Here is a 54,702-nt window from a genome sequence, read left to right on the forward strand (position 1 = left end):
AACTCCACAACGTTTGAAGGTCACTAAATTTGGATTGCTTTCAAATATAATCCTCAGATTGTTTGCTGGCTCTACAATTCGTGGTCGTAAGTGCTCGAACCATACATGATCTGAATCCATTTCATCAAATTTTCCTACACATCTGTTACCAAAGAGTTTAGTTGATCCTATCATGATGTCAACAGTCAAACGCTCAGTCCCAACGGGTTCAATAACAGCACAAAAAGAAATTCCTATGATGTCATCCAAATTATACCGTGGGGACCCTTTAATATCAAATTCACATCGATGACTACCATTTGAAGTCTCCTTGCAATGGCTGAACCAATCTGGAATCTTATTTCCTGGAAATATCATCTTAGCCTGTTGGATGAATAAATCATTAAATATATATCAACTATATTCAAATATAGAAATTGATTAGCCACACAAAACACCAAATGGATATATAAGGAAAAGAGAACTATATATATATATATATATATATAGAGGGACTTACTTCATTCCATGCAGAATTTGGCATACAATAATTCCCCATATTATTCACTAATTTATAGCATCTGGTCAACTTAATCCATTTTAGCATTGGGAAATGAAATATTTTTGATATTTCTGGTAATCTTTCCAGTGATATGCATCCATCAGCATAAAGCTCTTCTAGATTCGGTGGAAACTCCATAATTTCTTGAAGTTGCTTGCAATCATCCAAATGAAGTCTCCACAATCTGACAAATGTTTTGATGCTTGCTGGAATGCTTACGATATCACTACCTGACAGATCTAATACTTCCAGTTCCAGATTGCGAAAGCAACTAAATGGCCCAAAGAAATTCGATTTTGATAGGCCAGAGTTGATAAGAAACAATTTAAGAGCAGTGGTTGATTTTGTTGGAGGCGGCAATGGGAATAATTCTGCACCTACTGAAGCTTCATTTTCCCAGCTTGTAGGCACTACATAAGGTGTGGGTTGTCCATTATGCATCTCCTCCTCCATCCCAAAACTTATAATATTTGGACAATGGTCGAGGCTCATATACTGTAGAGATCTCAATTGATGAAAGCTACTTGGTAGACGCTTGAGGTTTATGGAGCGACTTAGGAGTAAATATGCAAGCCCAGTGAGGTACCCAATGGATGAAGGCAATTCTTCTATTGAGGTGCCCATTAAGTGGACTTCATGTAAATGTTTCATTTCACATTCTATTTCAGGAAAGTTTTGAAGGCTTGAGCAATCACTGAGATCAAGGAATCTCAGAGATCTCAATTGGAGTCCCCTTGGAAAGCTCTTTAGATTGAAACATCTACCAAGATTCAACTTAACAAGCTTATCAAGCTGTAATCCAACAGAATCATGAACTTCAACTAGATTTTTACAAGAACGAAGATCTATTTCCTTCAAATTTGGGCAACTTGAAATATCCGAGAATTTCGTTAAGAAATCACAATCACGGAAATTCATAACAGTGAGATTCTGTTAAAAGAAAAGAACATCAAACTTAAGTTTAAAGAAAGAAATATTGAAAATAATGATAGTTGTACCTTAAAATATTCCAAGTGTATCTCTTGAATGCGACTACCAGGCATACGTAGAATAAAGAGTTCGTCTCCACGAAATTCAGATGGCATAGATTGTAAAGGACAATTAGGCCAATCAAGCACACTTACTGAATTAGGTAGACAATTAGGTTCTCCAGAAAAGTGTGCATTGCGACATCTAAATAATCTGAGTCTTTTCATATTCTTGAAGGCCTTGGGACTCAAGCGGATGATATCAGCACCTTCAGGAAAATCTACAACAATTGCTTCAACTCTGTATGTTCCCTATATAGGAAGACAATGCATGTTTAAGTGTGCCAACAAGATCAAAAAATAAATTATGCATATATTTATATACACACACGTATAATATGTCGCAAGTTCCAAATTAGAAACAATGTTTAATTGAAAGAGATTTTGATATGACTTACTATATCTTCCTCCAGTACTTTGCGAACATCTTTATGAAAGAATAATCTGCTACGTGGTCCTGGATTTTTGAGCGATTCTTGTCGAACAACTTCTCTTCCCATATCTCGTAACAAGTCATGCATTTGCAATCTTCCATCGGACTTCGAAATAAGACACTTCTCCCTAAGTCTTGGGATCGAAGAGTTTGGGAAAAACCCAAAATTATCTAGTATCTTTATAATGACATCATCAAGCCATTGTCCATTGAAAAAACATGCAATGTCAAGAAAAACATTCTTTTCGTTTTCACTTAATCTATCATAACTTGTTTGAAGTATTTTTTGAATATCTTGGTGAGGGATTTTCTTGTACTCATCCATTGAACTTACCCACTCTTTTTTAGTTCTGCCATATAAATCCGAACCAAGCACCGTTAAAACTAGTGGAAGGCTCCCAGCATAATTTATGATCTGTTCTACAAACTCTCCATAACTGTCAACCGGGTTCTCACTTCTAAAAGCATGCCAACAAAATAGTTGAAAAGCATCATCTTGATTCAATCCCGTCATCTCATATGTTGAATCAACTCCATGAGCAGGCAACAAGTGTTGATCTCTTGTTGTGATGATGATTCTACTTCCTTTACCAAACCAATCACGAGCTCCTGCTAATGTTTTTAATTGATCCAAGTGGTCTACACCATCAAGAATTAGAAGAACTCTTTTAGAGTGAAGCCTACGCTTTATCTTACTGATTCCCGTATCAATATTGTCAACCTTCAAACTTTTACACTCTCCTAAAATGTTAAAAAGAAGTGTCTCTTGTAGTTGGACCAAACGATTCACTTGATTCCAAGTGTCGCTATCAATTGGAAGAAAACAACTAGCTTCAAATCGAAAAGCAATCGAATTATAAATTGCTTTGGCTAGAGTTGTCTTACCAATTCCCCCAACTCCAAAAATTCCTATCATTCGTATGTCTTTCGTACCAATGCTTAAAAGCAAATTGACATCTTCTACATGAGGTTTTAATCCAACGGGATGCTCGGCAACATGTAAATATAAATGATCATTTGCCATTCTTGAGATGTCTTGAACTATTTCTTCAATGAATTCTGATTCGTTCCTATTTATATATAATATAAATTAGAAAAAGGATTAATTAATGAATACAGCTATTCACATGAAAACAAGGAACATAATCTAAATAATTTTTTTCCCACAACTAGAAAATAAACTAAAATAAGAAAGACAAAGAACATAAGCAAAGCGTACGAGTTGATCGATCTCTGCATGTACTCTAGTTGGCGATCATAAAAAGGCCAAACAAAAACTTAGATTTTTATATAGTTTCATTCAGGTTGTGATTAGTTCAATTTATTCAGCTTTAATTTCCAATAAACTTATAAAGAAATTAATGTTTTAGTTCCATACAAACCTATATACAAGTGTTACAGACTAGTTGATTTATGCATGGGAAATCGGGAACAACACGGGTGGGGAAATCATGAATGAACAACACAAATTAATTAAGCAGTTAGAAATACCAGCCATTTCTGATCAGATGGTATCCGGACAAATTGGCAACTTCTTGAAGGGCTGCTTTCCACAGCTGCAACTTCATGTGATCAACATTCAATTCTCTGCATGTTTAGCCAATGCTTCTCCAAAACTCTCTTTTTGATTGCGTACATCAGATGGATCTACATGGTAAAACACAGGTAGAACCCTTTGTTGCTTTGATTTTTTACTTTGATCAAGTATCTTCAATAACTCATCCAAACACCATGTTGACGATGCATAATTTTTTGAAAGTACAATAACGAAAATCCTTGAATCTTCTATGGCTTGGAGGAGTGCAGGTGAAATTTCATCACCTCGTCTAAGCTTTTCCTCATCTAAGTAGGTGAGGATTCCCTTTCGATTCAAAGCAAGGTGGAGATGGGCAGTAAAAGTATTACGGGTATCTTCTCCTCTAAAGCTCAAGAACACATCGTAGCGCCATGGAGAGGTGTCTAAAGAAAAGGATGAACTAGAAGAGATTGTAGATAAGACCATGGAAGAAATTAGTCAGTGTACGTGTGTATGTAATGCCTGATGATCACTCTACTTATTGGATGTAGAGAGTTGGAAATCATCGACTCTCCTTTAAAAGGACAACTCCAAGCCATGACGCTTTCTCACACCATAGCTATCAGTTAACGATCTCTTCATGGCAACTTAAGAGAAAGATGTCGCGTTAAGTCAATGCCGCGCTATAATGATAGACTTTATTTGGAGAAAGAGAAACGACATCATTCATAATCACACTTCTCTATCAGTTGAGGAGGCAAACATTCAAATCAAGCGCATCTATGAAGACTATAAAGAAGCGTGAAAGGAAAAAGTTGATCAACAAAGCGAATAAGAAAAATGATATCCTCCTTCTCCAAACTATCAAAGTTTCTCTTTTGATGTAGCAGTATGTGATCAATTTTTAGTAGTCTCAGCAATTCGAAAAAATCACAGTGGAGATATTTTGGGAATAATAACGGGAAAGGTACAAACCACTATCCATTTAATTGCAGAAGCAAAAGCAGCGCTGCTAGCAACCAATATGACCTCAATTCAATGTTTTGCAATAATCGAAGGGGATTCCCAATCAGTAATTACATCCATCGAAAGTCTAGATACCTCTTCGTTCTGAACATATCAACTATTATCAAGGACATTCAACACATATCCAATCTTCATCAAGACTGAAAATTTGTTAAGATACATCGATCTCAAAATTGATGTGCGCACTCAGTTGCGCAATAGGCAGTTACCAATCATGCTTTTGAAAGCCTATTCTTAGATAATATTCTTAGATATTTTCTATATATTGATAGTGGATAGGATCCTTCTTAAACTTTATATCTCTTTTTTAATCTATAATATGCTTGATTAGGAAGATAAAAAAAAAAAGAGAAAGATGCCGCGTTAAGTCAATGCCGCGTGAAGTCATGCATGGAGCCGATGTCAATGCCGTGTGCGTGAAGTCATGCATTGAGTCAATGTCGGCCGCGTGCGTGAAGTCATGCATGGAGCCGATGTCAATGCCGCGTGCGTGAAGTCATGCATTGAGTCAATGTCAATGCCGTGAAGTTATTGAAAGAAAAGATGTTCAGTAATGGCATAGAGGAAGTCGTTCAATACGAAAACAGAGGAATTAGAGCAGGTTTGGAAAGTTAGATGAAAATTTTGTATTTTGTTTGAAGTTTAAAATATTATGTTTTAATATTATTATTATTTTAAGATTTGAAAAATGTATATTGGGATTTGAAAAAGTTGAATTGTTTATTATATTTTGTATAGAGATTTGAAAAATATGTAATGATGAGATGAGATGATATGAAAATTTTGTGTTTTGTCTTGTGTCCCAAACTTACCCTTTAAACTTACAGAAAAAATAGAGAATAGCGGAAGAACTGTGTCTTCCAAAAACTGTCGCCGAATTGCAGAGAAAAAAATAAAACACCGTCTCTTTTTAGTGTAATTCTATATATAATCGTGAAGTGTATAAACACTGCATAATCGTATTGAAAAATAGTAGGATCTACTATTAAAAAATTAATTTTTTTCATGTAGGTCCGATATTTTATTCATTTTTTTTCAAATAATTATGCGACGGTTGCACAATTCACGATTACAAATATATTTTCTCCCGTTTTTATTCCAAACTTCATCCTCCTTTACAATAATAGCCCAATATTTATGAGATTACAAAAGGAAAGTAGACAATTGATAAAGGAAATACTTAGAAACGGAAACAATAAATTGAAAACAAATCAAAGTAAATCATCCTGAAAACAGGAACAATTCTAAAGGTAAGTTGATGCCGTAACTTCAGGCTTGATAACTCCATCTTCACACCAATTACTTGCATGTTCCAAAATCATAGGAAGCCGCTGCCACGTTGGTTGTATCCATGTCCTGCATCAAGTAACTTCTTGGCAATTTCCTTGCAACTTCTTCTAACTTTAGATGCCATTTTCACACAATGTTCTCATGAGTTCTGAAGGAAAAAAAAAAAAAAAAACCAAAACAAATTAACAGTGGTACAAATTACAATGTCAACTCCATTAATACTCCTACATAGTAAAATAATATTATTTTTAAATTTCTAACCCTATAAAATTAAAGAAAATTTCCGAGAATTTTAAAAAATATTAATATTTGTGAATAATTCTATGAAACTTGTTAATTAACTGGCTGTTATTTTACCATTTCTCAAAAAAAAAAAAAAATTGCAATCCAACTTTCTAATTGTTTCTTTTTTAATTTCAGCATACCCTCCAAGCTGTACACCATAATTGGGGTTAGAGCTGTAATTGAGCCTTAGCCGAGTTGGTCTTTGGCTTGCCGAGGTCGACTCAACTCAAAAAACTCGAGCTTGAGATTTATATTTAATCTTTGTTCGAGTTCAACTCAGTAAACTAAACTTTCAACTCAAGCTTGGGCTTAAGCTCAAGCTCGAGTCGAGCCCGGCTTTGCTCAAGTTGCTTATTATTATTATTTTTAATATGATTTAATAATTAATAAATTAGATAAATAAAAAATCTAATATTGAATTTGTATAACTAACAAATAGAATCTCTATTGAATTATAATATTTTATAATTTTATAATAATTAATATCTAACTAGTTGATATTTATCCATAATAACAATATGTTATATACCTATATAAATTATTAATACATACACATAATATGATAGCATATATCTATTTCATATATGGTTACCACATATTGGTATATGAAATTATTAAATCTTATCGACTAATTATTGTACAAATTAAAAAATATAACTATGAAGTATATTCAGTATATAAGCATAAATAATTAGATTACATATCATATATTTAATTATAAAAGTGTTATGCTTAGATTATTAGTTCATACATATTAATATATATATGTATATATTTATCAATATATAAATGAACTTTAATCAAGTAAAGCTAACGAGTCGACTCTGGCATAAACGAGCTGGCCTTAATGAGCCTTAGTTGAGTCTAGTAGAAGTTTTGTTGGGTACGTATCATTTACTAATCGAGCATATATCTGCTTTTACAAACGAACTTCTTTTTTCAAGAGTCGAGTTCAATTCAAGTTTAACTGAATGATTACTGAACGGACTATCGAACATATTGATTCATTTACCACCATACTGTGGGCAAGATTGTATTCGTAAAGGCCATTATTATTGCATATGGATGTCCCACACCTGAAGTTAGAAAATGGTACGTATAAGAAGAAAATGTTGGGTAGGATCTTACTTTGGCGTTTCTTGTCCTTGATGTCTTGACTCTATATTACGGCCAAAGAATTACTTACTATGGCATTTTTTCAGTTATTAAAATAACTTAATTTAAAACAATGATTCTTTTATATTTATGGTATGCTAGGTGTGTTAACACTGATCCCCTGATCTAGGCCAACATATAAAATATTTAATTCAAAACTTGCATTTGACTAGGCTCATGATCAAAAGCCTAGTTACATGCAAAGTATAGCTTATTTCTCTAAACACAACTATATTGAATTAGCCAAAAGATAATTGAAAATTTTGAGCTACAGTAAAACACTATTTTCCTTCATATTTGGAGTGCTACTGTTCACAATTCATATATATATTTTATTCCTATTTAATTCCACAACCGTCTTTTTATTTTTTGTGTATAGGTACCAATATAGGTAAACAAATACTTGACATATAGTAATGGAATGAGAGTCATTGAATTTGGCAAGCAATAATTCTAGTAAACAATAACTAGAAGTATGATGTGGGTAATTAGATTGATGAAAAAATTTAGTTGAGAAATAATAATTGAAATATCAAATTAAATTATTATTGTACATATGGTTAGTGTAATTATAAAATTTGAAAAAAAAATTAAAAATATAATATTATATTATTATTTTAATGAATTCAATGGTTAATTCAACGTGGAGTTATGGATTTAGAGGTTTCAAATTTATGAAAAATATGTATTTTTTATTAAATTTTGAATATGACTTTAATGAAATCAATGTCAATGCTCTAAAAACTTTAACATTCCCCTCATTTAGGCCAACATGCATATAAAATATTTTTAATTGTTTAAGATATATTTTGAAGTTAGAATGTCGAGTTAATAAATAAAAAATAATATTTTGGATGTAATCAAATAATTCATCCTGTTAAACTGGAGAAGTGGTTGCCGGTTCATCATGCATATAAAACATGCTTTAATAATATATTTTATATTTATAAGTAAGACTGCTTATTTCAGTTCGATCCGAAACCTCCAGAACGGGTTTGTCCTAAGCCAAAAACCAGAACATCCAATCCGACCTTACCAAGGCGGAGTGTGGTTATAGAAGCTGAGTTCTGGGTTTAAAATCTAGTACCCGATTTTGGTTTTAAAAAGTTAATTTAGTATCAAAACCACGTCGTTTTAGGCTGAGGATTAAAACCGCATCTTGTTGAAGGTTCTAGAATAGTGTGCAAAACCGCATGGCCGGCCTGTGTGACTTGACAGACAAACATGATCTTATTGAATCTTTCATTTTTTGTCCTTTTCCCAGAACAGTTTAAGCCATAAACTAGTGGCATTGGACAGGCTGAAATTGCAGTTCTAATAGTAACAAATTAACAATATATGATGATTCAAGTCCCATAAGCTAAAGCAATAAAGCCAGCATTGCCCTAATTAAGGACATTTGAATGTTAGCTGGCAACATTAGCAATTATAATAATAACAACAATAATAATAATAAAAATAAAAAATAAAATAACAATAACAACAACAACAACAACAACAATAATAATAATAAAAATAATAAAAATAATAATAATAAAAATGCATACAAACCTGCCAAAACGTGTAGTAGCCCCTCCCCTTGTGGGCATAGATGCAAAACTCTTTTCGTCGACATGCCAGAACTTGTAGAAATTCTTAAGATGTTTGTGTACACCATTGCTTGACAAGGGGTTAGGGGCGGTAATATGTGACACAATTCGTTAATCCAACATGAACATGACACGATAAAAATATATTTAGATTTAGCCTTAACGGGTTGGGGTCAAAACTGATTGACCCATTAAAACGCGACTACTTAATGGGTCACTAGTTAAGAAAGTTGAATTTATGTTTATACCCTTTGATAAAGTGTTAAAGTTGCATGATTAAGTTGCTTAAGTGAATAAATTGTTTAACAAAAAATAAATTAAGCACTTAATTTGTAACTCTCCCTTCCCGTAGGCTAGGGAGTATCACGTGCAGACGTGACTGAAGCTAGATAAGAGACTTGCATAATTTTTCTATAAATAAACATTATTTATTCTAAAAGAAAACTTAAGTCAAACCATTGTCTCAACATAGTCATATCCACATTTCCACTAACTGAAGTAGGAAAGGTAGTCACGCAATAAGTTACTGAGTTCATATTCTACCCCTTCTAGGCCTAGCACTCCTTCTCGTATTGATTATCATCACCTGGGTGATGAAAGATATGAAATAAAACTAAAATGAGTCGAAAACTCAATAAGAAATTCATCACAACGTAAATATAATAAGTATAAGATTTTCATAAAATTTTCATGCTGAGAGCTTAAAATCATGACTGATCATATTGATGTTTATGTTATGCATGATTTGTCTTAATTTATCTAAATTAACTGACTAATCTGATTTAACTAACTGAATGATTTATCTGAACTGACTAAATTAACTAATCTGACTGATTTAACTGCTCTGATTGATTTAACTAGCCCACACACTTAACCATGTGTGCAAGCTTGTGCACCGGCTCCACATCCTACTATAGCGATGAGTGTCCTGAGAAGTATTCTGACATATTACGGTGGACCACGCTTGAATTCGTGACTTGCACTCACACCCTGATTTGAACTAAATAATCATCTGATTAACTAATATGAATAAACTTAACTGATTAAACTGATCTGATTTTACCTTGCACTTTGACTTAAGATAGCTTGTGTGTCTTATGCGACATGTGATGCATGATATACATATTGATATAAAATAACTGTAACTTTCTAAATCTGAACATGATGCTAAATGACTTGGTCATGTGCTGTGCTTGGTGACATGCTTGCATATGATATGAGTGGTACATAAATAGTGGATGTCAATAAACTAACTTGAATAATACTTATATATAAGTTGCACTATGATGATCCTAATTTCTGATCAAATTACTTACCTCGCTGTGCTGCTATCTGAATCTCATTTCGTAGCTTGTCACCTATACGAAGTATTAACGCCACTAAATATGTCTAGAAAAATGTGTCCTACTATCCCACTTAATTAGATCCATATCATAGAACATAATCAAATAAATATTTTGTTTAACACAAAAATCAATGAATATTGATATTTTAAATTATTCAAAATACTAATAGCATATTCTTACTTTCAAAATTTACTTAGTATAATACTTGAGATATATTTAATTCTATGAAAAATAAGTAATGAAAATCTGAATTCTTAAAATGGGTTTCCTTTCTTATAATTAACATAATTATTCAACAAGATATCTAATAAATATTAATGTCTTTTAAATATTCTTAACATATTGCTTTATTTTCAATCTACGACATTAATAGTATAATTATATCAAATCAATTGAAATAAATAGTAGAAATTCTCTTCATATGATAGACATAAAGATTAAACACTTGCTATCTACTACTGGACTTTAAATACTAATACCATATCTAATCTTTCAAAATATAATTTAACTATATATATATATATATATTATGTAGTAATTAATATGATTTAACTATATATATAATTTAACTATATTTTAGGTAGTAATTTAACTATATTTTAGGTACAAATATATATATAGTTAAATTATATATATATGTATGCGATAAACATATATATATATATATATAACCCACGTGTCATATGTAGGGGTGGAGTAGTGGGTAGGAGTGTAGTGGGTTGGCAATTTGGACCGGATTTAACCCACGCAGCGGCGCAGTCTTGGCCCAGAGCTTTCTCTGTCTCAGACTCTCGTGGTGGCCCAAGCCATTGGCGTCCTCCTCACACGGAGGTACATAGCTCTTCGCGGCGTCCCAGGCCATCGGTCTCCCCCTCTACTCCTCTTCTAGAGATTTTCAATCGGCTCAAGTCTCAACCTACGGATCTTCACACAAAGGGAACACCGTTACAGATTCTCCCACCCTTGGCAACTTGCAGAGTCACATTTTTTTTGTATATAGCTAATTAAGTTGCAATATATATATATATATATACACACACACACTATCAAGTTTAATTTAGCATGTGAACCACCCCTGGGGCTAGCTGTAGAATCACAAGAGAAAGCACAAGGGAATTAGACAAATTAAACTAAGAAACAACAGAGACATGAGTCATTGCAGAAATTCCCAGCTGGATTATGCACCACTGTCAAGTTTGATTATGCATGTTGAGTTGTTAGGCTTCTCAAGTGTGTGCGTGTGTATGTTGATCAGTCTTTTGATCTTGTAAATTAAAACTCTATTTATTGTATTTGAGGCCAAATACAATCCCATGTGTGTGCGTGTGTATGTTGATCAGCCTTTTGATCTTGTAAATTAAAACTCTATTTATTGTATTTGAGGCCAAATACAATCCCATGTGTGTGCGTGTGTATGTTAATCGGTTTTTGATCTCTCTGGGAAAACTCTATATTACTTATTAGTGGAAAAATGTGAGAATAATCAAGCAGCAAATGTAACTTAATTATTTCAGTGTGCCAGACATCATGAGTAGCGGAGGATTAGCAAACTAGGCCATGTTTAAGTTCACGATTTTCAGTCTAACACTTAGATATATAGTAATCAGCACCACTAATTAATGAATTTTTTAGATTAACAACGTACAATATGTTATGTTAGTGCTTATTGATGCATGCATTGATTTAATCTTTTATTCTTCATCTTGCCATTGATTCAATTGACTTCAACATGCTGGACTCGGAAAGGGTTGAGACAGAATGTCCCCACTAGATGGAATTTTACTTTTCTTATCTTTGAGAGTGCTCTTTTCTATTGTTGTGCCTTTAGCCATTTGGAGTTAACTGATTCCAATTTTAAGCAGTGTCCATCAACATCTGAGTGTCCATCAACATCTGAGTGGGAAAAAGTGGAGAAGATTAACAATTTATTGGGAGTTTTTTATGATGCCACTTGTGACTTTTCTGGAACCAAATACCTTGTAGCCAATTTGTACTTTCCAGTAGTGTTTTGATTTATTTGACATAAAAGAGCACTCTGTAAGTGAAGATGACTACATGAAAATGTCTTGTCAAATGCTTGCTAAGTTTGAGAAATATTAGTTTGAGTTCAATGTGTTGTTGGCTATAGTAGTTATATTGGATTCTCAATACAAACATCATTTTGTTGACTTTTCTTATAAGAAACTTTATGGAAATGGTTCCCTAGAGTATTTTTATTCTTTGGATTATAATTTTAGACTTGTAGTTAGTTTTATTTTTTATTTTTTATAGATATTATTTATATTTTAATATTGATATAAAATCAATTAGGTCAAACGTTTTGAAATGGGTCTGTTCAACCCATTAACGTAAACGGGTCGGGTCGGGTCAATCTATTTCGTATTCACTAACGGGTCAAAACAGGGCATGTCAACCCGTTATGTTAATAGGTCGTGTTAGGCTTTGAGATTTTGACACGATAGTCTTAGGTTGTGTTTGGATGTTGAAATGAGTTGAGTTGAGTTGAGTTGAGATGATAAAATATTGTTATAATATTATTTTTTAATATTATTATTATTTTGAAATTTGAAAAAGTTAAATTTTTTATTATATTTTGTATTGGGATTTGAAAAAGTTGTAATGATGAGTTGAGATGAGTTGAGATTAGTTTGTGATCCAAACGAAGCCTTAATGGGTCGTGTTTGAATTGACCGATATAGTATAATGGACATGTCTTGACACGACCCGTTTACACAATTTATGAGTTCACATGTCTCTGTGGCCTCCATTTTCAACCTCTGTTCCATTATTTTATATATTATGTCAATAATGAAACATAAAAATTTTAATATGGAATTGTAACTTCGCTGCAGCAAGTCGCCAAAATCATCATTTTAAATATTTTATATTATTTATTCTAGTGTATTTAGTGGTCTTTATTACTCAATAACAGATGAAAGAATCTTTGAGTTGTAATGTTTGTACAATTCAATAGGTTGGTGGTGACTCTTCTTCTCTTTCTGTGAAAATGGAGGAGTTTGAGAGTTTTCCAACCCCTTTATCTACACATATACAAAACCCTACCCATTTCGTCTTAGTTTTATTCAAGAAATCCTAAAAACCATCTAGCAATCAATCGTGGAATGGAAACATTTTACTAAAGGGAAACCTATTAACCATGATAATCTAAAAGTCCAACGCAATTATTGCGCTAAGGTATTCAATTGCCACTACAAGAAACACTTCACCCATGATGCACCACCTCCAAAATGAATGTGAAATGTCTCCTCTTAAAATTAAAAGAGTTCAAAAAAGTCAAACATCTAATGTTAAGAGGGATGTAGAGGGAAGTATATGTAATCCACAAGAACTTCTGAGCTATAATGCAAAACAACTTAAGGAGCCCACCACTAAATTTTTTATTATGTTTGCATTGCTTCTGTGCCACGATACAATAGTAATGATAATGAAGTTTTGGTTAAAAAATTGTAGAGGGCACAAGTTGGTGGATAGGATAGAGACTAAGGGAGGCCAAGCACTACTTCTACAAAGATTGATAATGAATCAACACTGCCTCTGCGTAGATTTGATGTCATGTTAGACAAATACCTTGAGGAGCAGGGTTTTATGGAGTTTAGATCGACGCTAGAGAGGTATTTGTCTGAGGGGTGTGTTAAAAACTCATTTAGTTTTGATATTTTAGATTGGTGAAAGGTTAATGTCGCCAATTATCCTATTCTTATTGAGGTAGCACGTAATGTGTTAGCTATCCATATTTCCATTGTTGCATCAGAGTCCACATTTTGTATTAGAGGACTTATCTTGGATCCTTTAAGAAGTTCATCGTCTTAGTCCTCATTTGCACTGGCCAAAATTGGCAAAGGATCAAATCAGTCGACATCTATGAGTTGGATGAATGTGTATAGTCAATTGACCTTGAAGGTAAATTTATATATAAATTACTTGAAACTTTAAAATCTTGTTTATATTAATTTATTATCTATTTAACTTAGTTTTTTAATATTTATTTTAGATGATAGTCCAGCTTATCTTCCATGTGAGCTAAAAGCACTTTTCTCAAAAGGTTGCCTCAAACAGCAAGGTAATTGGCTCAACTATACGTTCAATTTATTTTCTTTCAATTTTTTTAGAATTTGTATGGTTTGTGCCATTAGTTACCTTGGATTGCAGTTGGAAATATAGGCTGATGCTGTGAAGGATTATGAGATCTTGAGGAGAGAACTGCCTGATGACAATGAAGTTGCAGAATCATTCTTCCATGCTCAAGTTGCATTGAAGAAATCTCGTGGAGAAGAAGTCTGTTATATGAAGTTTGGGGGTGAAGTGGAAGAGGTATCAAGTCCATAATAAGATTTTTGAAATGTAGGAGTGTCCGGTGTTGTCCACTTCAAAGCTGCCTCTGATTTGCAAAGCAGGCAAATAGAGTATCCTCGGGTTAGCTAGCTGATCACCTTGCTCCATCTAGGAAAAGAAAAACCCAGATACTTCAGGATGTTAGTGGAATCATCAAACCATCAAGATGGGATGGCAGAGACTATTTTCAGGCTTCCTATCTTCTATAAACAATTGGATTTCTTGTTCTATCCGGCATTATTGGCTATTGGCTTACACATTTGGGTCATCAGGATCCCTCTATCGTTCATGGAATCAGCAATATCAGGTACATACATAGTCGGTATGACGTTCTCTTTAATTGATTTTGAGATATTGTTTTTTTTTTTGGAAAAGGACATCTCATTGATAAAATAGATAAATTATAGAGTTTGTCTAACAATACATTACCTGAGACAATCTCAGGACCCTCCTCGATCATTACAATCTCACTCTCATAACGGAAACTTAACTTAGCTAACTGATGTGCCACCCAATTTCTAGTTCTTGGAACCTATGACACCTTCCAATTTGCCCTCCTTTGAAGCATTTCTTGTATATCTTCCACAATTTGTCCAAACCAAAGCCAATTTTACCCTTAGTGTTCACTGCCTTCACAAACACTTGTGCATCACCTTCAAAGATAACATCACCGATGTTAAATTCATTACATAGTTCCATAACTCTACACAAAGCAAAATATTCAGTTAAAACTGGTTTTGAATGAAATGGCTTGTTGACAAATAGTGATGCCAATATCTCCCCTTCATAATCACACACAATCACCCCAATTCCCATTCACCTTGCACCTTCATCAATTGTTGTGTCCCAATTGCTCTTAATGAAACCTCCAGCTGGTCTTTTCCATCTTTGAGCAATATGCCTTTCGGATCCCCCTTGATGAACCCCCTGCCCTTGCTCCTGTGCTTCATGAAACATATCCATTAGCTCATCAGTACCTTGGATTATCTTTCTAGGATCCATCATCTTGCCTTTAAACAGGAAGTGAGTTCTTCATAGTTAGATCCTCCAAATAGCAATAGCTACCCATGTCAGCTCAGCTTCTGTCAAACAATCACTAAATCTCTTCCATAGCTCCATAAATTCACTTTCATTCACACACCATTTCTGAACTGGGTTGGTATTGTCCACCCATATGTCATTGGCTGCAATACACCTCCATAACACATGAGTGACTGTTTCTTCCTCTTCCTTATAGATCATACACAAAGGATCCTTAAGAACTTGTTTCTTATAAAGGTTCTTTCTACTTGGCAGCACATCTTGACATGTTTTCCACAAAAAGTGTTTCGCTGTCCCTGGAATCTCCTAGCTCCACAGCCTCTTCCAGCATTTCTCCAATCCACTCGCCACTGAGGAGTCACCCCTCTTCATTCTCTGTTGTTGAAGTGCAGTATAATACCCACTTTTCACAGTATAAAACCCATCATTTGAATACCCCCAGTAACATTTATCAAGACCTCCAAGATGACTCATGGGTAAATTACAAATGCACTCAGCTTCCTCATTCTCAAAAATCTATGTTATTAGTTTTTGTTCCAGCCATGACCATCAACATTAATAAGCTTCTTAACATAGGCATCTTGATCCAAGATCCTTACTTGAGATTGGACACAGAAAGTAGTTGGAGATTGAAGCTCATTTATGCCCCCAAATCTTTATATTCTGACCATTACCCACCCTCCACCTTAGACCTTCTTTCAACAACCCAATCGCTGACCGTAAGCTCCTCCAAATCAAAGATGGACCCCTACCCAGTTTAGACTCCATGATATTCTTCTGTTTGGAGTACTTTTCTTGAAAACTTTGAGCAAACCTAGGGGCCGAGAGGATGACGGTGAGTCAGCGACAACGACGAGGTCACGAGCATGACGGGGTTTCTTCGATCGGTATTGAGAGAAGACCTTCGAGCCTCGAAAGAAACAAGAAGAAGAAGATGGAATCACCGAAAGAGACCTTCGATTCACTCTCTTCAATGAGCGACGGAGCTTTGCTCGGCAGAGACGCTATGGTTTCAGCGTGAGCGACGAGAGAGAGAGAGAGAGAGGGGGATGGAGATGGATGTGAGATAGAGAGAGAGATGGATTGGAGTCTGGGAGAGATGAAGGCTGAAGCGGCTAGGGTTTCGTCTCTTCAAATTTATATAAACCTGAGGGAGTACTGGGTGTTTATTATGGAACCCGGGTTTCATACCTGGGTTCGGACCGTATGAAGCCAGTTATTAGAATGCGGGTTTTGACCCGGATTTTATCCGGGTCAAAAACCATAACCGGAACCCAGTTGTCCAAGTTCCGGATGAACAGTCTTACTTTATGCTGGCCACTAGATCAGGTAGTGGTTGGGTGATGACATGTTTCTTCAGGCCTTGGAAAGCTCCCCATGCCAGCTTATTCAAGAGGCTATTAGTGCTCTAAACCTTGAGGACAAGATTTTTTAACGAAAGGAGATTGTTATGAACCTGATGCGTTGCGGTACCGTTTTGAATTGGGAAGTCTCTCATCCATATGATGACGTTCAATGCTATACTGTGTCATTTTATTTTTGTTAAAGCTTTGTGTTTTGCTGTTAGAAGAGTGGTTACTGATTTGTAAGTTCATATAAATAAAGCAGGAGGAAAGGAGGGATTATTTTGGAATCTTGAAGGAATTTGTCTCTTTTCTAGAGGTTTGGGGTTTCTTGAAATATCCCTTGTATTGCTGCCTAACTGAAAAAAGACTACATTATATAACATTTCTCTAACTGACAAAAAGAAAAAAGAGACTACTTTATATAATCACTATCATGTATCAATTAGACCAAAATTCTAATAGGTGGGGTACTCCGAGTGACAGCCTAAATTTTAAAAGTTATTTTAAAAATAATTAGTATTAGCATTTTTAAAAGTTTATGCCCATATATATATATATATATATATATATATCTTACCAATTTAGAATTTATTTTTTAGAATTTTATTCAGTTTGGCTTAATTCAATACAAAATATATATAGGTAGAATCATGATGATTATATATATAGCGGTTTACAATTGGAGGGTGTAAAACTCTACCTACTGAAGCTGCTCCCGCACCTAATATTGATTTTGATGTAGGTTCTTTTGAATAGTGAGATGAGATGAGATGAGATGAAATAATATAATTTTAGATAAAAGTTAAAAGTTGAATAAAATATTGTTAGAATATTATTTTTTAATATTATTCTTGTTTTAGGATTTGAAAAAAATTCAATTGTTTTATATTTTATATAGAAATTTAGAAAAGTTGTAATGATGAGATGATATGAGATGAAACCATTTTTGTATCCAAATGGGATCTCAAGATTACACACAACTCACGTGCTCTCACACGTGACCAGTCTTAGAAAGTCCTAACCTCATGAACAGTCGTGGACGCTTCCAATCTACAACCGCTTCAATTTTCTTAGGTCTACTGTCACTCCATCCTTGGCTATTACATAATCGAGGAACTTAGCTTCTTCTAGCAAAAACTCACACGTACTGAGTTTTGAAAATAACCGATGCTCACTTAGCTTTTCTAGCTCTAGTCGTAGGTGGTTTATATGGTCCTCTGGTTCCTTGGAGTAAATCAAGATATTATGGATGAAAACCACCACAAAAACAATCAAGAAAGGTCTAAACACACGGTTCATGATGTCCATGAACACTACAGGGGTGTTGGCCAGAGTACTGAATGACATCACCACGAGTTTGAAGTGCTCGTACCTTGTCCTAAAGATGATCTGGGGCACATCACTCTCTTTAATCCTCTGCCGATGATACCTAGACTTGAGGTCAATTTTAAAAGTTATTGTTGCTCCTTGTAACTAATCAAACAAGTCAACAATTGTAACTCCCGGGCCCAGCACCAAACCTGATTTTTAAATATTTTTGGGTTAAACATATGAAAAGCCCAGTTGAATCTTTTTGAATACTATTTTACGGACTCAAATTGGTTTTTTTTTTTAATGGACATCAAATTGTCTAATGGACTTGCCATTTTCGTTAAATTCTTGGAATATTTTTTAATTGAGTTCAAAATATTTTTTATGTACCTCATTGTAGTTACTCTCTAACTCCTCAATTACTCATAGACATCATTGTTTTAAACAATCTATTCCAAAATAATTAACTAAGAATACGACAGTCCCTAAATAAATGCCAACTTTCCCAAATTACTAAGTCAACAGAGCAAAACGAAGCTATTAAAAAAGTTCTCCAACAAGTATCATCTTTGTATTTAATATACTATACTCACATAGCCTTACCCATGTTTCCTATTCCTATTTCTGATAGCTCAAATATCTAAAAAATGTTGTAGAGATAAGAGATGAGATATCAATAACTCAGTAAGCAGAGGACATATACTCGCATGCAAACATGAGCATTTACATAGTATAATATGTAGAACAAAATATTTTCCAGAGTTATCATGCAGAACAAAATATATTTTCAAATGTAACAGAGCGATGTTTTTAAGACAAATAAAACCTAGAGTACTGATATGAACCCGCGGGAAAGGAATCCCTTGAACCCACAGTCAATTTGAAAATACCCCAAGAAAGCCAAAATCAAGTCAATGGATGGAGAACCTAGACCCGATGAGAACTCGTTTCAAGAACCTAGATTATATTAAAATCTAGACCCGTTGAAGAACCCGTCTCAAGAACCCAGATTACAAAGGAGGAACGCCACAAAGGTTGTGATTTACCTTTGATAAGTTCAAAAGTTCAATTAAGAACAAGAGGAGTAAAACTCAACTCACAATGAATAAATTCATCAAATTTCATAAACTTCATAATCTGATTAGAATGAGGCTACATAGAGTATTTAAAGCAAAACCTAATGAAACCCTAGCCAAAATAAACCCCCATCTTCCAAAAGTGCCCCTGGATGAACAGTGCCGCGGCTACAGTGCCGTGCTACAGTACTCGGCTACAGTAACCCTAACCCTAGTTCAATAAAATAATAACTTTCCCAACATGCCCTTGCATAGGCTCCCTTAAGTCCTTCTCATAATAAACTCAATTATTCTAAACTAATAAAATAAGTTCTTTAAATGAATTAAATAAGTTGAAACCCTTCAAGAGTCCAAAGCCTTTAAGTCTTGTCGTTGCCCTCTTCCGTAGCTGATCAAATGAATTAAAATTGGATCTTCATCCTTCAAGCCCCATCTTGAATGTTGGGCTCTTGCTAAACTTGTCCCAAATGGATTACATCAATCCTTACATTTTCTCATTGATCTTCTTGGCCCATCTGGAAGTTGCAAATGATCTTTAAGACTAGACCCATCTTGGTTCCCATCATTCCCCCTCTCCTCAAAATGATTCGACCTCGAATCTCCACCTGGATCAAAGGGAAAATTGTTAGTAACATCGAAAATAGTAGAAACATGATACTTACCTGGAAGATCCATTACATATGCATTTTCATTAATTTGTTTAAGAATTTGGAATAGTCCATCCAAGCTACTCATGTCATCAACTAGTAAAGACTTTAAATCTGAAGGAGGAAATTGATTAAGTAAACAAACAATTTCAATTGGTGAAAATTTAGTAGTAGCATGAACACTCCAATTATATGTAAACTCAATGAATGGCAAACAATACTCCCACAAATGTTCATGAAGTACATCTAAAGTTTTCCTCGAACCAAAATGACCACTCCAATATGCATGCTCAATGAATGGCAAATGATACTCCCGCAAACATTCATGCAACAAGTCAATGAATGGCAAATGATACTCCCGCAAACGTTCATGCAACAAGTCAATGAATGGCAAATGATACTCCCATAAATGTTTATGCAACATGTCTAAAATCTTATTTTCACGAGAATGACCACTCCAATTATATGCAAACTCATTGAAAAGCAAATGATACTCCCGCAAACGTTCATGCAACACGTCAATGTATGGCAAATGATACTCCCACAAATGTTCATGCAATACATCAATGAATGACAAATGATACTTCCACAAACGTTCGTGCAACAAGTCTTTGAATGGCAAATGGTATTCCCACAAACAGTCATGCAACACAACAAAAGTTTTCCTTACACCATGGTTACCCAACAAACCAGCATGTCCATCACACACAAGCAACTTACGCATAAAACTAGTAGGCACACAAAATCTATTCATTCTAAACAAGTACCAATCTAGTATATAGAACTTACCAAAAGATGCATTCTCACATGTTCCATACACACTAGCAAAGTCATCATTATTAGCATGCAATTCCTTTTCATATTCAAATCTCAACAATTTCGCATCTAAAATGAAGACAAGGACATACCTTCTTGCTAACGCATCAACCACAAAATTTTTCATACCTTGTGTGTATTTGAATACATGAGGAAAAGTCTCAATACAATCCTCCCGCTTAGTATGCATTCTAGTCAACAACTTACCTTGTCCCTTTAAGTGTGTCAATGACTCTTGTTTTTCCAAGAAATGTCGATTAAGAATTGTCGCACCCAAATGATATGAACCCGCGGGAAAGGAATCCCTTGAACCCACAGTCAATTTGAAAATACCCCAAGAAAGCCAAAATCAAGTCAATGGATGGAGAACCTAGACCCGATGAGAACTCGTTTCAAGAACCTAGATTATATTAAAATCTAGACCCGTTGAAGAACCCGTCTCAAGAACCCAGATTACAAAGGAGGAACGCCACAAAGGTTGTGATTTACCTTTGATAAGTTCAAAAGTTCAATTAAGAACAAGAGGAGTAAAACTCAACTCACAATGAATAAATTCATCAAATTTCATAAACTTATAATCTGATTAGAATGAGGCTACATAGAGTATTTAAAGGAAAACCTAATGAAACCCTAGCCAAAATAAACCCCCATCTTCCAAAAGTGCCCCTGGATGAACAGTGCCGCGGCTACAGTGCCGTGCTACAGTACTCGGCTACAGTAACCCTAACCCTAGTTCAATAAAATAATAACTTTCCCAACATGCCCTTGCATAGGCTCCCTTAAGTCCTTCTCATAATAAACTCAATTATTCTAAACTAATAAAATAAGTTCTTTAAATGAATTAAATAAGTTGAAACCCTTCAAGAGTCCAAAGCCTTTAAGTCTTGTCGTTGCCCTCTTCCGTAGCTGATCAAATGAATTAAAATTGGATCTTCATCCTTCAAGCCCCATCTTGAATGTTGGGCTCTTGCTAAACTTGTCCCAAATGGATTACATCAATCCTTGCATTTTCTCATTGATCTTCTTGGCCCATCTGGAAGTTGCAAATGATCTTTAAGACTAGACACATCTTGGTTCCCATCAAGTACTTTGGCATAACATAACCTGAGCATCATTATCATATCAAAACAGAGCATCTCACAGAGTAGAGATCATGTTTCACCCCTGTGTTAAGGTTGTGCTATCCCCGGTGGCCAAACCTGGCAGAGACAGAAGTGAAATATTTCCCTTATTCTTATTGGAGCCTCGAGTGTGTATACAAGAAAGATCACATAAAACCACTTTGTTTCTAAAGTGGATGCACTCAGAGACAGAGAAATTGGCACCAACCCAAACAAAGTAGAGCAAAGCATAATAGAGCAGAGACATAGTCAGATACAAAATCAGTACACCATGCCAAAGGTTTTCAGATGCCATATCAAATCAAAACAGAGTATCAAAACATATTTAGATTATTCTCACATACTGAAAACAAAAGTCGGAGCATCTTCCAAATCAATGCACAATTTTTTTCCGATTTTTAATATTGCTCTTTTTCAGATTTCAAAGACAGCGTGACAAAAATATAACTCATGTCTGCACAATGCATGTCAAAAACCTTTTCTCTTTTTCATACAAATTTCATGAATAATACAAATAAACGATCAAGATTGTTTTTCCCAAGTTCTCATTTCATAACAAAAATATGCAAAATTTTTCAGAAAGTCAACCTTAGTCTAAACAATTCATGTAAAGCCTAGCATAGAAATTCCGCTTACCTGACTCTTGCAATGTATTCTCTAAATTCTGAAATTGTACTCTAGCCGCATCACAATAACCTATATTATAATAATTATGAACACGTTTATAACTATACCAAGCTAGTATACCAACTTAACTAACCAAAGTTTATAACCCTTAAGAGATAAAACTGGATAAACCAATCAATAGCTAAGTTTATAATAGCCCAACATTAGTCATAGCATAATCTGTACAACCACTTATTTCAATCCCGAATAAGGTCACAACACACGACACGCCTACACAACCAACCCCACACAACTCTTCACACAAAACATTCATAAAAACCATCCCAAAAGTCGAAATCAAATCAAAAGTAACACCCAAACCAGGCCATGATCATCAACCCAAACAACCCTCTTTTTAATCCAACAATCCTCGTATCAACTCAACAATCCATCACCCAACTTCGATAGTGTCTTATAGACTCTCAACAACCAAACATCAAATCAACATACATTTGCATCTACTCGGGATCCATCCATAGGCTAAGCATCTCCTGCAGTTGATATCTCATCTATGCGATGGATCCCCAGAAGCTTTGCGATGACATCCATCAAGATCTCGAATTGAACACCGCGTACTGTCACGGTGTGAGAGGATGCATCCTTAGACATGGAGCACATCTGCATATAAAACTCCCGAACCATTGAGGGGTATATGTTACCCCTTAATGTGCAGATACTCATCCAGCCTCTCGTCTGGAACACGTCTTGAATACTCTTTTTCTCCCATATGAGGTCGTGGAACTGGTTGATCATGACTTCTAGTTCATGCATCGCTGTTTGAGCTCCGATTCGAGACGTGCACTTGCTTAATCCTTCCCTCCCTCTTTTCCTAGTTGTCAAAAGATGAGTCATACCATAAAAGGAAGAAAAACAAATTTGAGCAATATTAATATTATGATACATATTATGTACTATAATATAAATTATTTCTGGTACGCGTTTGAAGGATAAGCTTATACGTGCGAACGTTTTGGTTATTACATTCACATGTTATATTATCTATTATAAGCATTCCAACATAAGAAAAAAAATAAAAAAATAAAAAAATAAAATAAAAAAAATAAAAAAAACATTTTAATACTGAAAAAGAGAAGTTGAGGGATCAATTGGTGGGTCAATTTGTTTGTCTCACCACTAATACTTGGATATCAGTCCAAAATTTAAATTATATGTTTTTGACTGTGCATTTTGTTGATTATCATTGGACATTGGATAAGAAAATTTTAAAATTTTGTCAAATCAACGATCACAAGGGTGAGATAATTGGGAAGGTCTTGGAGGCCACAATAAAGGAGTGGGGGTTGACCCGAATTGTTACAGTCACAATTGATAATGCCTCGTCTAACGATGTCGCATTGGGACATCTGAAGACCTATCTTAGAGAGGCAAATAAGACAATCATAGGTGGTGAGTGTCTACATGTGTGATGTGCGTCACATATTCTGAATCTTATTGTCACTAATGGTTTGAGGGATCTTCATGACGTGATTGCTCGGGTCTGGATTGATGTGAGATGGGTGAGATCTTCTCCTTCGAGGTTGGAGAAATTCAAGGTTGCTGCAAAGTCTACGGGCCTAACATCTAAGAATGACCTTTGTACTGATATGCCTACACGATGGAACTCAACATTTTTTATGTTGGAGGCTGCCCAAGTATATAAGCTGACATTTACATTATTGGGTGACGAAAATATCCAATATGTTAAATATTTTGATGATCATAGGGGGATTGAGGAAACCCATAGATGATGATTGGGAAATTGTATATGTTTTTGTAGAGTTTTTAAGGCTTTTTTACGATGTTACCACGACCCTATCTGGAACTTTGTACTCTACATCCCATCAATTTTGTCAGCAACTATGTATGGTAAAAGGAGAATTAGATGACATGGCCGCGGGTAGTCACATTAGGCTACGAGAAATGGCATTGGTTATGAGGACAAAGTACAAGTATTGAGGAGATTTTACTAGGGCTAATATTTTATTATATGTAACTGTCGTTTTTTACTCAAGGTTTAAGGTGGATGGCATGGTATTTTGATTGGGCCTTGCGTACGGGCAATCATTGGCAAAGCTTATTGCAGCAAGGGTTCGGGAAACCCTTAGTAGATTATTTGATGAGTTTATCGTCCTGCGAGGTGGTAATATTGCGGCACCTACACCTACCCTCCCAAGTTCCAGAAGTCGAGGTTGAGAAAAGACATAAATTGGACTAGGGTGAGAGGTTGGAGCAGACCCCCTTCATTTGGAGTTCTGTAAAGGCTTAGTTAGAGATAGACAAATACTTAGCAGCAGAGCTTCTACCATTTTCCCGAGACTTCGATATATTAAGTTGGTGGAAGGTGAATGCCGTGAAGTATCCCTTCCTTGGAGAGATAGCTCGTAGTCTTTTAGCCATCCCTGTTAGCACCGTAGCCTCAGAGTCGGCCTTTAGCAACGAGGGGCGTGTATTAGATTCATTTCAAAGTTCATTAGCTCCTACCACTGTGGAGGTTTTGATATGCACGCAAAATTGGATCAAGGAAACTCCAATTCATGTTTTGAATGTACTTGAGTATGAGGAGGCCGACGTCGATGAGGAGGGTGGTGATCAGTCTGGATCTAGTATTTATTTTAATTTCATTTTCTAATTTCTTATTTTTATTTATTTATTTTTATTTAATTGGTATTTATTAATTTCATTTCAAATTTAATTGTTATAGTAATACATGAGACGACATTTATGGCTACCTCCGATGCAGTATGACTTTGTGTGTATTGGACCCACCATTGCCATGGTTTGCACAATTTGTTCCTTAATTGTTTTTTGCATGTATAATTTTGTATAATATTTTGGTATCTAATTATTTTGCTTGTATGTTTTTTAACTTTTATATTCACAATATACATATGCCGAATCCTAATGACTGATCTATGCTCATCTGCCTCTTCTTCATCCCAAATTCCAATGGTCCAATCCCAATCTCGTCTTGGCTAGTACTTTTAATATTTTGTATTTTAATTTTTTTTAATTTTTGTTTCATCTTTATAAGTTTATAATTCTAATTTGTTTTATTTTTAACTTATTAATATTTTAAATTTTATAACTTATTAACTTTTATGATCTTGATTTTCATTCTCACAGCAGTCGACACAACTCACCATTCAGTGAACTCACCGCCACGGTGCCACCCTAAATTGATCAAATTAGAAAGTTATGACTTTGTTTATTTACAATTAATTGTAATGTTGCTACAATAGTTAATAGTACAATTTGTAATATTTAATATTTTTAGAGGAGTTTGTAATATGGTAATAGTTTATTAATTCTCTTAATTTGTATAATTGTAAATTATAATAGCTTATAGTTTAGTGTCTTAGTGATAATTATTACTTAATTAGTTAATAGTTGAAACATAGTATATAGTTAATAGTTCTATATATATATATTTCGATTTTTAAATATATTTATTTTTCTTAATTAAATTTTGGAAAGGATTATGGGCCCAAAGTAGCCATTCTAGGCCATTTAAGGCCCAGATAACTGAGCTAAGTCGAAGGCCCAATAGGGGGGCGGACGGATGGAGGTCTACGCCGGCACCTCGGCAAGCGGACGGGGTACCCTGCCCTTGCCTGGACGGAGGTGGGGTACGGGAAAAAATTTTTCACCCCCGCATATGCGGGGGCGGGGGGTGGGGAAAGGGTGGCCCCGCCCTGTAAGGGGCGGGTAACACCCTTAGATAGAGGTCTCCTAGCGTCCGGCCAAGAACTCTAGGGCCTAGAATGGGAGAGAAATAGATACATGAAATAAAGTCCACAATATTTATAGATGTTCGAGTAAATTGCTTTGACAACATTAAATGCTCGATAAATATTATAGGACTTACTTCATGTATCATCTCTATCTAACTCTAAGCCCTATAGTTCGGTCAAGAACTCTAGGAGATCCAAATCCAGATTTGATATGGCACTTACCATTTCAATGCAAATAGAACCGGGTCTCAAATGAATTTCATCATATCTATCGTAGCTCATCCAGATATTCCTCAAAGTTTGTGATGGAAACATTTTGCAAGCACCAAAATTTTGACTTCAAAGCAGTTATCTTCAAATCAGGGAAAAAAGGGCAGGCAATATAACATCGACTCTCAAAATGTCTCACTATTATTTATTATTTTATTATTATTTTTTATCTAATTTTTTTACTATTTATTATTATTTAATATTCTCTCATTACTTTTTCATTACTATTAATATAAGAATAAATATAAATAGAAGTCACTATTGGAAACATCTATTTTACACACATGATGTAGCATCATCTAGATCACACATTTCTCCAAGTGAATGTTGAGAACAATCAATTAGAAACAGCCACGCAATGAGTGCAAAGTGTACACTACTATAATGACTTCTCTATAACATTACTCTTAACATAATACCTAAGAATACTTGATATCCAAACTTAGGGTACGTTTGGGTAGTGAGAATACTTGAGAAGTGTTGAGAATGTTTGTGAATAGTTATAAGTAGAGATTGGAGTGAGTTTGTGGGTCCCATTGAAAGTATTTTGAGTTGTTTGGATGTGTGAAGTATGTTGAGTTGTTGACTTTTGGGTAAATAGTTGAAAAATGTGTGGGTCCCATAAATATTATAGTGATTTTATTTTTAATAATAAATATTATAATAATTTTTTAATATTAATAAATATTGTAGTGATTTTACTTTATTTTTATATATAATAATGGTAAATATTATAATGATTTTATTTTTAATTTATATATAATAGTGATAAATATTATAATGATTTTATTTATATATATATAATAGTGATAAATATTATAGTAATGTTATTTTTTATTTATATATTATAGTGATTTTATTTTTAATTTATATATAATAGTGATAAATATTATAGTGATTTTATTTTTTATTTATATATTTTAGTGATTTTATTTTTTATTTATATATTTTAGTGATTTTATTTTTTATTTATATATTATAATGATTTTATTTTCATTTACATATTATAATGATTTTATTTTTTATTTATATTTAATAGTGATAAATATTATAATGATTTTATTTTTTATTTATATATTATAGTGATTTTATTTTTTATTTATATATTACAATGGTTTTATTTTTTATTTATATATTATAGTGATTTTATTTTTTATTTATATATTTTATTGATTTTATTTTTTATTAATATATAATAGTGGTAAGTATTATAGAATATTTATGAATAGTTATGAGTAGAGATTGAAGTGAGTTTGTGAGTCTCATTGAAAATATTTTAAATTCGACATGTAAAATATTTTTAAAAATATAAAAATACTTAAAAAGTATTGAAAAGACTTGGTAGCCAAACATAGCCTTAGACTCCACGCCCCGTATCTCTCTCGGGTGATAAGTTTGAAAATTTTCCTAATTTGTAACCGACATATTTGAGCGTCAAAACCCTTCAAATATATATCCTCCCTTTCCTCCACAATATTCCTCCCTCACGGCGATTACCACCCAACGGAGCCTTACGCAGCAAACCGAGAAAACCCACTCTCACAGCCAACCCCAACCGAGACACTTACCTCGCCGGAGACAGTCACAGAAGACGCCGACGGTATGCTCTCCTTCCTCCACGACGGATGTCGACCACATGTTCTTCCTCTGTCCTGTCTTCCTCTACCGTGAATAATCAACTAGTTTCTGTTTTTTTAGCCTGTCCACCGTCGACCACCACAGGGCGTTTGATTTCTGGGTAGCCACAAAATCTGCCTACCGACCTCCTTCCATCAAGCCCGCGCCGCTCCAGTGAGCACACGACCACCCCTCACTCTCATCCTCCGCTCCGTTATTCTCGGTTTAAGACCACAAAACTAATTTTTCCCTCTCTGTACTCCACCACCGTGATTCTCGACTCAGACCACCCAGACCCATCGCAAGGTGCTTTCTCTCTCGTACATCTCTGTTTTGCGTTCTCTCGGTACCGAAACTTTTTCGGCTCTGTCGCACGACCCCTCTGGTTCTCCAGAGCATGTTGCTCCTTTCAAGGTGATGGTGGGCCTATACGACTTCGGCCCTTTCGGTCAAGTGTGCAATACCCGAAATGCCTTCCTAATATTTCATGTGGGCTTGATTATATTTTTATTACAGAAATTATTTTGTTATTTTAACTTTGGGCTTAATTTTAATTGAAAAAATATATTAATTTTGTTTTAGAAAGAAAAGATTTATTACTAAGTATTAAATGATGATTAGATTATGGTAATAATTTACAAAAAAATGATATTAAGTACGTTTAAGTCAAAGTGTCCACGGCTTATTTTGATAGACTACGATATAATATTTTACTAAGTTATTAATTGAAGAGGAAAAGTATGCAATGAGTTTTTTTAAAGAATATTAATATTTATTAATTTTTGTATATAACTAAATATTTTATTAGAATTAATTTCCATAATATGTATTTAACTATGTATATTATTATGACACATTTTTATAGAAATTTTAAGCAGCATGATCATAACGTGCTATAACTATTCTATTTTGCATGAAAGTTGTGTTGTTTACCTATGTTACATATACAACCAATTCTAGGTTAGGTCCATGTTCATGAATCTCGATAAATTATGATAATATGCTTGTAAATAGAATTATGTATGCTATGTCGATTTGGATTGCTAGTTAAAATAGATGTTATGTCATGAAAATCAAATGTATGCCATGTAATGCTTATGTTATGTTAGGTTATGTAATGCTTATGTTAATATGCCATATTTAATCCTATGGCATGCATATGAGTAAGGAGAAAAGATATTTGCAACCGTGAATTGTGCAACCGCTGCGTAATTGCTTTTGAAAAAAGTGAATAAAATATGGGACCCACATGAAAAAAATTAATTTTTAATTATAGACTCCACTCTTTTTCAAAGTGATTATGCGGCGTTTATGCACTTCACAGTTGTATGTAGAATTACTCATGAGTAAGACACCCCATGCAAGTCATAAAGTCAACACGTTCACATGCATTATGATAAGTGAGAATTCATGTGAACAATAAGTAAGCTTTAAAGATTAGCCTTATGTTATGGGTGGATGTGCAAGTCACGGATCTAAACGTGGCCCACCATATGTTATGCTAGGATGTATGCAGTGACAAGGACCTAAGCGTGCTCCACCATATGCTATGCCATGATGTTATGCTATGATTATGTGGTGACACAGATCTAAGCGTGTTTTACCATATGTTATACTATGATTATGCGATGTCACGGACTTAAGTATGGTTCACTATATAATTTATGTTATGATGGCCACTATACAAGTGAAAAACAAGATGAATAAGTTATGCATGAGTCACGTTAGAGGCATGGAGTCCAATATTCATTCATCCATGTTACATGTATTGCCATGATTAAGTTAAAATTAAGTTTATAATATGATATGCTATTACTGATTCTTTGACTAATTATTTTTTTGTTTATTTTTTGATGTCCCAAATAATGGATCAGAGCAAGGGTGCCAAGAGTATATCATTCTCCCAGAAACTTAGACCTTGAATAAGTGTTATGTTTAATGCTTAGACATTTGAATAAGAGTTGATGTCACACATGACTAGTTTATGTTAATTTATTATGTTTTAGCTTTTATATCATGAAACTTGTTATGTTAGGTAAGTATTATGAGTAATGCTACACAACCTCCCCAACTCCACATACCACATTTTTTTTAAATCTTTATATTTTTTAATATTTTTTTAAAATTTTTTTTAAGTTTATTCTTTTTAAAATAATTTTATTTTTCTATTTATTATTCATATATTAAAAATTTGATGAAAGAAAAAAATAATAAAATTTAAAAAATGTGTAGTGTGTGGAGGATGGGAGGTTGTGTAGATTTTTTCAAGTTTTATTATTCAATAAATGAGATATATTTTTATGACGTCGAATCTCTTTATTAAGCATAATACTACGAATGTATGTAACATTCCAAACTTACAAGAATGGATGTTACAATTTGATATCAGAGTCTAGCTCGAGAGATTTTGTAGATTTTTAGACGAAATGACTCTAGGGGAGCCCAAGTTCCCATGCCTTGGCCATTGGCAAAAGTTTGGAAAAATCGTGTAGCAGCAACAACCAGAATTGCAGACTAGCTTTGTTGTGATTTTGTAGCAGCACCCTCCGACCTTTGATGGCAAGTCAGAATTGCTAAATGCTGAAAGGTGGGTCAAGAAGATGGAGAAGATCTTCACGGCGCTTTTCTGTACTGACGATCAGAAAGTAGAGTATGCCACTTACATGTTGGTGGATGCAGCTGATGATTGGTGGTATTATGCACGGGAGCTTTTGCACCAGGAACTCGGTGAAGGAGTACCCATCACCTGGGGTCGCTTCAAGCAGGCTTTTTTAGATCGTTTTTTCTCCCAAGAATTTCAGGAGGCAAGAGCCAGACAGTTTGATGAATTAGTTCAAGGGACAATGACTGTCAAGCGTTATGCTGCAATATTTGTGGAGCTATCTCATTTCGCAAGTTACTTGATTCCAAATGAAGTGAAGAAGGCAGCAAAGTTCGAGCGAGGACTACATCCAAGAATTCAGAGTTGCTTAATACCACTCAGGATCCGTAATTTCACCGACTTGGTTACTCGAGCCACTCTTGTGGAAGAAGATATGAGGGCGAATGCAGAGCTTTCCAATAAGAAGAAACTCAATGATGGAGTACCCATCACCTAGGGTCGCTTCAAGCCAATGTTTTTAGATCGTTTCTTATCCCAGGAACTTCAGGAAGCAAGAGCCAGACAGTTTGATGAATTAGTTCAAGGGACTATGATTGTTGAGCATTATGCTGCAACATTTGTGGAGTTGTCTCGCTTTGCAAGTTATTTGATTCCAGATGAAGTGAAGAAGGTAGCAAAATTCGAGCGAGGACTACATCTGAGAATTCGGAGTCGCTTAATACCACTCAGGATCCGTAATTTCATCGACTTGGTCACTCGAGCCACTCTTGTGGAAGAAGATATGAAGGCGAATGCAGAGCTTTTCAATCAGAAGAAATGCCAACCACCACTACTAGTGCCTAACAAAAACAAGAAGCCTACTCCAAGTAACCGTCCAAGGCCATCTCAGGATAATCAGTCCAACCCAGTTTACAAGATTTGCAAAAAAATGCATTTGGGAAACTGTTTGTTGGGACATAATGCTTGCTTTATGTGTAGAGAGCCAAACTATATGGCCCAAGATTGCCAGAAAAAGAACACATTAGCTCCAGCTAAAGGAAGTGGGCAGAGGGCTACAACACCACCTAAATGTGGTTATAGGTACTCTTCTATTATTTTTTCACTATGCTATAGTCTTGTTTGATACGAGTGTCACCCACTCTTTTATATCGTGTTTTTATGTTTGTTTGGATGTGAGAACACCGAAAAATCTTGATTGTATATTGTTTGTTGCTACACTGACTGGTGAATACATAGCAATTATATACTTAGAAATTGGCCCATAGAAATTCAAGGGAGGCATCTCCCAACGGATTTTGTGATATTTGATATGATGGGATTTTATGTAATCTTGTGGATGGACTGGTTATCTTGAAACCGTGCTTATGTAGAATGCTTTACAAAGGAAGTGGTTGTCTCGAAACCATGCCTATGTGCTGAAATTATTTTGTTTTGCATGAAAAATGTGTTGTTTACCTATGCTATGTACAACCAACTCGAGGTTATCCCATTTTCATGAACCCTTGATGAATTATGACAATATGCTTGTGAATGAAATTATGTATGTTATGCTGATTTAGATTATTTGTTAGAAAAGATGTTATCTCATGAAAATCACACCCATGTCATGTAATGCTCATGTTATGTTATGTTATGTTATGCTATGCTTAAGTTATGTTATGTATGCTTATGTTTGGTTATGTTATGTAATGCTTATGTTAATATGTAATGTTTAATGCTATGCCATGCATATGAGTAGGACATGCCATGAAAGTCATGAAATGAACATCATGTTCACATGCATTATGATAAGATAAGTAAGAAGTCATGTGAACGATAAACAAGCTTTAAAGATTAGCCTTATGTTATGGGTGGATGTGTAAGCCATGGACCTAAGCGTGACCCACCATATGTAATGCTATGATGTATGTAGTGACACGAACCTAACCGTGCTCCACCATATGTTTTTGCGGTGACACGGGCATAAGCATGGTTCATCATATGATTTATGTGGTCAACGACAATTAGACCAATGCACTTATGTTATAACGGCCACTATACAAGTGAAAGACAAGATGAATAAATTATGCATACATCAGGTTATAGGCATGGACTCCAATATTCATTCATCCATATTATATTGCCACGATTATTTCGTGAATCCTACGGAAGTTACTAATGAATGATCTATATGTTATATGTATTTATGACCATGCATGAAAGATTAAAATTAAGTTTACAAAATGGTGTTACTCCTGAGTCTTCAACTTATTTGTTTGCTTTTATATTTTAATGTCCCAGATGATGAAGGTGTTGATACATAGTAGGAGTGCCAAGAGTAGATTATACTCCTAAAGACTTAGACCTTGAATAAGTGCCACGAGTTTAGTTATACTTAGACATTTGAACAAGTATTGATGTCACACAAGACTAGTTTTTTTTTTTTTTACTTTATTATGTTTTCGCTTTTATATCATGAAACCTGTTATGTTAGGTAAGTTTTATAATTCAACAAATGTGGTATTCTTTTATGATGTTAAATCTCTTTACTGGGCATAATGCTACGAATGTCCGTAACATTCCGAACCTACACGAAGGAGTGTTGCAAATAGCCCATCAGATTTTTTACTCGGTGGGAATCTTTGGGAGCTTCAAACCTACCTCTAAAGAAATATCTATTTACAAGATACAGGGGCCTGCAAAAAATTACAGCTAACTTTCAAGTTCCTCTGTTCTTTCTTCTTAAGAACATGGTCCAAGAAACATTAATAAAAATACGTATAGATGAGGGTTAAATTACACACCATAATCAGCTTATCCAGGAAAGCACCCCCGATCTGTGACTCCAATCTCCAGTTCACAAACATCAGGGGCAGTTTGTTTGCATTTGTGTGTTAGACCAACACAACAACACAAACAAAAAGATTTTGAAGAGTTAAAGTTCAGCAATTGTATGTATTCTTCATAATTACCTTCTTATCTTATTGAGACATTTAACATCTTTCAAATTATCATTTGCAAAATCTGCGGCCTGTGGTGGCAAGCAAACTAGTAATAACATATCATAAAGTTTTACAAGAGCATTCAGTGTTCATCATTTTATTTTGGAATGCTCTGTTTTATTCCCCAAATGACAATAACTTCTCTCCTAAGAACAGAGAACTGAATTTATATTTAAAACAGCGAGGAAAATAGAGACAAGAAAAAAAAAAACTAAAAAAAAAAAAAAAACAATCTAAAGATTTAAAGGTTTATACCCCATGAGTTGTAGCAAACCTCAGCATTATGTCATGGGTTGTAGTGATAGCTCAAGGCATGGAAGATGGCCAGAGCTGGGTTGAAAGGTGTGAATAGCAGTTCAGGAGAGTCAGAATGGAAAGGGGTGGTCAAAGTAGTTGATATGCTGCAACGCAGTCGTTTCAGATATGTGAAGAGGATTGGTGGTTTTAGGTCTCGTTCCTTTCACAAAACTTTTCATCTCATCTCATCTAATCATTACAATTTTTTCAAATTTTCACACAAAATAAAATAAACAATTCAACTTTTTCAAATTCCAAAACAAAAATAATATTAAAAAAATATATTCTAAGAATATTTTATTCAACTTTCAACTTTTATTTCAACTTATTGCATTTCATATCATCTGCGAAAACAAACGAGGCCTTAGTTGTGCGGCGTCGTTTAGATAAGTTGCACGGTGTCGTAACACGGTGCTGATTAATAAAGATGATATAAAAGGAGAAATAAGGAAGAAGGAAATCACAGAAGTTCATTTTCAGAATCATCTTTCTTAATTCATCTTCTATCTCTCTCTACTCTCTCTTCTTCTTCTTACCTCAATTCTGGAGATTTGACTATCTTGAACAGAGTCAACACGTAGTGGGTCCATTACACATTATTACCAGGCATATACCCAGGTTGGTGGTGATTGTCTACAACTTTGCTTTGGTAAATAATCTTGCTCTCAGCTCCTCTGCTACAGCATCAATGAACTGTTCTGTATTCAGATACCGAGACCTGGCGACCCTATACAAATCGTGAAAGTTTTTATTGTGTGAAAGTTAAGCATAACAGCAGAAATTTTAACAGAAATATCCTTTAGACAGAAATTACTTGGGCCCATGAATAAGAAGTGCAAGATCCTTAGTCATCTTCCCAGATTCGACAGTTCCAATACATGCTGCTTCCAGCTTCTCAGTAAAATCCGAAAGTCTGGAATTGCCATCCAACTTTGCCCTGATGACATTGATTTGCTCGATTTTTCAAATAAAATACTTCAGTATTAAAAAGAAACATTCAAAAAAAAATTCCTAAAACCTTTAACTTTCAAGAACAAAAGTGGTACTAGAGATCATAGATAATATAAGAAAGGGGAAACCTCCGAGGGTGCAGTGCATGAGACCGGGGTTTACTCTGTAGGGATGGATCCGAAGGGCTTGCCTTGGAGAGGTTCTCCGACATCAAAATATATATAGAAAGGGGAAAATATACACAGCCCCCTAAAACTACCATACATTTTGTAATTATCACACTCCCTCAAGGCTATCAATTTTGGCAAACACCCCACCTCAAACTACCAAAAAATTTCAACACACCCTCTTTTCCCTCTAAAAAGTCAAAATTTTCCCCTATAATGGGGAAAAAACTAAAAGCAATAAAAAAAAAAAGTGACCGGTCATTTAAATTCTATTTATGAAGGCTTTTTGCGTCACCTATTTTACGGGCAGGATTATTGCAATTTTTAGGTCGTTTTGGGGAGGGGGCGATGTCTGGAATCGATAGTATGGGGCTAATTGCAAATCAATTGGTAGTTTGAGGGTTATATAAATTTTCTCAAGTAAGAAATCATTTTGATACAATGATATGCAATACCTGTGTGCAAGACCCCGTGTCCAAGCAAAGATTGATGCTATGCTGTTTGTGCTGGTTTCACCTCCTCTCTGATGAACCCGGAAATGGCGGGTTACAGTCCCATGGGCTGCTTCAGCTTCAATGGTTTTTCCATCTGGGCACACCTGAAATACCAGTCCAACCTTTTACCGATCAAAGAAAATAACAAACACCAGTCCAACCTTTTGTGACCCAGAAGAAGGATATCTTATATGAAATAACAAACATGCGAAGATATTATATGCTAGAAAGTCAACCTTGAGCAGGTGGAAAATGGACCTAAAAAGAAAGCAGGAAAAAAAATGAGAACAAGATATACCAGTACTGAGGTCATCAGCCCAAGAGATCCGAATCCTGTACCAATGATAAAGAGTTATTTGTCATAAACCAAACACAGATGATTAAATACCTAGTCTTTCCACAAAAAGCAATGTCACTCACCAGCCTTTTATTTATCATTCTCCCGTCATCCTGTGATGTGGCATTAAATGATTGGAAAACTATTTGTTATGTTTCACTTGTCAACTAATCATTTGATGCCATATCAAGGGATATTGAGAGGATGATGGTTAAAAGAATGATGAATAGCATTTTTCATCCAAAAAAGAACCAAAATTTACAAAGATCAACATGTGATTTGCAGGTATTATCACATATAGATACAAACCTTGGGCTAAGAAATCACTCTGCACATCCCCATCATAATTTTTGCATGCCCAAACATAGCCTCCTTCACTTTTAAGAGCATATGCTACCATATCATCTATTAGACGGTGTTCATACCTATCAATTCAGCCATATAAGTTGATGCAAAACTAGTTAAACTGGATAAACTATAACTAGTATGATGTACTGGATATCTCACCATATCCCTGCAGCCTCAAACTTAGACTTCCATTGGGTTTCATAAATTTCCTGAAATATGTCCTTGAATCTTCATGAAAATCATGTGGTAAGCAAATCACAATACATAACCAGAAAGGTAGACACTAAATTTCAAAACGGAAAAAGAAGAAAGAAAAGGTAAATTGTTGAAAATCAAACAGCCTCTTCAAGTATTAGGTGACAGCATACCTTCCATCGTATTTCTTAAGAATGGTGTTTTTGGTGCTAAGATAAAGTGGCCACCTCTTTAGGTATGCAGTGTTCATTGAAGCCTCAGCAAAAGCACAAATGGACTGTTATCAAAGTCCAAAAATGACAACAATAAGTAAACACTAAAAACTCCAATATCTTCTAGCAAGTAAACTTCAAGTCAGGCACCAAGCAAAAATGGGAATGAGGATAAAAGAAAAGGATTGATAATCTGGACCTCATCGGTGTTGTACATGGATAGAGCTACACCTCCAGCACCAGTAAAGTTGAAAACTTCGAACTCTTTCTTCTCATCATGTCCATCAGGTACTGCAGAAACTCCAATTTCCCTTATAAGATGATCACATACTAGGAGGGCATTGATGGAAATATAGGACTGAAAAACTAAGCTGAATTCAGCTTTTGTGCAGTAGTTTGGCTAATCTCTGTGAAAAGCAAAATTAACATGACAATGAAAGCCATAGGAAATAGAATTTTACCAAAAACCAATTTAAGCTTTCCAGATCCCTGTATAACAGTATCAGTTGCTCGGTACTGATCACCAAAAGCATGTCTTCCAATGCATATTGGCTTGGTCCAACCTGAAGTGAAAATCAATTAAATCTGCACACTTATCTTAATCATACGAAGAAAATGGGCATATCAAGAAAACATAACAAACCTGGGACAAGTCGGGGGACGTTTTTGCACATGATTGGTTCTCTAAAAACAGTGCCTGTGGTAAATGGAAAGCAGAGTAGCTCCTTGCATTAAATACAAATCTGGAACAAATATCAGGAAATAAAAAGAACTAAAACAAAAATCCATCAGGGACATCAATTCACCATTTAAAATGTTCCGAATTGTCCCATTTGGACTCTTCCACATTTGTTTCAAGTTGAACTCCTTGACACGAGTTTCATCTATAAAAAACCAAGCCATTTTTAAGCACGAGCTACGTAATAAGCCAAAGATTTATTCCCTATTAAAACATGTACATCGTTCCAGCTGAACCTAAGAATGCATACCCGGTGTTATAGTTGCACACTTTATTGCTACATTATACCTACAAAAGGCCAAATAATAAGAATAATTAAGGGATGAAAAAGTCTCGTGCACAGTTTTGAATGAGAGAAATAAATGGAATTGAAGGGTAGCAAAAGTTTAGAGAACTGATAAGTCAGATAAGTAAGAACTTTCCACGGCATTTGACAAAAAAATGCACAAATTTAACAACCGTATAAGCTGTATAGGAGCCTCTTTCCTCGAGACAATTCTAACTAGCAAATATAACAAAGCCACATTTTGTAGGTGCAAGTCTTACAAAAGTCAACATATCCTTTTTTGATCGGGCAAAAGTGAACCTATCCTATAGCTGTAGAGATTAACAAATGAAAGAAGAATAATCATGAATTATGTCATGAATTCGAAAGAAATATACTAACAATAAGAGGGGGAAAAGGATAAGAAAGATTACATAAGAGTAGCTTGAGCACTTTCAACTGTGACTCTATCATTTGTTGCATCCCGATTAGCGAGGCCAAGATCAAAGTACTTGATATCCAACTCCACAAAGGGAAATATAAGCTGTGGAAAATCAATACAAAGAAGTTATATATAATTATATATAGAATGAAAAAATATGGCATGATTGATGGAGAAGAAACAAAAGACCTTATCTTTGATGGATTTCCAAAAGACTCGAGTCATTTCATCTCCTGCATCGTATGAATACAAAGTTACGACGGCATGGTTCTGGGTAAAGCCAATGAAAGAAGTAGGAATTCAGTGGAGTAATTACCGTCCATTTCAACGATGGGGTTAGCCACCTTTATCTTATCGAAAGCCATCTTCCTCTTCTTCTCCTTCCTCTTCAATTTTCCCCCAAAGTCTTCGACTTCTCCGCTAGCTTCTGCTTTTGATCTTCCGGCCTTGTCTGCTCTTTTTTTTTTTTGTTTTTTGTTTGTTTTAGTAGTGTCTATCGAATAAACAATGGAGTTCCGATTCCTCCATTCGTTGGGTATTGGAGAGGACCCCCATTTCGAGACTACCTTTCACTCTCATTTTTCTTCACGTTTAACATCATGCCCTTGAGAAGAGTTCGATCGCCACGTTCTTCGCGAGAAAGGGACAAAATATTACAAAGGGTGTAAAAAATGTTTTTCTATCATTAATTCAATTTTTGTATAAACCAACTAAAATTTTTTGAAAAAATCTAGCTGACGTTCTTTTCACCTTCTAATAAGAAGCTGATACATTAATTATCTTCTAAAGAAGGTAAAATAAACCTATCCACGTAGAATTAAGATTCTTATAATCTAAAATAATTAAATCTAAACCTATCATGGTGTCCACCAAAGGTGGCCGGCAACCACCTCCAAGTGGCGAGAGACCACCACAGCCCCAACACAGTGATGGCACTAAATCCGGCCACCCAATATCGGATTCGATCGAATCTGACCACATTGATATTCAGTCATTTCCAACTGCTACCGAAACAACAACCAATTTAGTTATTTTTGTAATTAGTCTAACTGGAAGGAATAAAATATATCATGCCCAAAGTAAGCATACTAGGCTCAGCCCAAGGGAGGGGGTCTCATCAAGAGGAAAGGAAGATAAGATAAGGAAGGAAAGATGGAACAAAAAAGCGGAAGAGATGGAAAAATGTCAAGAGAAAAGAGGTGATATGACATAAACGAGGCAAGATGTGACATAAAGCAAGGGATGAAGATAGAATAAAAGGGAGAGAACCAGACGACCTCAAAGACTTTTAGCCAAGCTTCTCCTTCAGCTTCTTCAACCTCACGACAGGAGCTCGAGCAAGAATATCTTTACTAGAAGATTGACCTCTGAGATCCATTGTACTGTGAAGAAGAGAGGCTATGAGATACTCTAAAACAAGCATATTATAGTGGATCTCCCTACTAGGCATGAGGTTGTGAGGATGTCTTAGCAAGAGTGTGGTAGTCCATAAGGCCGAGGGAATGACCGTGTTGGAGAAGAGTGCAGACTCCCTTGAGGCCAAGGGAATGCCCCAGTTGGAGGTGCCCAAGCACAAGTCCATTGTTGATCATGAGGCTGAAGGAATGCCTGTGTTAGGGACCACAGCTGGCAGCGAGGTCGAAGGTGCTCCCGAGTCGGAGCTATCAGGCGATCATGGCTCCGCAGGTACATCCGGGTAGGCTTCGAGGAAAGATAGTGCCGGAATGTCACTCGCAGGGGGTGTAGATGCTTCCTCCCACGTCACTTCCCTACCCCTTTGGTAGCTGGTGCATAGGGGGGAGACCTCCAGAGTTGGAGGAAGTGAAGCCCTATGGGCCAGCTCGGGCTGAGGCCATTAGTCGGCAGGCCGACAAGTTGAGGCCTTCTTATTTTCAGTAAGACATTTCCCTTGTTGTATGTTTACAGTTTCTTGTCTTCTCCTTTCTTGGTTCGTTTTTTATCTTTTCTATGTTCTTTTGTCGTGCCAAGTAGTTGATCAGTTAGTCGCCCTAATTTTGAATGAGCAAGGAGAGTTGGAGGAGTAAGTCTGGGTGTTGTGGTCTCTTGCCATCCTATCCTACATGAGGGTTTGCCGGGCTAACAAGGAATGGGACGAAGATAGGGAGGCCTTCGCCAGGATGTATGTTAGCAAGCGCAAGAAGAAGAAAAAGATCGCCAAGCTTTGTCAGGAACTGGCCATCCTTCAGGGCGACTTGGCCAAGTCCTGTGAAGGGTCTGCCCAAAGCTTACTTAAGGTCAAGCTCTTGGAGGGGAAGCGGGACAACTTCCCTGAGGCAATAGATCAATGAGTGGCAGAACTGGTGTAACACCCCGATCCCGAAGGTCCGGAGAGTTAGCTCTTAATACTTAATATCAACTTCAATAACATAACTATAAAATCCAGAAAACTCCATAAAATATTAATCCATTTAATCAACCCAAATATCTATGTTCCTTCATGGGGACAACAAAGAAATTCTCAATAACATAAATTAAAAACTCTCCAAAGACTCGAAAATATCATTAACTCATCAAATCAAAATACTCGAAAAATAAATCAGTTTACTATCTACGACTCTCAAATAAGCACTTGTATCCTCAGACACTTATTCCACTACGATCATCACACATTACTAAAACTTCCTACTCTTGTTCTCCAGCTGAACCATCAAAATTATCTGAAAAATATATGGAGATAAGGGGTGAGTTATCAACAACTCAGTAAGCAGAGGACATATACTAGTGTGTGAACATGAGCATTTTCAGAATTCAGAATGTAAAAAAAAATGTTTATCTTCAGAATGCAAAAACAGAAACATTTACTTTCAGAAGGCAAATATCAAAACATGTTACAAAAATATCAAAACGAAACTTTCAGAAAAACATTCTTATGAAACCTCATCTTCATCAATCAGAGCATCACATCGGGACAAATACCATGTTTAACTCTCGAGGTAGAGTTATAAACAACCATTATAACCCGTGGAAGGGTCGTATCCACTATTATAACCCGTGGTTAGGTCGTATACCATGTTTAACCCCCGTGATAGGCTTATAAACCACTATTATAATCCGTGGAAGGGCCGTATCCACTATTATAACCCGTGGTTGGGTTGTATACCATGTTTAATCCTGTGGTAGGGTTGTAAACCACCATTATAACCTGTGGAAGGGTCGTATCCACTATTATAACCCGTGGTTGGGCTGTATGCCACTATTATCACCCATGGTTGGGCCTTATCAGAACATAACAGAATCATCAAAATCATACTTTAATCAGAATACAGAATCAGAATCTCATGCCAAGGTTTTCAGATGCTACATCATATCAAAACCAAATACTAAATAGTTTCAGATAATTTCACATGTTCGAAATAAACAGAATCAAAATATCTTCATTTATTCACAACAAAAACTTTTAGATTTTCATATTCGCTCTTTTTGTATAATCAGAAACAGAATGCACAAATTAGCTCATGTCCACATCAGTCATGACAGAAAATACTTTCTCTTATACAGCTTTTATGCATATGCAAAACACATATCTGAGGTTGTTTTTTAATTTCTTTTGAAAACAAACCTGTATATTTTCAAAAGCAACCTCATTTTATTTTATTTTATTTTAGTGCAAAATCTAGCGTAGGAACCCCGCTTACCTGGATTTCTTAGCCTTTCAGAATTTTCCTAAAAAATGTCAAACAATAACTAATCGTCACCTATAAAATAATCACGTAATTCTCGTAAATTTCTAATTAATCACATATTTCAATATTTAATCTTAAGCTTATAAGATAACCTATTTAATTCCTCAAAACCTAAAATCTCATAACCTCAAATTATAAATCATTGCTTTCTAAAATCATCAATATTGATTTAATAACTTTGACTAAAACATTTAAAAGTCTGACCTATTTATTATTGAAAACAAACTATAAAGTTTAATACTGGATAATATAATTATCCCAAAATATTTTAAAATAAACCATAACTATTTTTTTATAGACTAAATCATATCTACAGTGTAAAAATAACATTACACTAATATTGTTTACTCTTAAAATAAATCTTTACTTAATAACATGTTAAAATACTTAAGTGATTTTCCGTAATCATAATTAAAATATTTAACATAAGATTTCACACCTATTGTAAAAATAATATGCTACGTACAATTCAAGAATTATATGTATTCTCTGTACAATATCTTATACTTCCCACAAAGACCACGTAAAACAGATTTAATATAACCAAAATTTTCAACTAAAACCATCCAATAAAAAGGGCAATATTGTAGTTTTATACCAAAATATTATGCAAAACTATATTTACGTAGCCTCTATAACACTTAGTATAAGAAAAACGTGCTACGCGGTGCAACCGTTGGCGAGGCAAGGGTGTGAGATACTCATCGAGAAAGGAGGAGCTGCGTGCGGTGCGAAGAGGAAGGTGGTTGTCCCGGCGGCACAGCTGGGGGTAGCGGCAGAACACTAGTTAGAGAGAGAGACCAACTAATGAGAGAGAGAGAGATAGAAAGAGATGGAGAGGAGAGTGGGTGAGATCGGCGGAAGCTTACTGAAAGGAGAGCAACGGATCTGGATGGAGTGCAGCGCCCGGCAAAGTTCCCTGTGTGACGGCGATGTCGAGGAAGAGGTTGGCGACGTAAGGTGGTAGGTTGGTTGCACACGATGGGGAAAGAAACTTCCTCTACTTCGGAGGTCAAAAATAGAGTATGTTGTGGGTGTTCTTCCTTCAACGACTGGGCGACGGTGGTTGGCTTTCCGTGGTGGTGAGGACTCCCTAGAGGGTGATGCGCTGTTTGCAAGGAGGAGTTGCTGACTATGAGTTCGTGTGGCAGTGCAGCGGCGTCAAGGAAAATAAAATCGTGTTGCGTTACAGCTTGGCCAATGGTTAAGGGTGCTACAGTGGCTATCTTTCGGTGTTGGTGGTTTGTGGTGGAGGTTTATGATGGCCTGGTATATGGGTGCAAAGTTGACGAGCGTTGGGCCGAGAATGTGGAGAGGCAGTGAACGAGAGGGAGTTATGCGTGGGTTGTTGCGGCTACTACTTTTTCAGGAGAGGAGTACAAGTATATAAAGAGTTGATTGGTAAAAACCCTAGAGAAAAAAAAGGCAAGAGACGTGCAAGATCATGCATGCCGTGGACGTAGGAAAAACTCTAAGGGTGAAAAATAGAAGGAAAAAAATAAAACGTGCGGGGAAGTTAACGTTTGAAAAAAAAAAATTGAGCTTGACTGGGTCCAGGTGTTACAACTAGAGGAACTCTGGGAATCGTGTTGCCGCCGTCAAGCTGAGAAGGACATGTTGATTAGGCAGCACGAGTCAAACATGAGGTTTTACAACTAACTGGAGAAGACCCATATGGACCTCACGGAGACATAAAAGTGCAAGTCATCCCTCCTCGAGGCCTGGATTAAGGAGGTTAGAGATCTGGAGGGCGAGTTGACCGTAGCCAAGGTTGAGCTGCTGACATGAGACTAGCGGGTGGAAACCCTGGAGTCCAAGTTAGCTGCTTTACAAGTTGAGTTGTCTGCCTGGAATTCAAAAATTGCATATCGCCCTGATAGATGCCCAGAGGGTTGTGGCTCGTTTGACCGTATAACTACTAGAGGTGAAGAGAGTTTGTGATCGAGCCTGGAGCTGCGACTATAATGAGGGTTTCGATAGAATGAGGGGTCACATGTTGGAGAGCCCTTAGACCGATCTGAGGACCTTTAATCTGATATTTCTCCAGTCGAGCTGCGTGGCCCTACGCTTCGCCAACACTATAGGTTAGGAACAGATGCCTGATGCTTTCCCGGAGCCTTGAGAGTCAAGAGGCTAACTTGCTTATTTTGTATTTTCATTTGTTCTTTATTTTTTGTTTATGTACGTAAAGACAATCTTCATATGTGTAGATGTATTCCTACCCAACTTTTTGCCTCATCTCTTTCCATCATTGTCTTTCATTTTATCTTTTGCATATGAGTTACTCATCTCCACCTTTGTGCAAGTGAGAGAGGTTGAGTAGTCGGATGACTTGTCCTACTTGTTGAACGCCTAAGTGAGGTTGGGCAGTCGAATGACTTGTCTTGCCTGTTGGTCCGCGTGAGTGAGGTCAGGCAGTTGAATGACTTGTCCCGCTTGTCAAACGTGTGAGTGAGGTCAAGCAGTCGAATGACTTATCCCACCTGTTGAACGCCCACAAGACCCTGGGGAGCTCCTCTGCCCAATTTTCCTTCTTGTCAGTGAGCTTTTTCTTCAGTATCTTGAGTGGCGTCTTGTTGGTGGCTTCAACTTGTTCGTTGGCCTACGGTTGATCCACAGAGGAGTACTTGAACTTGATCCCCAACTCCCTGGACTAGTCATGAAAGTGGTTCGAGTCAAACTATCGCCCGTTGTCCGAAATTATGTTGCGAGGGATTCCGAACATGTAGACCAAGACCTTCCATAGGAACCGAGTGATGTTGTTCGCCGTCTGTTCTGGTAGGGGAGAGTTCTCCTGCCCTGAGGCCACCCACTCCAATCTATCGGCCACTTGGTTTTCTTCTCTCAGCACTTGTTGAATACGAAAGTACACAAAATGGTTGCACTTTTCCCACATGAACTGCAGGTATTTCTTCAGCTTTTTCCACTTTGTGGCGAATTCTCCTAGGACTTGGTTGACAACTACTTGGGAGGGAGTTGACTCTTACTTCCACCTATGTGGCCCCCAATGTCTCAGCGACCATCAACCCGACCAATAGTGCTTCCTTCATTATTGGTGGTCTTAAAGGCTAGCATGATTGCTTAGTGGTGTTCTTCTCCGATATCTGTGATAATATGCACCCCTACTCCCCCGCCAGCCTGCAGGACGAGTAGTCATCGAAGACCTGCCAGGGCTTCACTACAGGTGTATCTCGAATCTTTTCAAGGATGTTGGCGAATTCTACAACAAATTCGGCTAGTACTTGTCCATTTATTGTTGTTCGAGGGAGGTAATCAATGTCAAATTCGCTCAACTTGATCGCCCAGCTCATAAAACAGCCTGAGACATCTGGATGTTGCAAGATCTTCTTCAGGGGTGCTTCCATCATAACTTTGATTGAGTGGGCTTGGAAATATGGCCTTAGTCGTTAGACCATCATCACCAGTGCGAAGGCCAACGTATCCATCTGGTGAAACCTCCCATCCACTCCTCGGAAGGCTTGGCTAGTATAGTACACCAGCTTTTGGGTTCCCTTAATATCTCTTACCAAGGCCATAGAGATAGCGTGCGGGGAGACGGACAAGTACAGGCTAAGAGCCTCTCCTAGCTCGGCTTGGCTGAGGACCAGCAGGCATGTTAGGTACTCCTTGAGTTTCTCAACTGTCTAGTCGCACTCGCCATCCCAGGTCTACGCCTTCCATAACACTTTAAAGAACGGTAGGCATTTGTCTGTTGACAGGGAAACGAACCAGTTGAGGGTTGCTACCTGCCTGGCTAGTCTCTGAACTTCGTTCACGTTCCAGAGTGAGGGCATGTCCATGATGGCTTTCACCTTCTCGAGGTTTTCTTCTACTCCCCTCTCCAACACCATGAAGCCCAAAAATTTTCTCCAACTCAAAGTTGAAAGCACACTTGGCCAGGTTAAGCTTCATCTGGTATTGGCGTAGCAGCGTGAAGGCCTTGCTTAAGTCTGCCAAATGTTGCTCGGACACTTGACTCTTGACAAGCAAGTTGTCCACATAGACTACCATGTTGCACCCCATCTGACTCTTGAACATGTGATTGACCAGCCTTTGGTAGGTGGCTCCCACATTCTTGATCTCGAATAGCATGGCTCGACAGCAATACAGGCCCCGATCTATGATGAACGATGTCTTCTCTTCGTTGTTAAGGTTCATTTGTATCTAGTTTTACCATTAGTAAGCATCCATGAAGTTTAGCAGTTTTTTTCTCGGCTGTTGAATCCACAGTTCGGTCAATTCGCAGCAAGGGGAAGCTTTCCTTAGGGCACGTCTTGTCCCGATCAGTGAAGTCGACGCACATCCTCTAGTTCCCACTTGACTTATTTACCAAAACCACATTGGACAATCATTCTGGGTAGTGTACTTCTTGGATGAATCCCCCGATTAGTAGGCGGTCGACTTCATCTTCCATAGTAGCGCATTTCTTCGGGCTTGAACCTTGGTGCTTTTGCCCTACCTTCTTTGCCTCAGGATCCACGTAGAGGTAGTGCTCAATTATTGTGTTTTCTATCCCCGAGCATATCCCTGTGACTCCAGGCGAACACGTCCTGGTGCTTAGTTAGGAGTTGTTTCAGCACCTGCCTCATTTCTGGTTCCATCTTGGTCCTCAGTCTGACTGTGTCCTTGATGCAATTTGGGTCTAGATTGACTAGCTCTAGGGGCTCGTTCAACTCTTCCTGTCTAAGAGTTTGCTTGTCTCTCACTTCTTCTTCATCAATGTCGAACTTTGGGGGGGGGGGGTGGTGGTTTCGTTTTGTAAGTTGGGCCTTTGACTGTACGAACCTCCCCTGCCCTGATCTTCAGTTCCTGTACATAGCACTCTTGTTTGAGCACTTGTGTGCCCTGGACTTCCCCCACTCCAGTCGTAGGTTGAAACATCATCTTTAGGTGGTAAGTTGACACCACCGCCTTCAAATTGTTTAGAGTTGGTCGCTCTAAGAGTATTCACATTGGGTTCCCTATAAAATTCCCTATAATTTAACTAAAAAGTACATTCCCAAAAATTTTTACCTAAATTTTATTCATCTTTCAAAAACTTTCTACATCTCATTCCCCATCCCCATCTCTATCCTATTAAATAATATTTCTCTATTCTTTCTTTATTATTTTTTTCTCTCACTTCCTTTTACAATCTTAACTACTAACTATTTTGTCTTATTATCTTCATTCTTTTCAAATATCACATTCTACTAAATACATATATAATTTTGACTACCGAATACGGTATTACTTTTCAAACCAAAATCCGTATTATAAAAATAGTAATTTTTTTAATATGTGCATTTTCTAACAGTAACATTTTGAACTCCTACCTCCAACGGTAACATCTTGAACTCCTGTATCCAACGGTAATATTTTTTGTCCTTTCTCAAACAGCAACTTTTGTTGTTTTCTCTCAAACGGTAACATTTTTTGTCCTATATGTAACAGTAACTTTTTCCTCTATAAATACGCATTCTGCTTGCATTCACATTCTCACAATCTCAAGTCCCAATTGATCTAAAGAACCAAAATTCAACAATCTCCCTTGATATCTCACTCCCTTCATCAAATGACTCGTACCTTCTTTCACAAATTGCTCATATACTTATCCTCTGAAGATGAGTTGGATGTTGTTCTTAATGACGAGGCCGATGGACAGTCATCGAGGAATCGTGCCAATGGTCAATGCCGTAAGTTTATTCGGCGTGATCATATTCAAGGGCACGAGTGCCTATTTTGCAATTATTTCACAGAAAATCCAGTATATCCCTTGGATGAGCCGTCCCCTATTTCTCCGTATTGTAAATGAGGTAGAGTCTTATGAGCCGTACTTCATCTAGAGAAGAGATAATGCCGGAAGACTCGGTTTATCTTCTATGCAAAAGATAACCACAACACTTAGAATGTTGGCGGTTTGGTGAACAACGTGGATTCCAAGGAGTGCTGAGAAGCATTGACTGCATGCATTGAAAGTGAAAAAATTGTCCCCCAGCTTGGAAATGTATGTACTCCGGCCACATTCGTGAACCAACTATTATTTTAGAAGCGGTTGCTTCATATGATCTTTGGATATGACATGCATTTTTTGGTATGTCCGGTTTACATAACGACATTAATGTACTATAGAGATTTTCTATTTCCACGGAACTTGCCCAAGGGCGTGCTCCTCCAATCAATTACACAATCAATGGCAACCACTACGATATGGGGTATTACCTTGCGGATGATATTTATCCTAAGTGGCGAATTTTTGTGAAGATGATTCCATCACCACAAGGGAATAAGAAATTTTTTTTTGTGAAAGCACAAGAATCCGCAAGAAAAGATGTCGAGCGTGCATTCGGAGTACTTCAACAAAGATTTGCAATCATTTGTGGACCTTCCCGAATGTTCAAAGTCAAGGAACTAACAAATATAATGAAGGCATGTGGTATTCTACATAATATGATAATTGAAGACGAGCGTGATGATAGTGAGGTATCGAACATTGAGTATGATCAACTTGATGATGAAGTCCCCGAACTGTCGCGCAATCATACTAATGAGCTTACAGACTTCATCCAACGTCATCATAATATTAGAGACACCTCGACACATCATCAGCTCCAAGAAGATCTAATTGAACATCAATGGCTATTATATTCTCAACAGTAGACATGTCGCATAGTTGATTGGTATTTCCTTAATGTTATAGTGACTATATTTAAGTTAATGAAATTTCAATTCGTATTTCTTTTATGTTACTATTGGGTATTTTTTTAATTAAATTTTCGTTCGTATTTCGTTCATGTTCGTAGTGATTATATTTGAGGTAATCAGTAATAGTTTCTGAAATTGTAATAGGCAATTTCCTTGTTTCAAAATATCAATTTACACAATCCAAATTCAAAATTAAACTATCTTAGTATCACGAAACTTGTCATCCATCATTGTCTGAAACAAACAAAAAATAAAGAAATAAACTTTTTACATAAAAAAAAAAAAAATCAATCCAAATGTCCTGCATCATTGCATCTCAGCATGATGTCCCTCTGCAGTTGCTCAAAATATAACCTTTGTAGTCCTGGCATGGCACTCACGTCCATCATCATAATGCGCTGATCCGCTTCCTTCTTGGCGAGCTCTAGTTTCTCCCCCTCTAACCTCAGTCTTTCGTCCTCTTGACGGATTTTATTTAACTCTTTTTCCTTCTCATTTCTCATCTTCTCAGCGTACAACCTCAGTCTTTCATCCTTGAAACGGATGAAATTAGCTCTTTTTCCTTGTCATACTCCATATTTTCGGCCTTGAGACGAAAATACTCTTTCTCTTGATCACGTAACTCCTCCAAAAGCATATACTTCAGATTGTTGTGCCCAAAAATCTCCTGTGCTGACGTGGCCTGGGCCTTTCATTTTCCTTCCCATTGGCAGTCCAATTCGATCACGTCATTATCCATCACATTATTCACTGTGAGATCAAAAACTAAATCCACCGTTGCCCCAAAACATCGAGTCGGGGTCGAGGATATCGTCTTCCTTCGCTTTGGATCCTCCTTTGTCGAATGCCAAATCCATTTAGGTTGGTCCTTTAACAGGTGCCAACAATGCTCGAATTGGAAGGAGTATTTCTCTAGCGATGCGTACATAACCTTCGCCTTGTCAAACTTGCATGCAGGGAAAAAAATTTATGTTAAACCAATGTATAAAAAAATTAATTATTCATAAAACAAGTAAGTATTCTACTTAGTCTTGCTCTGTCATGCTACTTTGATTCAACCCTTCAACCTGTGCTAGTTTGGCATAAAATTTGTTTGTGGCCTTTTGAATAACCGACCACCGATGTATTAAAGACTTTGTCAGTCTGATCATTTGCGATTTCTTTAAATTGTTGGAAGTATTCAAAAAAATTTTGAGTGTTTTTGATCTGTTCCCTAGACGACATCAAGGTTACAATTAAGCCATGCGGAGACAAGTAACTTGTCTTCTTCGGGGGTGAAGTTCGCACTCCTGACTGATTTTCTAACGTCGATAAGATCGTTATGGGGTAGGGGTGGAGAATCATCAACAGTCATAGGAGAGTTTCCACTTTGCCTATCGTAAGTGGGGTCTACTTGAGGATCTTCACTCAAAAGGTTGGTGAAGTACATATGTCCAGGGTCTTGTGAATTCATCTCTAAAAATGCATTGAAATGTTAGACACTTAAGTATGAAGTTTGGGATTTTTCCAATCGCCGACTCAGGAACCAAATGGTGACATCTACGAAATTTGGACACCCTCTCATGGCATGAACAACCGGTTGCCACTACTTGTTGGCCGTCCGGGTTACCTAGCCATTGAGGAAATGACCATAAATTTCCTGTATCTCCACCAGGCTTTGTCATCATCACAGCCGAGGGGGTTTAATTTACACATAATTTCTTTTATCACAACATAACTTTCTCAAACAATGACACAGCAAAAAAAACAATCGAACAGAACTGACCAATTCACATATTCACACAAAACAACAACCAAACAACAATGCAAATCACAATAATACTAAATAAGAGCATTCACATTCGGTTTCTTCATATTGAATTTATAAATAAATGGGACTCAGAATGGTGGAAATATTGACAACATGCGTAAGTAAGGAGCCATTCACATCGAATGGCTGCAAAACCCCATCTGAACGTCAGGAGCCTTTTCTGGAAAGTACCAGAAACTGCAATATGACAATCTGGGTGAGGATTACCTTGCCATATCGATGGTGCCCTATTAACACTTGTGAATTAACCTGCACTATAACACCATCATCACAGCCTAATAACAGCTCCTCTCCTGAGAGATACGAAACACTACAAAGGACCCAACAAAACAACAAATTAATGAATGGATAACCACAAACAATGATAAATCACATTCCATAACCACAAACTCCACCAAAATGGTATCAAAACCAATAACCCCACAAATTCCATAACCACAAACTCCACCAAAATAGTCTCAAAACCAATAACCTCACAAATTCCATAACCACTTCGTTCACCAAATTCTTCTCAAAACCAATAACCTCACAAATTTCATAACCATAAACTCCATCAAATTCTCCTCAAAACTATCATCAAAACCAAAAACCCCATACATTCCATAACCACAAACTCCACCAAATTCTCCTCAAAACCAAAAACCTCACACATTCTATAACCACAAACTCCACCAAATTTTGATAAAAACCAAAAACCCCATAATCTATGTGATTTTTTTCATCAAATTCTCTGCATTTCAACAGTTAACATAGCCAACAGTCAACACAGCAATGATAGAAATAGAGTAATTAAAAAAAAACATAAATAATTTTCCATAACTTTCTCGGCAGCCAGCTCGAGAGAGCCAAAATAATACAGAGAAATCAATGGCAATGCATGTCATAAAAACGAGAATCGGTTTCCTCAACAAAGCCCAAAATCACAAACAAATTGAGAGTGAAAAAAAAATTTGCAAATCAAATAGTAGACGCTTCCATAGTGTTTCTTGGCAGCCAAACAGCGAAGAGAGCCAAAATAATACATAGAAATCAATAGCAACGCAAGAATAAAAATGAGAAGCAGTTTCCTCTAACAAAACCCAAAATCATAAATTGAATCCCTCAGATGAAAAATCAAAATAAAATGTAAATCAGTGAAACTGAGCTATAACTTTCTCGACAGCCAAACATCGAAGACATCGCCGAGCCAAACACAGAGTTAAAGACCTTAAATGCTTACCTTGATCATGGCGTCGGGAGGAAGAAGAATGGGAAGAGAGAAACATATAAGGAGAGAGATATTCCAAGAAAATGAGAGAAAATGAGGAAAAATTAGGAAAAATTAGGGAAGAGAGAAACAGTTTTGATTTTGAAGAAACCGAAGTAAAACTTACCAAAATTGCCGATGGAGAGGGGCTGCGTTCGTTGGTGTTGCGAGGGAATAGCCAACCGATGGAGAAGATTTTCACGGGACGAAGAAGAAGCCAAATGGTGGTGCGGATGTACAGTAGTTCCCCATATATGGGAATGATTGTAGATACCGTATAAACAAACCGCAAAATGGGGATTTGGATGGAGAGGGTTTTTCTCCAAAATCCTAAAAAAATCCCTAAATTATGGGGATGGGGGAGAGATGGAGAACCAGATGAGGATGCTCTAATATGGCATTGTAAGATGAAACGGCTTTCACATTAAGAAGTCGGCCATCATCGCAGTCGTGTTAGTGGCCTTGCCGGCCAAGACCTACAAGGTGATGATGGTTCCCACTGGCTGGACCGTGTCCCCTGAAAACCCTTTGAATGGCATGGGTGGTGGTCATAGCCGGTTGGGATCAATTCCAATCTGGGTGAAAGCATCCTAGAAGAGAATATCTATCAAGCTGTCCTTGTAGATCAAGATCCTTCTGGTTGTGAAGTTGGCGATGAACATGGTTACTACCAACACGTTGTCGTGGGGGTACAAGACCCCTTGTTTGTCCTTGTCTCCAAAGGAGATGACTGGCATAGTCGAGCACTTCCTCTACCAGGGGGTCGCTCTGTCGAATACACTTCTTCATAGTGAGCCCTCTGCCCGACATATTGGACTTTCTGTCAGCTTGCTCCAGCTCAGTTTTCCTTCGGAGCAGTCAAAGCCAGAAGAATGTCCTCAACATTAATGAAACAGTCTACCTTGTCCATGAACTCTCACAATGTCATGGTAGTTTTTCTTGCTAACTCCACCATGAATAGGTTTTGGGGCCACACACCTCCCAAGAGCACCGCCAGCATGATCTTCTCATCTTGATCGTATGTGATCATATGCTCTTTGTTGAACCTAGACAAGTATGCCTTCAAGATCTCATCCTCTCGCTGGTTAACAGTCAAGAGGTAGGCCGCCAAATGTCTTTTTCTTCTTCTGCTTGCCATGAATTGCGTCAGAAATAGTCAAGCCAACTTGCCAAAACTATCAATAGAGCTAGGCTGGAACGCCCCGAACCACCCTCTCACACCTTCAAGGTCAGCGAGAAAGCTCTGCAAGCTATCTTTCTGGGGAACCCGTGTAGGTTCATATGGGCTATGAAGGTCTTCAAATGCTCGAGAGGGTCTTTAGACCCTTTGTACATCTCCATCTAGGGGACTTGGAACTTTGGAGGTAGTGGGGCAGCCATCACCTTCTCGCAATAGAGCATGTCCATGCTGGTGAGCAACTAGTCGACCGACAATGAAGCCACCATCCTCTTTGTCATCTCCTCATACTTATCTATGAGGTTGTGTAACTCGTGGTTCATCCTCTTTCTTTCTTCCTCGTTGGCGTCTACCCCACCAGTGCTTCGAGATTCTGTATGTTTGTTTTGACTCGGTCCCACATCCTCTTGCAGCTCGCTGTTCCTCCACCTTAAGGCTTCATTTTCTCGCAGAAGATTCTCCACTTCCTCTGCCATCTTCCTTATGTGCTCTTCCAAGTGTGCAAATCTTCATCTGAGAGCATGTTGTAGCTGACATACAAAGTATACGTTTATTTTTATAAGAATTCCACAACGGCGCCACTGTTGACCATGTGTTTTGCACACCAAGTACTAGGCTCAGCCACCTGTAACACAGATAAGATGGGGGGCTTGGGGTTGAAGGGTAACCTCTAATGCCTAAGTTAGTATTCTTTTACCTTATAGAGAATTTCAGTAAGTAGGAGAGCATAAATCCGAAATTCTAACTTGGTGTTTGACTTTTATACTGCACACCGACATGATACTCTGAACCCCATACCAGAGGCCCTGGTATCTCGTACGGGATGCCACGTCACTATCTTTAATGCGGCGTGGCTTCCCTGCGCCACACCTTGGTGGTAGGTGAGTGCGGCCACCTTCCGTGCGCTTTGTTAACGACAAGGGTTGTTTCCACAATCCCTACCCATATCTTGTATTTGATCCTTAAATGCAGCATGGCTCTACCATAATGTATTTCTACAAGGTGGTGTCAGGGGTAGGTGGCATCCATCTTTCCTTGTCAGTCGGTTTCCCGCTCATGCCCTAGGCCTTCTTCTTCCTTACTCAATCCGTGGGTTGACAATACTATTGGACTATAGGATTCCATGACAGACTTGGTCTGACCCAGGATGTAAATACCTCACCTAGTTTTGGCCTAGCTCTGTAAATAACTCACCTAGTTTTGGCCTAGCTCAATAGGGGAAGTAAACATCCCTTCTAGTTTTCTTACATATAGTGCACATATAATCAAAATCTAAAGGATCACCTTTCAATTATAAAACTGTAATTACAAAAAGATAAAAAATACTAATCATCTTCAAATCATGAAGCCCACAACCATGTTGATTCTTTTGGTAAGCAACAACTGGGTCCTTATTCACTTTCATGACAATTTTGAGGGAGGGTTTTGCCATACTCTTATACAGGTTTACAATTTCGATAGCCTTTTCACAAATAGGGCACAATGGAATCCAATGTTTGATGAGTTTCCTTTTGTTGGCAGCAAAAGATTACAGACTTTCTACAACATCTCCTTTTCAAATGAAATGAACAAGTTTTTGGTGTCATTAACTCCTTCCATACTAAACCATCTCTGCTATACATTCTTTTGGCACTCACCCTATAAGGGGAGCTAACACAATTTGGCACTCAATAATTTATGGAGTCATCAAGAATGTACATCAAATAAGAAACAAGGGGAAATTGTTTTGAAAATGGGCACTTGCAAAAGGTTAGTGGTTTACATTAATTTTCTTCCTCTTATTCCGAAATGTAAGGAGATCCTCACATCCGGCTCTCCAAAAATCATTTTAGAATTTTAGCTTTGCT

The 54,702-nt window shown here is 36.6% G+C and overlaps 3 protein-coding genes and 1 pseudogene across 3 annotated transcripts; 2 read left to right on the forward strand and 2 right to left on the reverse strand.

The window, feature by feature from the left end:
* Positions 1-45: 45 nt before the first annotated feature.
* LOC109005569 lies at positions 46-4,772 on the reverse strand (annotated as a pseudogene).
* Positions 4,773-30,804: 26,032 nt separating this feature from the next.
* LOC108998323 lies at positions 30,805-31,302 on the forward strand. The gene has a single exon (XM_018974844.1). The coding sequence runs from the start codon at positions 30,805-30,807 to the stop codon at positions 31,300-31,302; it is 498 nt and encodes a 165-aa protein (XP_018830389.1).
* Positions 31,297-33,156, forward strand: LOC108998327. Its single transcript, XM_018974853.2, has 2 exons — positions 31,297-31,886; positions 33,087-33,156. Exons 1-2 carry the CDS (start codon positions 31,318-31,320, stop codon positions 33,088-33,090), a joined length of 573 nt encoding a protein of 190 aa, XP_018830398.1. The 5' UTR covers positions 31,297-31,317; the 3' UTR covers positions 33,091-33,156.
* A 1,379-nt stretch (positions 33,157-34,535) lies between these two features.
* On the reverse strand, positions 34,536-38,847 carry LOC108998362 (isocitrate dehydrogenase [NADP]-like). The gene is made up of 15 exons (XM_018974902.2): positions 38,551-38,847; positions 38,424-38,467; positions 38,227-38,336; positions 37,778-37,815; positions 37,595-37,672; positions 37,432-37,485; positions 37,250-37,351; positions 36,988-37,079; positions 36,750-36,853; positions 36,541-36,609; positions 36,343-36,458; positions 35,995-36,029; positions 35,658-35,800; positions 34,899-35,021; positions 34,536-34,811 (listed from the first exon to the last, which is right to left on the reverse strand). Exons 1-15 carry the CDS (start codon positions 38,597-38,599, stop codon positions 34,718-34,720), a joined length of 1,251 nt encoding a protein of 416 aa, XP_018830447.1. The 5' UTR covers positions 38,600-38,847; the 3' UTR covers positions 34,536-34,717.
* Positions 38,848-54,702: the final 15,855 nt, after the last annotated feature.

The sequence above is a fragment of the Juglans regia genome, chromosome 6, assembly GCF_001411555.2.
Source record: "Juglans regia cultivar Chandler chromosome 6, Walnut 2.0, whole genome shotgun sequence".
Classification (NCBI taxonomy): domain Eukaryota; kingdom Viridiplantae; phylum Streptophyta; class Magnoliopsida; order Fagales; family Juglandaceae; genus Juglans; species Juglans regia.

Excerpts from the sequence above, each read along its gene's own strand:
- LOC108998323 (XM_018974844.1), top strand. The coding sequence starts at position 30,805 with ATGGAGAAGATCTTCACGGCGCTTTTCTGTACTGACGATCAGAAAGTA.
- LOC108998327 (XM_018974853.2), top strand. The coding sequence starts at position 31,318 with ATGTTTTTAGATCGTTTCTTATCCCAGGAACTTCAGGAAGCAAGAGCC.
- LOC108998362 (XM_018974902.2), bottom strand. The coding sequence starts at position 38,599 with ATGGCTTTCGATAAGATAAAGGTGGCTAACCCCATCGTTGAAATGGAC. Across the intron at positions 36,459-36,540 it reads TTTGAGGCTGCAGGGATATG|GTATGAACACCGTCTAATAG; the intron begins GTGAGATATCCA and ends CTGAATTGATAG. Across the intron at positions 36,030-36,342 it reads GAGTGATTTCTTAGCCCAAG|GATTCGGATCTCTTGGGCTG; the intron begins GTTTGTATCTAT and ends TCATTGGTACAG.